Below are 72,089 nucleotides of genomic sequence, written 5' to 3'. Positions count from 1 at the left end.
TAGGAAAATCAAAAGTAGTCCAAGAGTGCACGAGGAGGTGACAAGCCTGGGGGGCGCGTCCTACCCCCCTGGGCGCGCTCATGTGGCTTGTGGCCACCTCGTGTGCCCTTCGGACTCCATTTTCTTGTGGAACACTTCTTTTGGTCGGTAAAAATTCATTATATAATATCCCATAGGTTTTGACCACCGTACCACGGCAAAATCCTTTGTTCTTGTTTCATGTTGTTTTGCCTGGCAGATTTGAAACTATGTCGTCCCAAGATTCGGAGGGAGAGAGCTATATAGCTGATTATATCACAAACCCAAAGGCCTACGGGGATGTGGAGCATTATGGTTGGACCACGGAGGAAGAAGAAGACTATGATCTAAAGGGAAAGGAGGAGACAAGCTCAGATGAGGATGAAGTCCCACTACCCAACCTGGGGACATGCACGTGGAGTTCAAAAAGTCAAGTTTCCTAACAAAGCAAAGAAACCAAAGATCGAGTTTATCCCTTTTCGTCTTTTGCAGGAGAACAAGCAAGAATTGTGCAAAAAGATATTAATACTGGAGCAGGAGATTGATGACTTGAGGGAGGAAAATTCCATCCTCAAGCGTAAGCTGAGGAAAAAGGATACTATTCTTTCATCATCAACAACTCCATCATCACCACCTCCAAAGAAAGACACAGGGGCGGGCCCACTTAAATTCATGGGTATTCAGATGAATACCCATTAATTTTGTGAAAATAATTCATATATATAGTGCATATTACGTATATGTATGGAAAAAATAGGCAAACTGAGACAATTACGAGCCTGCCAAGCATTGAGCCCACGTCCAAGTGTCCTGGAACACTCTCCCTCCCCATACGACTAGCCCAATAGCCCAATAAGGTAATACCTCGTCCTCCCAGGCTCCCGACCCAAATAAAAAATTGATGTAGCCTACCTCTCGCACGAGACTAATCGATCAAACCAATCGGCACGCCGCCTCCACAAGTCCCCAATTATGAATTTGATGGCACATCGTCCTCGGTGCATCCATCCAGGGCACGGGCGCAAGACCACACGGGCGACGGGCTGGTGGGTGGCGCCACGACCCAGACCTTGCATCATGCATCCCTCCCAAAGTGCCTACCTCGGTGCTCCGGATCAGGGTTGCGGCAACAATCAGTTCTGGATTTCTGTCGACATCGATCGCATTCCAGACGCTAGTCGGCCTCCACATCCCATACATGTATAAAGCAAGTAAGTTAATTTGGCAAGTTGGCTTCTTATTTATACATATTGAAATTTTGTATTTGTTTGCACTTTTCCTTGAATTCATGAATTATTTAGACAAGAGAAACTAAGAATTATTTAAAGTTATTAAGTAGTCTAATACACATTACTATTGTTTGCAATTGGCTATTTTAATTTGCAGAGAATATTTGTGAATTATGAATTTGAGCATTATGTATAAAATTTGGTTCTCTCAATTTGAACCTGTAAACCAAATGTTAGCCTTAAAAAATTTGAATACACACTTCTCAAATCCTGGGCCCGCCCCTGGAAAGAGACCTAAATACATGGGTATGGGCACTCCCCTTGGCTTATGCCAAGCTTGGGGGAGGTGTCCCGGTATCGTATCACCATCACATCTATACCTTTATCGTTTTTCTTAGTTCGATCCTTTTGGTTATATCCCGGTTTGGTAGAATGAAGTTTTTAGTATGATCTAGCGTCGATTTTTTGCTTTATGTTCCCTCTATGTAATCGAGTTCGTGAGTTATATAACAAAGATTAGTTTTGAGTTGAGGGCTTTGCTTTCTTGCTATGATCATGAGAAAAAGAAAAAGAATAAAGAAATAAAAAGATTATATAATGATCTTATGGAGAGTGATGACTTCACATATAAGAAGTATGATGAATAAAATTTGTTGAGAGTTGACAAACATAGTTCTGGTCATTGTTGCAATTAATAGGAAGTAATAAAGAAAGAGAGGTCTCACATATAAATATACTATCTTGGAAATCTTTTGTTATTGTGAACACTCATTAAAGGTTGATGTTGGACAAGGAAGACAACATAATGGGTTATGTTTTCTTATATCCGAATAGAAGTTATATTGTCATGGATCCTCCAACATGTTGAGCTTGCTTTTCCCTCTTATGCTAGCCAAATCCTTTGCACCAAGTAGAGATACTACTTGTGCATCCAAACATCCCTTAAACCAGTTTTGCCATGAGAGTCCACCATACCTACCTATGGATTGAGTAAGATCCTTCAAGTAAGTTGTCATCGGTGCAAGCAATAAAAATTGCTCTCTAAATATGTATGATCTATTAGTGTGAGGAAATAAGCTTTATACGAACTTGTGATATGGAAGAAATAAAAGCGACGGACTGCATAATAAAGTTCTTTATCACAAGCGGCAATATAAAGTGACGTCCTTTTGCATTAAGATTTTGTGCATCCAACCATGAGAGCGCATGACAACCTCTGCTTCCCTCTGCGAAGCGCCTACCTTTTACTTTTACCTTCTACTTTTATACAAGAGTCATGCTGATATTCACCTTTCCTTTTTAAACTTTTTCTTTTTGGCAAGCACTATATGTTGGGAAAGATCCAGATATATATATCCACTTGGATGTAGGTCACCATAAAGTATTATTGTTGACATTACCCTTGAGGTAAAAGGTTGGGAGGCAAAACTATAAGCCCCTAGCTTTCTCTGTGTCTGACTGAGGCTTTGGACTCATAAGTATCGCGTGAGTGTTAGCAATTGTGAAAGACTAAAAGATGGTTGAGTATGTGGATTTGCTATACAAAAGCTCTTAGATTGAATCTTTTCGATATTATGATAAATTTCAATTGCTTTAATGACTGAGATCATAGTTTGTTAGTTTTCAATAAAGTTTTTGATTCATACTTTACCTTATGAACGAATTGTTACTTTAGCATAAGAAGTTATATGACAATATATGTTGTTGTTCTAAAGATGATCGTGATGCCCTCATGTTTGTATTTTATTTTATCGACACCTCTATCTCTAAACATGTGGACATGATTATCGATTTCGGCTTTCGCTTGGGGACAAGCGAGGTCTAAGCTTGGGGGAGTTGATACGTCCATTTTGCATCATGCTTTTATATTAATATTTATTGCATTATGGGCTGTTATTACCTATTTTGGCACAATACTTATGTCTTTTATCTCTTATTTTACAAGGTTTACATGAAGAGGGAGAATGCCGGCAGCTAGAATTCTGGACTGGAAAAGAAGCAAATCTGAGAAGCCTATTCTGCACAACTCCAAAAGTCCTGAAAATTTATGGAGAATTATTTTGGAATATATAAAAAATATTGGGCGAAGGAAATACCAGAGGGGACCCTCTAGGAGGCCACGCCCTACCCCCTGGGTGCGCCCCTGTGGCTTGTGGGCCACCTGGCAGGCCTCCGGTGCTCATCTTCTGCTATATGGAGGGTTTTGACCTGGAAAAAAATCAAGAGAGAGCTTTCGAGACGAAGCACCGCCATCTCGAGGCGGAACCTAGGCAGAAGCAATCTAGGGCTTCGGTGGAGCTGTTCTGCCGGGGAAACTTCCCTCCCGGAGGGGGAAATCAAAGCCATCGTCATCACCAACGATCCTCTTATCAAGAGGGGGTCAATCTCCATCAAGATCTTCACCAACACCATCTCCTGTCAAACCCTAGTTCATCTCTTGTATCTGATCTTTGTCTTAATACCTCAGATTGGTACCTGTGGGTTGCTAGTAGTGTTGATTACCCCTTGTAGTTGATGCTAGTTGGTTTATTCGGTGGAAGATCATATGTTCAGATCCTTAATGATATTTATTAGTCCTCTGATTATGAACATGAATATGCTTTGTGAGTAGTTACGTTTGTGCCTGAGGACATGGGAGAAGTCTTGTTATAAGTAATCATGTGAATTTGGTATTCGTTGATATTTTGATGAGATGTATGTTGTCTTTCCTCTAGTGGTGTTATGTGAACGTCGACTACATGACACTTCACCATTGTTTGGGCCTAGGGGAAGGCATTGGGAAGTAGTAAGTAGATGATGGGTTGCTAGAGTGATAGAAGCTTAAATCCTAGTTTATGTGTTGCTTCATAAGGGGCTGATTTGGATCCACATGTTTCATGCTATGGTTAGATTTATCCTAATTCTTCTTTCATAGTTGCGGATGCTTGCGAGAGGGGTTAATCATAAGTGGGAGGCTTGTCCAATTAAGGGCAGCACCCAAGCACCGGTCCACCCACATATCAAATTATCAAAGTAACAAACGCGAATCATATGAGCATGATGAAAAACTAGCTTGACAATAATTCCCATGTGTCCTCGGTAGCGCTTTGCTTTCTATAAGAGTTCATCCAGACTTGTCCTTTGCTACAAAAGGTATTGGGCCACCTTGCTGCACCTTTGTTACACTTGTTACTTGTTACCTGTTAGAAATTATCTTATCACAAAACTATCTGTTACAGATAATTTCAGTCACTACTGCAGGATGGTCCAAACGTGACACTACAATCAGAGACCCTTCGACGAAACTGTGTGTGATGCCATAATCGCAAACAGTGGTGTAAAAAACCCGTCAAAAAAGGTGCAAAACCTTTGCGATGGAGGATGCATCAAACACGGTTCAGATTATAGTTGCGTGTGCGATGCTGGGCATACGGTTTAGTTCAATTAACTGTTTGGGATGAGGAGGAACAAAAGAAACGGGCAGCCAGATGAAGGCATGTGCGATATACAGCATACGGTTCACTGGGATGAACTGTGTGTGATTAGGCAACACAATGGAAATGGTTCAACTGAACAAGATGTGTGTGATACATGGCAAACAGGTCCGTAATCAGAAATGTGTGCGAAAACCAATAATAACAGAGACGATTGCTGCTAAGAAGTCGTGTGATTTGCTCTGTCTACAGTAGAGTAACTGAAATAAACATCCAATTACATAAGTGACTATACAGATCATTCACACACACCTCAATAAACAATTGCATGCATTCTAAAGTAGGAGAAACGATCGTCTAGTCATCTACTTCTTGTGATGCTCCCACCACCGCTCTATGGCTCGATCCCTCTTTTGGGGCAGGAAGAAGACACTTCCTCATGTCAACGATCCGCCTGTACATCTCGTAGCTTGTGTACGCGTCCATGGCCCCGTACTTGACATGTTGTTCATCCAGTCTCTCATGCCACACACTGTCCATGGCCGCGTACTTGACATGTTGTTCATCCAGTCCATGCGCTACATCGAGTTCCTGCGGGAGGAGGAGGAGCGCCTCATCGAGCATGCAAAGAGCCTTACTGCTGCCGTGGCCGCGGCACACGCCGCCTCAGAGGCGAGGAATCGGGAGATCTACGAGGAGAACCACCGCCTCGAGAGGGGTCGTCTTGAGCAGCAGAGGGCGTTCGAGGTGAGCGTCGTTGAAGCTGCAACAGCGGCAGGCACCGTATTGCGGTTGCCCAGCTTGTCGGTAGGCTCCTCCTCCTCCGCCTCTTACTGAGCGTGCTCGGCAGAGGAGAGGCAGGCGGAAGTAGTACAAAGCCCCTCCGCATGCAGTAGTAGTAGTATTTAGGGGCTATTTTGTTCAGTTCATCTGACTATAGATGTGGTGGAACTGTACAACGTACTTAAAATTAGCTAGTATATATAGTTGAACTAGCTATTTTAGTACGTGGTTGACAGCAATTGGGGAAAAGTCTGGTCGGTTCAGCTGTCGAGTTGAACTGTTTGTATAATTAAGAACGATTGCTTAATCTATGAATGAAATCTATGCTTAATTACTGAATTTTAGTTGCAAAAATTAGATACTGCTAGTGATTTTTAGCTTCATATTTTGACAAATCGCAGTGCTACAAGGTTGACAAATGGCAATGTTACTAGATCAACAAATGTCAATCTTTCCAGTTTGATAAATGGCAACATACCCAATATGACAGATGCAAATCTTACCAAATTGTTTGTAAGTGGTTGCACACGGGTCATCCAAAAGAACCGTTTGCGTTGAAGAGATGCACAAATCCTGCTCTCACTTTGCATCATGTCGTCCCGGGATCGACGGGCGAGGCGCGGGAGGACAGCAGCTGGCAGCGCTGAGAGGTAGCGTTGGACGGCGGTGTCCCATGCTGCTGAGGGGGGGCGCGCATGGAGAGGAAGGCAAAGGGCTCGCTTCCCAGTAAGCCTGCGCAGCGTACAGCTCGCACGCTTCCCGGTGAGCCTGCGCATTGGAGGACAGCTTGCACACCTCTCGGTCAGCCTGCGCACTGGACTGCGCTCGCACGCATTCCGTTCAGTCAAGGTCAAGCAGCTGTCCGCACGACACCTCCTACAGCCATTAAAACCAAGACACATGGAATCACGTGAATGGTTAACAGAACGCACACGGTTTGAATTATACAAACTTTTGAGATATTAAATTGGCAGCTATTTTTTCAAAATGCCTTTGTTGGCTGTCATTATTCGAGTGCGCCTTCTCTCAAAATGGACACGAAAAATACCACAACATGTCGGGTGCCATTCCATAATAGCATGCCAAGTTTCATGAATTTCAGACGAGTTTTGGATTTACTAGAATTTAAAAATAAAGTATCTCAACGTTTTGCCAGCAATCAACGGTGCTCTGGTGTTTGAAATTCATTCCCATTTCTCGCATGGGACCTAAGCATGCACCCAAGGACACAGATTTGATTTTTCAACCAATTTATATGCACTGGAGCATGTGCATGTAGTTCAAATTTGAATTGTGCACATAAATGCATTGAAAACTCAGTTAATGCATAAAAATGTCCAAATGAACCCCGAAAAATCACAAAAATTGACACAACACTCCTGTTGTTCTATGTTGACACGAGAAAATTTTTGAAAGCAATAAGAGGTAATGGATATCATTTCGCCCCCAAAGGTGTGACGTTCCCTACCGAAACCATCATGCTTGTTGTGAGAAGCTCTGGTTTGTGAGAAGCATATACCCAAACCTGCCCCAAATGGGACAAAAATTTTACCACAACATGTTGATGTCGCTCCATGATAGCATGCCAAGTTCCATGAATTTCAAACGAGTTTTGGATTTACTAGAATTTAAAAACCAGGTATCTCAACGTTTTGCCGGTTTTCAACCAATTTATATGCACTAGAGCATGTGCATGTAGTTCAAATTTGAATTATGCACATAAATGCATTGAAAACTCAGTTAATGCATAAAAATGTCCAAACGAACCCCGAAAAATCACAAAATTGACACAACAGTCCTGTTGTTCTATGTTGACACGAGAAAATTTTTGAAAGCAATAAGAGGCAATGGATATCGTTTCGTCCCCAAAGGTGGGACGTTCCCTACCGAAACCATCATGCTTCCTGTGAGAAGCTCTGGTTTGTGAGAAGCATATACCCAAACCTGCCCCAAACGGGACAAAAAATTTTACCACGGCATGTTGATGCCGCTCCATGATAGCATGCCAAGTTTCATGAATTTCAGACGAGTTTTGGATTTACTAGAATTTAAAAACCAGGTATCTCAACGTTTTGCTGGCAATCAACGGTGCCTTGGTGTTTGAAATTCATTACCATTTCTTGCATGGGACCTAAGCATGCACCCAAGGACACATATTTGATTTTTCAACCAATTTATATGCACTGGAGCATGTGCATGTAGTTCAAATTTGAATTATGCACATAAATGCATTGAAAACTCAGTTAATGCATAAAAATGTCCAAACGAACCCCGAAAAATCATAAAAATTGACACAACACTCCTGTTGTTCTATGTTGACACGAGAAAATTTTTGAAAGCAATAAGAGGCAATGGATATCGTTTCGTCCCCAAAGGTGGGACGTTCCCTACCGAAACCATCATGCTTGTTGTGACAAGCTCTGGTTTGTGAGAAGCATATACCCAAACCTGCCCCAAATGGGACAAAAATTTTACCACGGCATGTTGATGACGCTCCATGATAGCATGCCAAGTTTCATGAATTTCAGACGAGTTTTGGATTTACTAGAATTTAAAAACCAGGTATCTCAATGTTTTGCCGGCAATCAACGGTGCCCTGGTGTTTGAAATTCATTACCATTTCTTGCATGGGACTTAAGCATGCACCCAAGGACACATATTTGATTTTTCAACCAATTTATATGCACTGGAGCATGTGCAGGTAGTTCAAATTTGAATTATGCACATAAATGCATTGAAAACTCAGTTTAATGCATAAAATGTCCAAACGAACCCCGAAAAATCACAAAATTTGACACAACACTCCTGTTTGTTCTATGTTGACACGAGTAATTTTTTGAAAGCAATAAGAGGCAATGGATATCATTTCGTCCCCAAATGTGGGACGTTCCCTACCGAAGCCATCATGCTTGTTGCGAGAAGCTCTGGTTTGAAAGAAGCATATACCCAAACCTGCCCCAAATGGGACAAAAAATTTATCACGGTATGTTGATGCCGCTCCATGATAGCATGCCAAGTTTCATGAATTTCAGACGAGTTTTGGATTTACTAGAATTTAAAAACCAGGTATCTCAACGTTTTGCTGGCAATCAACGGTGCCTTGGTGTTTGAAATTCATTACCATTTCTTGCATGGGACCTAAGCATGCACCCAAGGACACATATTTGATTTTTCAACCAATTTATATGCACTGGAGCATGTGCATGTAGTTCAAATTTGAATTATGCACATAAATGCATTGAAAACTCCGTTAATGCATAAAAATGTCCAAACGAACCCCGAAAAATCACAAAAATTGACACAACACTCCTGTTGTTCTAAGGTGAAACGTTCCCTACCGAAACCATCACACTTGTTGTGAGAAGCTCTGGTTTGTGAGATTCTTATACCCAAACCTGTCCCAAATGGGACAAAAAATTTACCACGGCATGTTGATGCCGCTCCATGATGGCATGCCAAGTTTCATGAATTTCGGACAAATTTTGGATTTACTAGAATTACAAAAGCAAGTACGTCGACGTTTGCCGGAGAGACACGGTGCCGTGGTGTTCGAATTTCATCCCCACTTCTTGCATGGAACATAAGCATAAACCCATGGACACATATATGATTTTAGAGCCCATGTTGGTGCACCGGAGCATGTGCATGTAGTTTAATTTTGAATTGTGCACCTGAAATGGCTAGAAAACCAATTTAATGTATAAAATGTTCAAATAAACCCTGAATAATTCCAATTCTTTTACGACACACATATAGTTGCATGTTCACTGCACATAAAAGGTCTAGCAATTCAAATACCGTCCATTGCCACCTGACCCCATTATGTAATTCAAATCAATATGAAAAATCAAGTAGATCGCACACAGTTTATTATCACCAACCATGTGAGATGCAGCACAAAATATCCTGGAGCACCGTCGGTGTATATACAGTACGCCTCTAGCTTACGCGAGAAGGTGCGTCGGCTACAGTCCATAGCCGGCGTCTCAAGCACACTAGCTCGCTCCCCAAATATCATTTCACTGTTCAATCGTCGCGGGTGAAAGATGGGCACGTGGACCCACATCGTGAGGGCAACTTCGGTGGCCCACTCCGGCGAGAGCGCGGCCGCAGCCGCCATGCGCGTGCTAACAAGGTGCATGAGTGTGGCCGCAATCTGCGACCGGGCAGCCAAGGCAGCCCAAACGGCCGTTGTTGCTTCTTAGGTGGCAGCAGCAACATCTGCCTCGGGGATAGCAACTGGCAAGAGCGGCACAGCAGCTGTCCGTTCCGCTGCGGCGGCCTTAGCCCTGATGGAGGCCGCCCACGCCCAGCTCGTGGAGGTCACCGCACAAATCGAACGAAGCTTCTTCGACAACGGCCGGCAACCCACGGCCGAAGAGTTGGCAATCGTCGAGAGCGTTCGAGCAGCCGTCCGTTCCTCTGCCGCATAACTTGCGACGACGGAGCCCCTCCAAGCCTAGATCGCGGCCGCCCACGCCCAGCTCGTGGCGGCCTTTTCCAAAGAGATGGCAGATGCGGATGGCGAGATTCTTGCCGAGTATGGTGCGATGGATGCCATGGAGCCCCTTCCCCAGGAGACCGTCGGGCGCGAGCTGGACATGGAGGCGGCAGTGGAGATCGACGAGAACCAGCCGTAGTACTAGTACTCTTTGTTTTGTTTAATTAAGAGCGTCGGTCTTTAATTTGTTAGAGTAATGTTTAGGTCAGCTAGCTCTGTTTAATGCTGAAGTTGCTCGATTAAGAAGTGTGGGTGTGCTGTAGTCTCCTTTGTGTACTCAACTTATGCAATGACGTGGATGACCACTATAACCATGGAAATTCGAACCAAAATTGTTTACGTTCAAACTCATCACACACGGGTTAAGCTATCTGAATCGTTTGTGATGTTCACATATCGTACACAGTTCTGAATAAAGGACCGTGTCTGATGACACTTTGCGCGCCAGTTTTTTTGATGAAGCGATTCCAAATTTTTGGCTTCCACAGAAATATCTACCTCCCCGCCCCCTCCCCCTTACCAAAAGCCACATTTCCCCTGTTTCCGCCTTCCTTTCCAAGTTGAAACCTTCACTCCTTGCTTGCAGCGCCACCTCCTCGTCGGCGACCCTCCTTCACGCTGCTTGGCCTCGTCTATCCAGGCAGATAATCCACACCGACCCCCATCCTCCTCCTCCTTCCACATCCCACATGCCCCGACCGCCGGCGCGAGCGCGATACCTTCCACCCAAATCACTGACCCCTCCACCAAATAAGCGCCGCCCTAAGCCATGGTGCACGCAGTTTAGCTAGGATCTCAAGGAGCATTTGGCAGCGGAGAAGCAAATCGCGGCCGCACGCGCGGATGAGGTCGCGATGGTTGCCATTCGTGCCGAACCCCAGATCTTGGAGTAGCACCTTGCCATTTGCGAGCTACGCCGGTTAAGCATGCTCGGTCTACCCGTTGCGTGTGCTGCTCCTGCCTTTCCTTCACAAATTCTAGTGAATTGTGCGATCTAATTTTACCATGCAATCTGTTGCTCTAGTGTATATGTTCTATATGTCGTGCAGTGTGGTGCTCACTTATTAACTGTTTTGTTAATTAGTTGTCGTCTTCAGTTAACTGTTTGGTTCAATTCTGCAAATGTGATGTTCAATTCTTCAGGCTGCAATTTTGTATTGTGTTCCATGTGAGAAATAAATCGAATTTATTTTCACAAAATACATGAGAAACGAATACAATTGCTATATTTCCAAGTTGTCAAGCATGCTTGGTTTGGTTATACATTGTGCAATGTGGTGCTCAGTTAACGTTTGGTTCATTTGTGTTGTGGTGTTTAGTTAACTGTTTGGTTCAATTCTGCAATGCGATGTTCAATAGTTGTGGGTGCATTCTGTTATTGTATACCATGTGAGGAATAAATTGAATTTGGCTGTAGTAAATACATGAGAAAAATAAAATTGCTATATTTCCAAGTTGTTAAGCATGCTTGGTTTGGTTAACTGTCTGATCTTCTATTAGGAGTATGTTATATTGTGCAATGTGGTGCTCAATTAATGTTTGGTTCATTTGTTGGGGTGTTTCGTTAACTACTTGGTTCATTCTGTAATGCGATGTCCAATTGTCGTGGGTAGAATTTTGTATTGTTGTGCATGTGAGGAATAAATCGAATTTAGCTGCACTTAATACATGAGAAACATATACAAGTGCTATATTTCCTAGTTCTTAATCATGTTTGGTTTGGATAAATGGGTTTTTCATGTGGCTTCAATTAATCTGATGAATCTGCAATGTGCTTATTTTTCATCAACATATTTTACTAATAGCATGCGAACCGTTACTTATCCTGATGACTAACTACCTTATATGTGTTGCAGGGAAACAATGGGAAGCACTGAGGTTTACAATCGAGGTTAGCAGGTGCATGGTCCGTTGTCTAATAGCACATTATTGTGCAATTGCAGGAACCATTCTAATATTTAGGTTTTTAACAATTTGGTCTTGCACATGTAGGTCCCGCTGTCAGAGGTTTTGACCCACTGTTCGACCCTTTTTGCATATGGGGAAATGAGTTGTCCATGAATATCAATCAAATCAAGAAACTCAGAAAGATTGTTAGGATAAAGAAATTAGCGACAAAAAACAACAAGATCTTTGTCTGCACAATGAAGAAGACATCAGTTCACTACAAGATGGTACTAACTATTATACCTTGCCTTTTTTTATTCCTTTGCCTCATTTCCAATATAGAGAAGATATTTACGCACATCCTTGTTTTCAGGCCTTTCCAAAGCAGTTCACTGATGATTACCTCTCAAACCACCTCTATGGTCAGGAGGCGAGGAAGGTTTTCATAAAATACCTACGATTCAATATTGAAGTGTTTCTGAAGAGGATGAAGGACAGACGGTCAATCATCCACAGGCACTGGCCTAAAGTTGCAAAGACCTTCAACATGAATGAAGGATCAATATTCGCCTTCCGCTTCAGCAGTTTTCCAGATGAGATGCATCTGTCTATATACCGTCTATGATGCTAATTTCGAAAGGTTCTACATATTGCATGTGAAACTTGGTGCTGGTGCAGTTGTGTAATGGGGTAGCTGAGTGCTGAAGCTATATTATGTTGTACTCTGATGTATTTCAATTATGAAATTCTGCTTCCTTAATGTGAAAATGAAATATATTATGTGCTTAATATGAATGTTAATTAGATTAATAAATGGATTATTAATAATAGGGAAATTAGCCTGCTAATGGCGAATTAGCCTGCTAACTGGGTTTTGCTATTGCAAACGGTTATTGAAAAAACACCGTGGCGATGACCTCAGGCAACGCACACGGTTTCTAGGAATAAACCGTGTTGGACCAATGAATAGTCACACACGACTTTCTCTTCAAAACTGTTTGCGTTAGGCCACCTTGCGCAAACGTTTACCACATAAAAACTATGTGTGATGGACAGCCTTTGCCACACAGTTTCTTCTACGGACCGTGTGTGATGCTTTCAGTAAAGCAAATGATTTGACGGGAAAAATTGTGTGTGATGTATCTGTGAACGGAAACGTTTTCCTTGGAGCGACTGTGTGGGATGTACATACGAACGGAAACGTTTAGCGGGGACTGACTGTGTGGGATGTACTTGCCACCGGAAACAATTTCGCATGTATAACTGTATTTTTTAGCTCTACTGTATGTATTTTTGTATTTGAGCACTCGCCAGTCGCACACGACCTCATTTTCTCGAGCGCGTGTGCCAAGAGGGCATATCCCCGATGATTTCTGGGTCGTGTGGGAAGGACCCCCCTATCGCCCACACTCACTAGGCGACGGTTCCAAATGCCGTCGCGGAAAGGGGTTAAAAACCGTTTGTATAGCACCAACGCGTACCAGTGAGTGCTTGCAGAGAATACCTTGCTAAAAACCGCTTGTCATTTCCTTCTGCTCCTCGTTGGGTTCGACACTCTTACTTATCGAAAGGACTACGATGGACCCCTATACTTGTGGGTCATCTATGTAGAAGCCCTCCGTGATCGATCCCCCCTCCCGCAGAGTACCGAAGAGGCCTCCAGATGGGATCTCCGAAGAACAGAAACTTGCGGTGGCGAAAAAAGTATTTTGGGTGGCTCTCTGTTGGTTTCCCGATTTTAGAGAATTTATAGAGGTAGAATTAGGTCAGACGAAGCCACGAGGGGCCCACAAGGTACTTGGGTGTGCCCAAGTGCCTTGCCATCTCCTCATTGCATGTCTGATATCCTCCCGAAACTTCTAGGGTCTCTCTTGTCCGGAAAGAAAATCATCAAAAAGTTTCGTGACATTTGGATTTCGTTTTGTACTGATTTCCTGGAAAACCAAAAATAGGCAAAAAGTAGCAACTGGCACTTGGCACTAAGTTAACAGGTTAGTTCCAAAAAATGATATAAAATTACATATAGTTGCATATAAAACATCCATGATTGATACTACAATAGCATGGAACAATCAAAAATTATAGATACCTTGGAGACGTATCAGCTACCAATGCCAATTGCGCCGACAAGGAGAGAGACACTAAAACGGGCAAGTTGCCAACCTTTTCCTCTTTTGTGTCTTTAATATGGGTCCCATTTTTTCAAAAAGGAGAGTACCCCTGCCTCTGCATCATATGGTGGACACATTCATTATATATTAAACGTGAACCAAGTATAAGTCATCGAATACCAAACAAAAATAAAAGTAAAAAAGAAACATGACCACAACCTGCCAGAACTAAGACTACATAGCTCACCCACATAATCTATGAGTGGCTCGCCAGTCAAACTAGTTGTATAAACATGTGCAACCTTTTCTAGTCGGCTGCACCCAGAGACCATAAGCGCCCGCACGTTCACACGCTATAATGATGACCACATACAGATTGGTGTCGTAGCCCTGTAGATAACCAACAAGAAATTGAGAATAGATGATATATTAAAAATGCACACGTTCCAACAATTTCATATTGCCCATAAAATGACACAAACTCCACATGGATTTGGCCCTTAGGCTTATGATGAACACCACCCAACCAATTTCCAAACATATTTGGAATACTCGTTGACGGCGGTAAATTGTAGGCAACATGAATCATGCAGACAAATCAAGATAGTAAACGGACAAGATAGAAATAAATGATGAATCGTCTCCTCCTGATTAAAAAATAACAATTTTTTTTTCTACCATACCAATTACACTTAGCAAGATTATCTTTTGTAAGAACTACCTCCCTTTGCAAAAACCACATGAAAACTTTGATCTTGCAAGAACATTTTATATTTTAGATATTTTTTCTCTGGAAAATAGGTTCAAAATTCATAAGATCCCCATACATAAACTTCACGATGAAGACACCATTAGTAGTTAGCCTCCACTGAAACTTATCTAGCATTTTAATTACACTGTAGAACGCCCGTGCGTTGCCACGGGCCTTATAATTTTTTTCCTAATTGTTGTATAAAACTCGATGAATTTTCGGCCTCTTTCAGTGACATTGTCTTGAGACCCTCATCTCTCCCATTCATTTCCTCCTTGGTGATCATTGTGTCTACTTAACCACCCTTTCATTGCAAGAATACAAAGTGGTATCCATATATTTATCCTCTCCCCACATCTGCCTTCATTCTTGCCACCATGCCCGATCACTATTTTCAAAATCATGTACTTCCACATATTATAATTTTTTTAATGATTTGAAATATATTTTTTGATCTCGTTTTTGGTGATTAGTCAGCTGAGCATTATCTCGTTTTTGTACTCAAGCTCGCTTTCATATGATTATGATTTGTAACTATCAACTATTTTTTTCAAGAGAGATCCATAGACAAAGTATGAATCTAGAAAATCAAATACAACTTATATTATGGATTTGGGCGGGGTGGGGGCTACATTATAGCCGAGCAAATCAAACTAAGTGCCCCTTCATTGTACATGCGTTGCGCATTTCATAAGCACAAAAAATTAGCTCTCTGGCACACCTTCATCATAATTTAGAAATACTGATTAGAAATTACAGGCCAAAGCATGATCCATAGTTATTAACTTCATAATAAAATGAGTGAATTATACCAAAATGTTTAAAGTAAAAAAATCTTATTAACAATTAAATCTTATTCAAATAAATGCCAGCTCTATAAAAACAATGAAATTAAAAATCAAAATAAACGTCAACTCTGTTATCTATCTTGCTACTGATGCTCATCTCACTCAAAAAGAGTATTTACAAATGATAATACTTTTTGGCCATATCTCTTCTAAGCAGCATGATGAACAATGTAGTCAATGACATATCCTTGGTGCTCGAACAGTGAAGCTTCTCCTGTACTTCACGCCTTGTTTGCTTTAAGATTAAGAATCGGCACATTCTTATATTGGACTCCTAAACTCTTTGCCATAAATCACATCAAACGACAAGACATTCTACGAAATTGTCCCTCCCCCACTAAACCTGAAGGTAATGGCCTTCGAGTGCATATTTGCACTAATTCTACTACCAACCTATAGTGGCAACATATTCGGTCCCATTGTCTAGCTTGCATCACCCTCTGTACCCTGTCACGCACCACCACTTTAGCTCTTTGGTTGTGGGGCTACTGAAAATATCCCGATGAACCCCCGCACCTTGCTCCTTCAGTTCAATGGCAATACTATTTTTCCTGAAAATAGCTGCATTAAGATTGAGTTAATGCTAATCTTTCTTTCATTATGTGCTATTTTTTTGTAGAAACTTCGTCCACAACACAAGAATGGGCTATAATTCTTAACTGTACTGGTTATTTCTAATGAATAAAGCTTCGGGCTTATTATACAAAAGGTTGTAGTTCCTAGGTGCTACACTTCTGTAAGTGAAAAGAGTTGTATAAAAATGACTGGTCCTAAGCTACTCCTTCTGCTATCATTCATCATGTCAAAACAAGACAAAATTGGTCCAGCTAGTTTTATGATAGTTACACATAAATAAGAAGGTGTAAATGTAATAAAATGGTATGAGCACATATGGTATAGTAGAGGTTCTCATTTTTCTCAAGCACGTGTAGTATCAGTTCGACTCTCTTCTCATTCTTGCATATCATTTATTTTGCAGAAAACAGATTGGAGGGGAAAAATGATTCAAGGACGCGCATGTAAAACTTACTCCTGAACTTTGAGACTACATATTAATGTTGTATCACTTTGCCGTCACCAAAAACTTTTTTTTTTGATAATCATATAGGATTTTTTCTTCCAATTTATTTTCTATAGTTGTATCATTTTGTTCTTGCCACTGCACTTTTTTTTCAGAAGATACTTGTCTATAATGTATGTACATTTGATAAAAGACACATGAATACATACATTAGAAGATACTTGGTGTCAAGTAGATAATTATGAATCCAAATTAACTCCAGTCTAATAAGCACTATAGAAGTTTGCTAAGCGTTATGAAGAAAAGATAAACAATAATATAATTAATTTGGATTTGTACATGTTAAATAAATTTATGCATATATTATAAAAATGTAAAGCAATTGTGATGGAGTATTCCACTATATGAAGCAAATCGATTTTAATAAAATATGATGTATTATATAAAGCAAATGACCACAAGCTTAAATATCTGACTTGAGCAGTTCCGGCAGAGCAGCACAAGAATACTAGATTCATCTTATCTAGCATTCAGGGTAACCCAAAATCAACAGCTTCTCAATTTGATCAGTCAATTTAAACCTATTCCTGGTACCTACCATCTACACCAAATGGGCTAGCTGTACGCCAAAATATCTACTCCCTCCATTTCTAAATATTTGTCTTTCTAGAGATTTCAACAAGTGACTACATACAGAGCAAAATGAGTGAATCTACACTTTAAAACATGTCTATATACATCCGAATATGGTAGTCCATTTGAAATCTCTAAAATGACAAATATTTAAAAACGGAGGGAGTAATAAATAGCTGGCTGCCCTGATGCGCAAGACGTAGGCTTGGGTGATGCACTGGGTTCAAAGTGACGATAGGGACTACCAAAAATGATTTTGGACCATGATACGTGTGCATCGGGGTAGGTCCATTGAGCTCCACCCCTGATGACACCAAAAGAAGAGGCCGCCTTAGAGTAGGCGCATGCGGTCGCTGTTCTATTTGAGCCCCCTCCTGACACTATAACATCTGCAGTTTTCACCAACATTCGTAATTATTTTCAAGAGCAGTACTTTGCAAATCATTGTGACAGTCCTCTTAACGAACAACTAACTACTCTCTCCGTTTCTAAATATTTGTCTTTTTAAAGATTTTAAATGGACTACCACAAACGAATGCATGTAGACATATTTTAGAGCGTAGATTCACTCATTTTGCTCCGTATGTAGTTACTTGTTAAAATCTCTAGAAAGACAAATATTTAAGAACGGAGGTAGTATAACATTGTGGCAGTCGGATGTGGCATCCCCAAGACCCTTCTAATGCCACATCCACACGCACAGACACCAAGCAACTTAAACAAATCGCCCACAAAAAAATGTAAAAAAATATATTTGTGATTGGGATATCGCTAATGGATGCACAACATTTGATAGTGATGTTGAGATGGTTTGCTCAACTAATGAAGGTTAAAATGAATGTACCTGGTGGGGCAAGAGATGTGCCGCTGCCAATGGGAGTAAATGATTACCGCAGTTCTACCGGGAAGTCTACATCTCATTCTAGAGTCGCCAAGTTCCAGGGATAACGAATGAGTGATAGAAAAAAAGAGCAGAGGAGATGGTGGATTGATGGATAGGAGAGAAGAGGGATACTTTTGGAGAATATTCACCTTGAGGAGTTGGTGGATCGATGGAGAAGAGAGGCGCTAGGATGCACAACCATCCTTTGTTTTTTTTTTAAGATCCAGCAAAATGCAAAATGCTGGCTTGATTCGATTTAGCAGGAAGCAGCGGAAGAACAACATGATGAAAATCCGAAGATCAAAGAAAAAGAAAACCACAGCCCTATTAGCTGCCGAGCTACCATCACAGCCAACACGACTACAAAGCAAAAAGGGCCTGTCCTTGGCTAAGCGTCACCGCCGCGTCACTTGACCAACGCCGGTATCCTCCGAAGATAGCAGCAGCTCCAACTAAGACTTTCTTTGTCAACGCACCATCCACCCTTGAAGCAGAGTGCAGGCAGATGGCGGAACTCGGTCGGTCCCAGACAAAGCTTCGTCTTGGACTTATCAGCGATGGCATACATTGCGCCTGGAGCTTCACCAAAAACAGCGGCGAGCACCGGAGGAGCGCCACATAGAACCTCCAAGCAGTGTCTCAGAAACGTGATGCTCCCAACAGAGGAATGACGTCGGAGACGTCGTCATCACGCCGATCCAACCGGACCTAGGCTTTCGCCCGGAGACACTACCAACCAAGCCCGAGGAAGATGCCGACACACCTCGGTGGCGCCTCCAAGGAGGAAAATGACACCCTCAGGCGCCACCGGCACTGGCTCTTGTTGTGCGGGACTTTCGTCCGTATCGTCGCACACCTCCGCTCAAGCCCTACGGAGCTCGTCCATGTCTTCTCACACCGCCGTCGCAGCAGCACCTTGTTGTTGAAGCCGTGAAGGCATGGTCCACCTCCCCACGGCGAGCATGCAGAGGCCAGATCGGGCCCCGCATCCCGCATCTACCACGGCTGGAGCCTCCCTGCTCCAGCAAGCGCAGCCCTCCCAGATCCAGCGCGGCCCATCAGTGCCCTCGACGCCCTCCACTCGCCGCCCGGTGCAGTGCCGACGCCGCCCTCCACGGTGCCCACCTCCGCGCCAGGCCAGGAGCAGCACGGGGCGGAACTCGGGCCCTCGTGGCGGCAGCGCGCCAGATCCGCGCCACTGCCACCGCCGGACCGCTGCCCAGCCCTACGCCGGCCAGATCCGCACCGACCCTCATCCCCGCGCCCTCCTCCTCCTTTACCGCGACCCCTCTCGGCGCCCTCTTCCTCCACCTCCCCATCTCCCGGGCGCCGCACCAGATCCACTCGCATGGACGCGCCGCTCGACGCCGCAAGCCGCGGAACAGCCGCCCATCGCCCGACGAAGCCTCCCCCTGCAGCCAACCGTAGAGCGCCTCCGACCCGAGGAGATCCGCCGTCGGGCCGCGCCCCGCCGCGAAGCTGGCCGTCCCGCGCCGTCCTGGCGCCTCGCGGGGAGGGGAAGGGCCCCGCCGCCGCCGCCGACGGTGACAACCATCCTTTGTCTTCGTGGCATCGCCTGGAGGTCAGGCGGACAGGCCCAAGGGCCTCGGTAGAGGGAGGGTAGAGGGTTAGGGGACTGGGAAGGGAAGTACCATGGGAGCGATGCCGCCCTGTTGGTCTCTGGTTGTCACCGGTTGCCGGTGCCGCCGCTAGGGGGAGGGACGCGGCTGATGGGAACGAGATCTGGTGGGGAGATGAAGGGGGAAGGAGAGATGCGTGATGTGTCCCTCGTAGGCTATCGATCGGTGGAGGCCAGGGGTACGACTTTGTTAGAAGTAGATTTGCGAGATGTGTCATCCAACATTAATGTGATTAGGCGACATATGGTAATGTTAACTGTAATTTTGGTGACATACAAAAAGATTAATTTATGTGATCGAGGGATTTATGGTGAGGTTAATTAATTTTGATTTGACTTTTAGAGTTTGACCTTGATTGATTCTTTCACATAAAGACATTACTAAATAACTTGCCCCCACGTGGGAAGTTCTGATTCGTTCAGATTTTTCCGTTGTGTGGGAAATGAGGCAAAAATAAACCAGCAAGAGGGGGTGGTGGGAGGAGGGACGAAAAAAACCCAGTCCAAATAAAACCGGACGAAAGTGATGGGACAAAAAAAAACCTAGACCAATCCTACCAACTGCTCCATTAGGAGCAGAGATTGATTAACATCAACCTGCAAATCAAATATATCCACTTAGTCCATTTGTCGTCAACGAAACCCTGCAAAATTATATGTTCATAGCCTGACATGGCTAGCCCAAGAACAATGATGGGCCACATCATGTGTATTTCTCTGTATATCGTTGTTGTATAAAAAGGAACTCAACAGCTGCTATGGAGCCCATCTGACCTGGGCCAATGATAACACAACTCGTGCGCCGGTGTAAATGTTGGTCGGTTCAGCCTTGAGCTGGCCATTTGGTCCGTGCCAGCCAGGCTGACCCGCTAGCACGGGACGACATGGGCTTGACACGGCACACTAGGGGCTGTGCCTGGGCCATGAGGCTAGGTATGCGGGGCGACACGACACAACCTGTTTTTTATATAAGTGGCCTAAAAACTGCTCATTATGCCACAACCAAACAACACATGGGCCTACATGCCGGGTGTCCCAACGGGTCAGCCCGATTAGCAAATGAGCCATGCTCGGGCTTGAGAGCGCAACACGCGTGCCGGCACGACACGACACGTTTGTTAATCGGGCCTCGATGGGTCATGCCGTGCCAGGCACGATTAGCACAGGCCGGGCCGGTCCATTTGGCCATCTCTGGTTCAGCCAGGCATTTTCATGGTTTCATGACAGCTATCCCCTTTTGCATTTTGGAATGACAGGCTGACACGGCCATACGAGGCGGAGGAAGTGAGGAAAGCTCTTGAGGCCATTGGTGACCTTAAAGCTCCGGGACCGGACGGAATGTCGGCTGTGTTCTTAAAAGGTTCTGGGAGTTGGTGGGACAGAAGGTACAAGATGAAGTGCTTGTTGTCCTAAATGGGGGCGCTATGCCTGAGACATGGAATGATACCATCATTGTGTTGATTCCAAAGAATAAAAACCCTGAAAAAGTGACAGAGTTCAGACCCATAAGCCTCTGCAACGTGCTGTACAAGTTGATTTCGAAGGCAGTGGCAAACAGATTGAAGGAAATACTTCCAGAGATCATATCACCAACACAATCAGCGTTTGTCCCAGGGAGGATGATCACGGATAACGTGTTGTTGGCCTATGAGATAAATCATTTAATGCACAAGAAGAAGGGTGGTCGTGATGGATTGGTTGCTATCAAACTGGATATGAGTAAGGCCTACGATCGAGTTGAGTGGAAATTCCTCGAATGCATTATGCGCAAGATGGGTTTCGCTGAACAATGGATTGGAACCATAATGAAATGCGTCTCAAGTGTAAGGTATAGGGTGAAAGTAAACAGAAACCTCACTGAAACTATTGTGCCCGAAAGAGGACTGCGCCAGGGGGATCCCCTCTCGCCGTACCTATTCCTATTGTGTGCAGAGGGATTCTCGGCGCTCTTGCACCGAGCTGAGATTGAGGGATCGATTCAAGGAGTACAGATTTGCCAAGGTGCCCCTAAGATCAACCATCTGTTCTTCGCAGACGACTCGCTGATTGTGATGAAGGCAAATGCTCAAGGGGCTCACAGGTTGCAGGATATTCTTGCACTTTATGAGGCCCAGTCTGGCCAAATGATTAATAAGAACAAGTCAGTCGTCACTTTCAGTAAGGGTACCAGCAATGCTAGAAGAGCAGAAGTGTTGCAGATTCTTGGAATCGCGCATGAGTCTGTAGGAAAGCGGTATCTCGGTCTGCCAGTGCACGTCGGAGCAGCAAGAAGCAAGGAGTTTGAATACATTAAACAAAGCATTTGGCAAAGGATGCGGGGATGGGTGGAAAAACTGTTGGCTTTTCCGGGCAAGGAGACGTTGGTGAAAGCAGTGGCACAAGCAATCCCGGCATATGCCATGTCCTGCTTCGATCTAACTAAGAAATTGTGTGAAGAGATTGGCACTCTGATTAATCGGTATTGGTGGAGCCAACAGGACAAGTGGGATCGATGCCATTGGATAGGGTGGGAGAAACTCACTAAGTCAAAGAAAGATGGGGGGTTGGGCTTTTGGGACCTGCACATTTTCAATCTGGCCATGCTTGCTAGACAGGGGTGGCGAATACTGCAGGAACCGGATACTTTGTGTGCGAGGGTATTAAAAGCAGATTATTTTCCAAACTGCTCGGTCCTAGAAGCAGAAGCGATTGGTGATATGTCGTACACCTGGAGGAGTATCTTGAAAGGGGTGGAGCTGCTGAAAGAAGGAATTGTTTGGAGGATTGGGACAGGAGAACATGTGCGTATCTGGGAAGACCCGTGGATACCAAATGGAACGACGAGACGGCCGCGCACTGCTAGAGGCAGCGTGCTCATCGACAAAGTCAGTGACCTGTTTGATCCGTATACGGAGAACTGGTGAAAAATCTGTTCTGCAAAGAGGATGTGAAGGAGATACTAGCGATACCACTCAGGAGTGGCATGGATGATCAGCCGGCTTGGCATCTGGATCCAAGGGGAGTGTTGAAAAGGATCGATATAGTTGACTAGAGGGGGGGGTGAATAGGCAACTAACAATTTTTATCTTTTCTTTACCAAATTAAACTTTGCATCAAAATAGGTTGTCTAGATATGCAACTAAGTGAGCAACCTATATGATGCAACGACAACAAGCACGCAAGTAAGTAAGAGAAACAACACAAGTAAACTAGCGAAAGTAAAGGAACAAGATAACCAAGAGTGGAGCCGGTGGAGACGAGGATGTGTTACCGAAGTTCCTTCCTTTTGAAGGGAAGTACGTCTCCGTTGGAGCGGTGTGGAGGCACAATGCTCCCCAAGAAGCCACTAGGGCCACCGTATTCTCCTCACGCCCTCACACAATGCGAGATGCCGTGATTCCACTATTGGTGCCCTTGAAGGCGGCGACCGAACCTTTACAAACAAGGTTGGGGCAATCTCCACAACTTAATTGGAGGCTCCCAACGACACCACAAAGCTTCACCACAATGGACTATGGCTTCGCGGTGACCTCAACCGTCTAGGGTGCTCAAACACCCAAGAGTAACAAGATCCGCTAGGGATAAGTGGGGGAATCAAATTTCTCTTGGTGGAAGTGTAGATCGTGGCCTTCTCAACCAATCCCGAGCAAATCAACAAGTTTGATTGGCTAGGGAGAGAGATCGGGCGAAAATGGAGCTTGGAGCAACAATGGAGCTTTTGGGGGAAGAGGTAAGTCAACTTTGGGGAAGAAGACCCCTTTATATAGTGGGGGGAACAAACCAACCGTTACCCCCCCTCTGCCCCGAAGAGAGCGGTAGTACCGCTGTGCCAGCGGTACTACCGCTTGCAACACTAAGCGGTACTACCGCCCAAAAGCGCGGTACTACCGCTTGGTCCACAGCGGTACTACCGCACAGGAGCGGTACTACGGCCCCCCACAGCCGCGGCCAGTACCGTAAAACCCGACACGAAAAATGAGCCCTCGAATCGAGGCGGTACTAGCACGAGACCAGAGCGGTACTACGGCTTGGGGCCACCAGCGGTACTCATGCTCTGGAGCGGTACTACCGCGCCCAGAGCGGTACTACCGCTTGTGGCACCCAAGCGGTACTACCGCTCCGTCCCGCGGTACCACCGCTGGGACCAGAGATAGCACACACACGGAGCTACTAGCGGTACTACTGCTCTGGGCGGTACTACCGCTCCGGAGCGGTACTACCGCTTGTACCACCCAAGCGGTACTACCGCTCTGGCCCGCGGTACTACCGCTGGGACCAGAGAGGGCACAAAGTAAGGAGAATCCAAGCCCATCAATGAAACGGAAAGGCTCGGAGGGAGGGGCAAAGGAAGTGTACGTGATGATTCCGCCCTAGCCTTTCCAAAGCGGACCCCCTCTTGATAGTACGGTGATCCCTATGAAACTAGTCCACCAAACTAATCCGAAAGGACTACACCGTCTTCGCTTTAAGTTCCGAGGGGAGGATATCGTCTCGTGCCCAAAAGAATGAATCTCTGAAAAACACTCAACGCACACGATTAGTCCGCAAAAGCATTGTCATCAATCACCAAAACACCTTAGGGATAAATATGCCCTTACAATCTCCCCCTTTTTGGTGGATTGATGACAATACGGGATTTGCACAACTGGGAAAAATCAAATGGCATAAGCAAACCCCAAGTCTCTAAAATATAGACGGGCTCCCCCTAGATGTGTGCCATCAAGATAGGTGCTTTGAGCTGCACGACACACATACTAGGATCAACACTCCCCCTGTATTTTAGAGACCAACAACCTAAGCGAGAAACAAGATAGCAGGATATATAACATAATTAAGCATATCACTCGCAGACGCAAAACCAAGCAAAACGCAAGCTCCAAGCAAAACACAAGGTATCACATAACGAAAGCACAAAGGCAAAGACACACTCGCAGACGCAAATCCCTAAACTCTCTCCCCCTTTGGCATCGAGACACCAAAAGGGGCAAAGAGCTAACCTACGGCTCCAGGTGAGAGCATCAGGACTCTGCATGATCATCTGCACTGCCGTCCGCGCCCGGAAACTGCTCGGCATCGGAGTCGGTCCACGGACAGTGCTGCTGGATCCACTCCTCCTCCTCAGTAATCTGACCCTCTGAGCCGCTAGTGACTGTCGCACCCATCTGACGCATCAGTTCCTTGTGTCGTCCTCTTGCCTTCTTCTCAGCCACATGAGTCAGCTTCTTCATCTTGTGTTTCAGCTTCTTTGCCCAAGAGGGCTCTGCTACAGAAGGCTCTGTCCCAGGTGGCACATACTCCTCATCATCATCCCCGGTACCAGCCTCGTCCTCGGTCTCCATGGCAGCAGCAGAAGATGGAGCTCCAGATCTACCCCAGTTATCCTTCTTCCTCAGACGCTTGATCTCATGAGAGACCAACTCTCCAGTCTCCAGCTGCTCATCAGGATAGGTACGCCTCCAGGCCCTCTCAATAAGCAACATGATGAACGGACCATAGATTGGGCACTTGCGCTCAGAGACAGCCGCCAAAAGCTCAGACCACATGACATGAGAGATGTCCAGAGACTCGCCGGTGTTTACGTCCTTCTCACGCTGGCAGAAAAGAAGCATGTCCACAAGGTAAGAGTGCACCATGTCCAGATTCCCAATGCGAGGGAAGAGAGTCTCGCGGAAGATGCGGTGAAGGATGTCCAAATAGGTAGACAACTCATAGGTTTCCTTCCTGGTCTCAGGGTGGACCTTCCGAGTACAGTAGGGCCAGAGGGCTTGCTTGTGAGTGGAGGTGGTATTCTGGTGAGGACGAAAACCAACTGGAGTCTCAAGCCCTTGATCTTCCACCTCAAGCAGCCCCATGAAGGCCTGCCACTTGACAGCTAGCACCTTTCCATCTGTCATCCAAGTCAGAGTCCTGTCTGCGTCAGTCCCTAGGTGAACAGTGGCAAAGAACTGTGCCAGCAAATCTGCATCAAAGTCTTTGTTGAACTGCATGATCCTGAGAATGTTCAACTGAGAGCACATCTGTAGAGCATCACCAAAGTACTCAGGGTCCTTCTCCATGGCATCCGTGTTGATGGAATGAACATTGACATAGAGATTCTTCTTGGCTTTGATCACATCAAAGTATGTGGAATACTGAAACCGGTTCCAGAACGGGCGGTTGACAAGATTGGGTTCTTGTTCTTCCTCATAGGGGTTGCGCCTTCGCTTGTCCCAAAATTCCCTGCTAGACATCTCAGTCACTTTCCTGCCACTTGGCTTTGGTCGGCTGGCAATCTTCTTTGTGCGAGGAGGATTAGCACTTGAGGAAGCACCCCCTGCCGGCTGTGGAGCACTGGAAGAACCACCTGCAGGCTCAGATGAGCGGTACCGCTTCGACGTTGAACGCCCAGGGTTGACACGACGGACTTGCTGCTCAGGATGTTCATCACCTGGAACCAAACACACGGACACAAGAAACAACCAGTAGAAACGATCAAAACCAAATAAACACAACAAAGATGGATCAACATGTGGTAGGAAACAATGGAACTGGGCATCCAGCGGTAGTACCGTGCCTGCTCAGCGGTAGTACCGCTTATCCTCATAAGCGGTAGTACCGCTCCTTGGAGCGGTAGTACCGCTCCAGCGGTAGTACCGCGCCATATGGGCGGTAGTACCGCTCGAGACGGGGCACGGCGGATCCCTACTGCCGTGGTCAGATCCGGCACTACCGGGGATGCCAAATTCAAAAATAAACCTACCAAACATCAATCCAAAGAGTCTAGTTGCCTTCTCCAACCTACTCAAGCCTAGATTTGGCCAAAAATCTAGAGATGCAACTACTATTGCCCCTAAAACGCAAGATCTGAAAACTAGACACGAAGAGAAGAGGAACGGGGGCAATACCGGCATCCATGGCAAGAGAACGAGGTGGGGATCGACTCCACCGAAGGAAATGGAGAGGAATGGTCCGGAGACGGAGGGCCGCCGGAGCCTTCCCGCGGCGAGGTGGCGCTGGAGAGAGGAAGAGGAACCAGGGGACGAAGCAAATGGGTATGGGGTGGAGGAAACCACCCCTGCCCACGACTTAACCCCCTGGCCCCGCCCCTCAGCGGTAGTACCGTGGTGAGGGGCGGTAGTACCGCTTAGCCGAATAGGCGGTAGTACCGCCCTGTTGAGCGGTAGTACCGCTCCAGCGGTAGTACCGCTCCTTCACAACGGTAGTACCGCCCAGCGCAACACAAACTAGACTCTACACACATGGTGCAAAACGAAAGACGGGAAACAATGGCAAGAAGACCAACAAGAGCACTAGCAAGAGAACAAGAATCACACACCTCTATACGAGAGGGCGGTGGCCGAGGCCACCTATGTTTGAGTCACTTGGTATGGCACCGCGAAGAATTATCCTTGGGCCCATGACCAAAGCTCGTCTATGAAGCACTAGTACCATCAAAAATGGCTAATGTGGAAGAGTGAGATTAGTTTATGCATTGTGGGGGGAGGGAAAGTTCATTGAGAGAACAACACTCCCCCTACGTCCATGCCTACACCTAGACAAGAAAGCACAATGAATGTGAGGGGTGTGCAAAGGTTCAAACCACATTGCTCGAATCAATGATATTTAGCTCATGCCTTAACTCGCGAAATCTTGCTTCATCCAATGGCTTCGTGAAAATATCTGCAAGATTATCATGAGTGTTGACATAGTTGAGCTCGATCTCCCCTCGCCTAATATGATCCCGGATGAAGTGATACCGAATCTCAATATGCTTTGTCTTGAAGTGTTGCACCGGGTTGAGAGAAATCTTGATAGCACTTTCATTGTCACACCAAAGAGGCACTTTGTCACAAATGACACCGTAATCCTTTAAAGTTTGCCTCATCCATAAGAGTTGTGCACAACAACTTCCGGCCGCCACATACTCCGCTTCAGTGGACGAGAGAGACACACAACTTTGCTTTTTGGAAGACCAACTTACCAAAGAGCAACCAAGAAATTGGCACCCTCCGGAAGTGGACTTCCTATCCACTTTGTCTCCCGCCCAATCGGAGTCCGAAAAACCTACAAGCTTGAAGTTTGCTCCTCTTGGGTACCATAGGCCAAAGTTTGGGGTATGAGCCAAATATCGAAAGATTCGCTTGACCGCCACAAAGTGGCTTTCCTTAGGTGCGGCTTGAAACCGTGCACATATTCCCACACTCAACATGATATCCGGTCTAGATGCACAAAGGTAAAGCAAGGATCCAATCATAGAGCGATATACCTTTTGATCCACCGCTTTACCATTGGGATCAATGTCAAGTTGGCACTTGGTGGGCATTGGAGTGGAAGCCAGCTTGACATCACTTAGCTTGAATCTCTTTAGCATGTCTTGAGTGTATTTGGATTGGTTGATGAAGGTTCCTTCTCTTCTTTGTTTGATTTCGAATCCGAGAAAGAACTTCAACTCTCCCATCATAGACATCTTGAACTTTGAGGTCATGAGAGCGGCAAATTCTTCATTGAATGCTTTGTTAGGGGAACCAAAAATAATATCATCAACATATAGTTGGCACACAAACAACTCCCCTTTGACCTTCTTAGTAAAAAGAGTGGGGTCGATTTTCCCGATTTCGAATCCACGATCTTGTAACAACTCCGTAAGATGCTCATACCACGCACGTGGGGCTTGTTTAAGGCCATAGAGCGCCTTGTGGAGTTGATACACATGATCGGGGAAATAGGGATCTTCGAACCCGGGGGGTTGTTTGACATATACCAACTCATTTATGGGACCATTAAGAAAGGCACTCTTCACATCCATTTGTTGCAAAGTGAAATTATGATGAGAAGCATAAGCAATCAACAAACGAATAGATTCAAGACGAGCAACGGGGGCAAAGGTTTCACCGTAGTCGATACCCTCGACTTGGGAGTAGCCTTGTGCCACTAGACGAGCCTTGTTGCGAACAATGATTCCATGAGCGTCTTGCTTGTTCTTGAATATCCACTTGGTTCCAATGACATTATGATTCCCGGTTGGCCTTGGCACTAACTTCCACACTTGGTTATGTTCGAAGTTGTTGAGTTCTTCATGCATGGCGTTGAGCCAATCCGGGTCCTCAAGCGCTTCATAAACCTTTTGGGGTTCGACACAAGAAACAAACGCATGATGTTCACAATAGTTTGCTAATTGTCTACGAGTGCTTACCCCCTTTCTTAGGCTTCCAACCACATTCTCCATGAGATGACCTTTGGTGGTGAGCTTGGAAGCGATCTTAGCGGCACGACGCTCCAATTCCTCCTCGGAAGTGAAGTGAGGAGGGGTAACTTGATCATCTCGAGCATCGTCTTGAGCTAGTTCTTGATCTTGAACTAGCTCGAAGGGAAGAACTTGACCTTGGGCATCATTTGGTGGATCACCACCATCTTGAGGTTGATCTTGTTCATGAGGTTGAGGGCCTTCACTTTGTTCTTCGGAAGCGTGTGGGTCTTGGGTTGGTGATGGCTCCACTTGATTGGAGCATTGTCCTTCTCCTTCGGCCACAAGGGGTTCCTCAACGGGTAGGATATAACCAATACCCATTCTTCTTATGGCTTGGGGAGGAATTTCATCACCTACATCACAAGTACCACTTTGCTCCACTTGGGAGCCGTTATTTTCATCAAACTCCACGTTACACGTCTCCTCAATAAGTCCCGTGGACTTATTGAGAACACGGTAAGCATGGGAGTTTGTAGCATAACCAACAAATATGCCCTCATGAGCTCTAGTCTCAAATTTAGACAAACGAACACCTTTCTTGAGAATGAAACACTTACACCCGAACACCCGAAAGTACTTGAGGTTGGGCTTGTTCCCGGTGAGGATCTCATATGGAGTCTTGTTCAAGCCTTTGCGAAGATAGAGCCGATTTGAAGCATGACACGCGGTGTTGATGGCTTCGGCCCAAAAGTTGTATGGAGACTTGAACTCCGCCATCATGGTCCTTGCCGCATCCATCAACGTCCGATTCTTCCTCTCCGCAACACCATTTTGTTGAGGGGTGTAAGGTGCGGAATATTGATGCTTGATCCCCTCATCACTGAGAAACTCATCCAAGGTGTAGTTCTTGAACTCGGTGCCGTTGTCACTTCTTATTGTCAAGATCTTTGTATTGTGTTGACGTTGGGCTTCATTTGCAAAGTCAATGACTGTTTGTTGGGTCTCACTCTTCCTCTTGAAGAAATACACCCACGTGTATCTAGAGTAGTCATCCACAATTACCAAGCAGTACTTTCTACCCCCAAGACTATCAAAGGATGGAGGCCCAAAGAGATCCAAATGAAGGAGCTCCAACGGCCTCTTCGAGTAAATAAGAGTCGTGGGAGGGTGAACCTTCTCATGAAGCTTTCCTTCGATACAAGCACTGCAAGCACGATCTTTGGCAAAACTAACGTTCGTTAGTCCACGGACATGGTCCCCCTTGAGAAGACTTTGCAAAGATCTCATATTGACATGGGCTAAACGGCGATGCCACAGCCACCCCACGTCAACTTTAGCCATTAGGCATGTCGCGGTCTTAGTGGGTTGCTCCGAAAAGTTAATCACATAGAGACCGTTCTCGACATGCCCAACAAAGGCTACTTTAAGAGTCTTGCTCCACAAGAGGGCCACGGTATCAATATCAAAGAAGGTGGCAAAGCCCATGATAGCAAGTTGACGAACGGAAAGTAAATTGTATGCAAGGGACTCAACTAGCATGACCTTCTCGATCGTGAGATCATGAGAAATGGCAACTTTGCCGAGTCCCAGTACCTTAGAAGACGAGGCATCACCCCACTCGACATTGGTGGGCATAGATGGATTCTTGTGCACGTCCACCACCAAGTCCTTGCTTCCGGTCATATGATTTGTAGCTCCACTATCGAGCAACCATGATCCCCCACCAGAAGCAAATACCTACAAGAGATCAATGCTTGGTTTTAGGTACCCATTTTGTAATGGGTCCTTTGATGTTAGCAACAAGGGTCTTAGGAACCCAAATAGACCATTCAATGTACTCATGAGGAGAACCAACGAATTTGGCATAAACATGCCCATCACTAGCACGGCATAACACATAAGAAGGATTAAAGTCGCCGGCTTTGTTGGAAGGAGTGGCATTGCTCTTCTTGACACCTCCACCCTTCACATTGTTCTTCTTCTCCTTGGAAGTACCCTCTCCCTCCTTCACAAAAGTTTGCTTGAGAGGAGGAGGTCGCTTGGTCTTGTCATTCTTCTTCTTGTTCTTGGGATTGGGTGCGAACCCAATCCCCTCCTTGGCCACAACTTCCTTTTGATTGCTCAAGAGGTCGTTGAGGTTCTTCTCACCTTGTATGCATGACATGAGGCCTTTCTCAAGTTGCTCCTTTAGCTTAGCATTCTCCTCAACAAGATGCACATGCTCACAACACGGGTTAGTAGCATTTGCATTATCAATTAACACCATATGAGGAAAGGTGGCTTTCTCCTTTGTTAGCTTCACTTGGAGTTGATCATGAGACTCCTTGAGGCTAGCATGAATGCCCTTCAAGACTTTGTGAGCCTTGTCGAGGATGCCAAACTCCTCTTTGAGTCTAGCAAGATCAACCCCAAGTATAGCCTTCTCGGAGTTTAGGACACGAGACACAACAAGAGCATGATCAAGATCCTTCTTTAACTTAGCATGATCATCGTTGTATGACTCCTCAAGAGCCAAACGAAGACCACGCTCTTCGTCAAGAGCATTGGAAAGATCCGAAATCTCATCGGCATAGTCACGACTATGCCCCTCCATCTTAGAGATGGTATCTTCGTGAGCCTCGATCATGTCATTGGCTTCACCAAGTTGTTCCAAGAGAGCAACGAAGTGCTTCTTGGATTTTCCCTTGAGTTTACTCATAAAGATCTCAAACTCATTTTCCTCCACATTTGTTCCCTCATGTTCATCAATACTATCCGTCGAAGAAGGATGATTAATGATGGTAGTTTTGATGTTGGAGGTTACCTTATTGGTGGCTTTAGCCATGAGGCACTTGGCGGTGATGTTCTCATTGGGTGAGTCGAAGAGAGACACCCGTGGAGTCTTGGCAACGGCAACGGAGGCCATGGCAACCGACTCACTATCTTCATCATTGTCATCATCCTCATTGTACTCTTCTTGAACCACCAACGCCTTGAAGGGAGTCTTCTTGGTGAAGTTGCTCTTGTTGGGGAACGACTTGGCCTTGTCTTTTCTAATGAGCTTGCCACCATTGTCTTCCCTCTTCTCGTAAGGGCATTCCGCAACAAAGTGGCTCACATTGCCACAATTGAAGCAAGTCCTCATCCGTTGCTTGCCCTTTGCGCCACTTGAGTTGCTTTTGTTGAAGTTTGGCCTCGTGTTCTTCTTGCTCCAAAATTGCCTTGACGCAAGAGCCATGTGTTCATGATAGGCATACTTCGTATCTTCGAGGTTGCCCTCCTCTTCTTCCTCTTCATCCTCTTCCTCCATACTAGCCTTGGCCTTTAGAGCAAGGTTGGGCTTCTTTACTCTTTGAGAGCGAAGGACCGCATTGTCGGCGGTCTTGTCCAAGATGCTCATAGCAACAAACTCATCCAACACTTCACTTGATGACAAAGTGTGGAAGTCCGGCCTTTGACGAATTACAGAGGACATGGCTTTGTGGTAGGGCATCATTGCCTTGAGGAATTTGCGCTTGATCCAATTGTCATCCGTGTCCTTACTTCCATGATCTCGGAGAGAGACCGCAAGTTTGGTCACTCTCCGAAAAAGCTCACGAGGTTCTTCATCTTCTTTCATTGCAAACTCGTCGGCTTCATCTTGCACCACTTCATAGTTGGAGCGTTGAATGCTTGCGCTTCCCCGATAGAGGGAAACAACTTGGAGCCAAGCATCTTTGGCCACGGTGTAAGGCCGGAGATGAGGAAGATCTTCGGGCGGGATTGCTTCTTGGATGATGAAGAGAGCATTCTCATTGAATTGATGATCCACCACTTCTCTAGGAGTGAAGTTGCTTCGGTCATGCGGATAAAAGCCTTCTTCAATGATTCTCCAAAGGTTAGTGTTCACATGATTTAAATGACGCTTAAAACGATAGACCCAAGAATCAAAATCTACATTCTTCTCAATCTTAGGGGCCGGGCCGGCATGATTCAAATGAGTGGAAGGAAGCGGTCCACCATAGACGGGTGGAGGTTCCACATGGGCAAAGATGCCGGTGCCATTTTTATCACTAGAACAAGGAGCCTTCTCGCTCGAAGCTTCCCCCTTGTCGGAGGTAGCATCCGTCACCTTGTTAGCGGGATCACCCACTTTCAACGGTGCGGTTGTAAGTTTAAGCCCTTCTAAGAATTTATTCAACATGCTTTCGACCTTGGTCGTCATGGAAGTTTTCAATGTGTCCAACGCCACATTGAATTCCTCACGAGAGACCGCGGTTCCCCCATCTCCCGTAGACGAGACAGGATTTTCACCGGAGTGCTCCTCCGCACCGTCTACGACGTCAACCATACTCTTTGGACGGTAAAGTCCTTAATAAAGAGACGAGGCTCTGATACCAATTGAAAGGATCGATATAGTTGACTAGAGGGGGGGGTGAATAGGCAACTAACAATTTTTATCTTTTCTTTACCAAATTAAACTTTGCATCAAAATAGGTTGTCTAGATATGCAACTAAGTGAGCAACCTATATGATGCAACGACAACAAGCACGCAAGTAAGTAAGAGAAACAACACAAGTAAACTAGCGAAAGTAAAGGAACAAGATAACCAAGAGTGGAGCCGGTGGAGACGAGGATGTGTTACCGAAGTTCCTTCCTTTTGAAGGGAAGTACGTCTCCGTTGGAGCGGTGTGGAGGCACAATGCTCCCCAAGAAGCCACTAGGGCCACCGTATTCTCCTCACGCCCTCACACAATGCGAGATGCCGTGATTCCACTATTGGTGCCCTTGAAGGCGGCGACCGAACCTTTACAAACAAGGTTGGGGCAATCTCCACAACTTAATTGGAGGCTCCCAACGACACCACAAAGCTTCACCACAATGGACTATGGCTTCGCGGTGACCTCAACCGTCTAGGGTGCTCAAACACCCAAGAGTAACAAGATCCGCTAGGGATAAGTGGGGGAATCAAATTTCTCTTGGTGGAAGTGTAGATCGTGGCCTTCTCAACCAATCCCGAGCAAATCAACAAGTTTGATTGGCTAGGGAGAGAGATCGGGCGAAAATGGAGCTTGGAGCAACAATGGAGCTTTTGGGGGAAGAGGTAAGTCAACTTTGGGGAAGAAGACCCCTTTATATAGTGGGGGGAACAAACCAACCGTTACCCCCCCTCTGCCCCGAAGAGAGCGGTAGTACCGCTGTGCCAGCGGTACTACCGCTTGCAACACTAAGCGGTACTACCGCCCAAAAGCGCGGTACTACCGCTTGGTCCACAGCGGTACTACCGCACAGGAGCGGTACTACGGCCCCCCACAGCCGCGGCCAGTACCGTAAAACCCGACACGAAAAATGAGCCCTCGAATCGAGGCGGTACTAGCACGAGACCAGAGCGGTACTACGGCTTGGGGCCACCAGCGGTACTCATGCTCTGGAGCGGTACTACCGCGCCCAGAGCGGTACTACCGCTTGTGGCACCCAAGCGGTACTACCGCTCCGTCCCGCGGTACCACCGCTGGGACCAGAGATAGCACACACACGGAGCTACTAGCGGTACTACTGCTCTGGGCGGTACTACCGCTCCGGAGCGGTACTACCGCTTGTACCACCCAAGCGGTACTACCGCTCTGGCCCGCGGTACTACCGCTGGGACCAGAGAGGGCACAAAGTAAGGAGAATCCAAGCCCATCAATGAAACGGAAAGGCTCGGAGGGAGGGGCAAAGGAAGTGTACGTGATGATTCCGCCCTAGCCTTTCCAAAGCGGACCCCCTCTTGATAGTACGGTGATCCCTATGAAACTAGTCCACCAAACTAATCCGAAAGGACTACACCGTCTTCGCTTTAAGTTCCGAGGGGAGGATATCGTCTCGTGCCCAAAAGAATGAATCTCTGAAAAACACTCAACGCACACGATTAGTCCGCATAAGCATTGTCATCAATCACCAAAACACCTTAGGGATAAATATGCCCTTACAAGTGTTCTCAGTGAAATCCGCCTACCATTTGGGAACCAGCATTAGGGACGCGAGCAAGAATAGAGATGCTAGCTCGTCGACGGCCACGCCAAGCTACTCGAAGAAATGGAATATGTTCTGGACTCTTGATTTGCCCCCCCCCCCCAAAGTGAGAATGTTTCTGTGGCGTCTGGCACATAACTCTTTGCCGCTACGGATGAATGTCAAGCGAAAGCAGGTGGAGCTAGATACTAGATGCCCGATATGTATGAGGCTGCTGGCCATTTATTTCTCAAGTGCAAGCTAGTGAAGCATCTCTGGAGAGAATTGCAGCTGGAGGATGTTAGACTAGAGTTGCTGAAGTGTGCTGATCCAGTAGCCATGTTTGATTTCCTGTGGTCGCTAATGCGGGTTCGCCGTGATCTGGTCCTGATTCTTCTATGGGAGTGGTGGAATATACGCAATAAAGCAAACCATGGCGGCAAGATGAAGCCCACCGAAGGAGTGGCCTATAACATCCGCAGAATACTTGATGATTTTCAGAATGGATCTTTGCAGACTGAAAAGCATGACACAATGCATAAAATAGCAGGGTGGAGTAAACCAAAGGAAGGTTTTGTCAAAATTAACTTTGACGCAGCCTTCCATGTGGAGCAAGGAGGGGGAGCCTGGGGCTGTGTTATGAGATCAGATCAAGAGGACGTCATTGCTGCATGTGCAGGGAGGATGGATCATCTCAGTCGGCTTTATAAGCTGAAGCTACTGCTTGTAACAGGGCCATCGAAGCGGCGAGCGAAATGGGAATCAATCAGGCTATTTTTGAATCAGACTCGGTGAGTCTGGTGAATGCCATAAACTCTGGCGAGAGGGATCTGTCTTCAATTGGCGTCCTAATCCGTGAAGCTCGTAGCCTTTGTTACGCATCTTTTGATGCTTTTGAATTTACCTTCTGTAAGCGTTCTTGTAATTCTGTAGCCCATAGCCTTGCTGCTTTTGGCTATCGGGCAGGTGTGGTGTGCTCCTGGTGGAAGGACCAAGCACCAGAATTAGTATGCGACTTGGTTGCCGGCGATTCTGCTGTGCACGGTTAAGTTAATGGAATGTGTATTCCAGTTCAAAAAAAAAAAACTCATGTCCGTAGCAATTTGTTGTTGGGTAGCTGCTCTTCCCCAATAAGAATGCCATCTCAACCTGCTCCGTCGATGCACATCTGCTACTCGTAGAATACAATACACACACACAACAAGCAGCCAGCCCAAGGAGAGCCACGACCGAGTCGGCAGCAATGGCGGACCTCGCGGTCGGCTTGGCCAAATCGGTGGTGGAGGGGGCGTTGACCAAGGCCCAGTCGGCCATCGAGGAGGACTCCAAGCTGCGGCAGAGCGCGCAGCGCGACCTGGTGTTCATCACTGGCGAGTTCCAGATGATGCAGTCCTTCCTGAAGCTCGCGGACGACGAGCGCACCAGGAACATCGTGGTGAGGACCTGGGTGCGGCAGATCCGGGAGCTGGCCTACGACGTGGAGGACTGCATCGAGTTCGTCCTCCACCTCGACAAGAAGTCCCAGTGGTGGCGCCGCCTGCTCCCGCCCTTCGTGTCGGCCGCCAGGCAGCCGCTCGACGAGGCCATCGCCGAGATACGGCAGCTCAAGATCCGGGTCGAGGACGTGAGCTCCAGGAACGCGCGCTACAGCCTCATCAGCGACTCCGGCTCCAAGCCCGTCGTCGTGCACCAGCAGCCGGCGGCGGCGGCCCGCGCCGCGATGGGCGCCACGGCGTTCCACATGCTCGTCGAGGCGACGGACATCGCGAAGCGGCAATATGGGGATCTCACCCAGCTCATCACCAAGAAAGACAACGGTTTTCAGGTGATCTCGGTGTGGGGGACTGGCGGCGATCTTGGGACGCTATCCATCATCAGGAAGGCGTTCGATGATCCAGAAATTTGCCAAAACTTCACCTGCCGTGCCTGGATCAAACTCGTCCACCCTTTCAACCCCCACGAGTTCATCCGGAGCTTGAGGGTTCAGTTCTATGCAAACTCTTGCAAAGAACCAGAGTCAATCATCGGTGCAGGGGTCCTTAGGATGATGGAGGCTACTCAAGACGATCTGGAGAGATTCATGAAGGAACTCAACAGCAAGAAGTACATCATCGTCTTAGAAGATGTGTCCACCATTGTAGACTGGGATGCTGTCAGAATGTTTATTCCCAGCAGTAAGAATGGCAGCTGTATCATTGTGTCGACTCAGCAATCCGAAATAGCAAGCGTCTGTGTGGGGCATTCATACCAAGTATTGGAGCTGAAGCAGTTCTCCACCGAGCACTCGGTTTATGCCTTCACAGAGGTAAAGCCTACAACATCGTTAATTACATTCAGCAAAATATTTTCCTTAAATTCTTCTTTACTTACCATCTTTGATATTAATTATCAGTCACAAATGCACACATTCTATCACTATCTTACCATGGGAGAAGAATATCTAAAATCTATTGATATTTCTTTTTTGAGATACGAATCTGCAGTTATCATCTTTAGGTGACAAAAATAATTGTGAGCATAATTGGTCCTTTCCAAGTTTGACTGCTGCAGCTCTAGGATAACAAGTACAGTACTAAAAGACAATGAATCAGTAGTTGATTACTTAAATAGCATGTGTAACGTGCTTTAGAGTTTGTCATGTAAACATGTACGATCATATGTCATTTAAACTGACCACTAATTTCTCCGCGACGCAAAACGAACTGATACATGTGGATTCTGTTCGATATTAGGTTTGAACTTGCTCATATTTTCAGGGATCTCAAGGTGATGGAATTAAAGCCGAGGAGATATCCACAGAGCATGAAGCGAGACCTGACACAATTCTCACCTCTAAAAATGATGCAGCCCTTGATTGGATGGAGAAGTACCCCATCACTGGACGTGAGTCAGACATGAATGAGCTTCGTCAATACACAACTAAAGCACGTTTTAACTCTTTCCATGTTATATCCGTATGGGGGATAGCTGGCGTTGGGAAATCAACTCTCATCAGAAACTTGTTCTGTGACAAAATTCTTCACACAACCCTGTTTGAAAAGTATGGTTGGGTGGATGTATCACATCCGTTCAATTTAAGGGACTTCTGTCGGAGCTTATTATTGGATTTTCATTCTGAATCACTTGAAGCTACGGAGGTTGCTTCCAACAACATGATAAGAATCAAAAACCCCATTCAGGAGTGTGGTGATCTTCTGGATCAACATCGTTGCCTCGTCGTTATTGATGATCTGCAGTCCAAGGAAGAATGGGACATGATAAAAGCTGCATTATTGTCTAGATCATCTAAAAGTGTTATCATTGCCATTACAACCGAAGCAAACATTGCCACATGTTGCGCGGATAAGGAAGACCTTGTATTTAATGTCAAAGGTCTTCAAGCCAATGCAGCCTTTGATCTCTTCCATCAGGAGGTGTGTTTTCTCTCTGTTTTAGTATCTTGTATTTAGTTTCTAGCATGCATGATCTTACAAGCATAACTCGTCATCACTTAGGAATCGAGAGATAACATAAGACTGACCACTATCTTAGATTTACTGAATAGGGAAAAAATTGAAGTTGGTTGTGGAGTATTTTGAAGACATTGTCATTATCCAAACGTTGTCCCTTTCGTAAAGCTACAATGCCTGTTGTAGCAAAACTAATGTGCATTTCCTACTGCACATTTCCATTTCCCTAACATTTTGTCATTTATATATAAAGTGGCCCTTATTTGTTACTTTAAAATTGTTTCAATCTACTACACAGATAAATATTTTCGAAATAATGATAGAAAAATCAAAATAACGGATGAGATATCAATTTCTGAAAATAATCACAACATAGTAGTAAATGGAACCACCAAAAATATGGATAGTGTGACAGCGGCTGCCGTCAACCTTGAGATGACATCAGGAAGGCCTAGTTGATCCGATCTCTGCTATTAATAGGTGAACTGGAAAAACACCAAAAAGTATATAAAACTTTGCGAGACAGCCCCCGCCGCTGCCGGTGCAGGTAGGGTACCTTGAGGCTGCGCAAGAAAGACCTAAGCGAGGTGGACGCATGAACCCGTGTGCCGTTGTTTGCCTGTGCCACCACCACCGCCGCGAAGTTAGGCACTTCAAGAATGGAGAGATGAGGCAGAGGAGGAGGCCCAGAAATCGATGTTAGGATAGTGAAGTTTGGGCTGGACATGTCTTGGCTGTCCATCCTTGACCACTTCATCATAACAGTATAAAATAATTTGGATATTATAGATTTTTTGGGTTAATGAGATCTAATGGTTATGATCTAACAGTGACAATAAGGGTCCAGGCAAACACCGGTGCGATGTTTTGATTTTTTGTGAGATTTCTAGCACATGTATCTTTTTCATAATTAGCCTGTCATGTACTTTTAATATATGATATAATAGATAGATAGATTTCGGCACTTGTAATGTATTGTTCCATTTGCTTTCACATTATTCTCTTGAATTGATGCATGTATATAATATATATATATATATATATATATATATCATAATCAAATGCAATTGGTCTTTACCATACTAACGATGGTTATTTCTTGAATTGATTGAACAATAGGTGGTTAGGAAAAACCCATTGTCCGCTTTGAAGAATCTCAAAGAAGAACCGAAGCTAAAAGAACTTATTCTCAAGTGTGGTGGGCTTCCACAAGTAATAGTTGCAATAGCTGGTGTATTGGCCAAGAAGACAGTCACACTAATGGATACCGTAGATTCTACCAATGACAGATTCATGCACACACTGGAAACCAACCCAGAGTATGACAGTCTACGGGGCCTGTTTGGTTGGATGTATTCCTACTTCCGTAGCTGCCCAGATTCCCTCAAGCCATGCATCTTCTACATGTCACTTTTCCCCCGAGATCACAGCACTCGAAGGAGACGTGTGGTGAGGCGGTGGGTTGCGGAGGGCTACTCTCGGGACAGTGAAGACAAATCAGCAGAGCAAAATGGGGAGGTGTTCTTCTCCAAGCTCCTCGATCTGAGCATAATCCAGCAAGCGCCACAGCTAGTCACCACTGCATTGGGTGACACAAGGATGATCTCATGCCATGTTAATGGTTTCATCCGTGAATACATCGTCTCACGGCGGATGGAGGAGAACCTTGTCTTTGAGCTGGAGGGCTGCTGCGACATGACCACGCAACGCACGGGGCGTCACCTCATCATAAGGGAGAGCTGGGACAGGGACAAGATCGTGTTCCAGAGTATGGATTTCTCGAGGCTACGGTCACTAACTGTGTTTGGGAAGTGGAAACAATTCTTCGTCTCCGAAAGCATGAAGCTGCTCCGGGTTCTTGATCTAGAGGATGCATTGGGTGTAGAGGATGCTGATCTTGAGAAAATGCTGAAGCAGCTCCGTCGTCTCAAGTTCCTCTCGCTGCGAGGATGCAGTGGGATCCACAATTTGCCAAGCTCATTAGGTGATTTGAGGCAGCTCCAGACTCTTGATATCAGATGCACCTCCATACTGAACCTGCCAGCAAACATCACCAAACTACAGAAGCTGCAGTACATTCGTTCTGGCACCTCTGTTCAGGCAGAAGAATCATCAACACCATGTCTTTCAGTACCCCAACTCTGCGGACGTCACCTCCTAGTTGGTGTTACGGTGCCTGGAGGAATTGACAAACTGACAGCGTTGCATACACTCGGTATTGTCAACATTGGCGCATCAGGGGGGAAGGCCATCCTCAAAGAGCTGAAGGACCTCACCCAATTGTACAAGCTCGGAGTGTCCGGCATCAACAAGAGAAACTGCAAGAAGTTCTCCTCTGCAATCTCAGGTCACGTCCATTTGGAATCCTTGTCGGTCCAACTGGACAAGGACAGTCCAGGTTGTTTGGCTGGCATCTCCCTGCCTTTGAAGAGCCTGCAGAGCCTTAAACTGCATGGGCCCGTCGAGAAGTTGCCAGTTTTGAAGATCGACGAGCTTAGCAAGCTGACAAAGTTGGATTTGGAGATGACCATGTTGACAGAGGGTGACATAAAGCTCATCGGGAGTCTACCAAAACTATGTACTCTTCGTGTCAAGCTACTCCAAGATAGTAACCTCCATTTTTGTGCAATGGAGAATGGACTTGAGTTGGCCACTTATCAAAAGATCAAGACCCTCGAAATTGCTTGCAGCTTCAGTTTACGCGTTGCCTTTGGTTCAGAAACAATGAAAAATCTTGAGCTGCTGAAGGCTTGTTGCAGTGGTTTGTCAGTGCAGTTCATTGGCCTAGAGAATCTCACTGGACTCAAGGAAGCCTTGCTGTAAGGGCATCTCCGTGTGTGTATCCTAACTGGACCTCCAAACAGGTCATAACGTGTGCTAAATGCATAAAGGTTAAATCTGTCCATAAGATGGGCCCCACCTGGTAATTGTGGCCATAGGGTTGTAACTAGAATTTATTTTTAAGGCTTAATATATTATTGTTGTAATGAACAATACTTTTTATATCTTATGACCATGGACTACCCACAAGCTTGGTCTGCCCTCAAATATTTTGGCCTATGGTCACCATGGATGCCATCTCTAGCCCTTCCCCTGTAATTCTTTAAGGGCACTAATCTGCGCCGGCGCACCGGCCCAACCGTTCGGCCGGTCGCGTCAGGGCCGTTGGATTTGAGCCGCGCGGGCCATTGGATCTGGCGGAAAAAAGGGTTTGCCCCGCAGCTTCTTCTTCCTCTCGCTGGAATCACATCCCCCACTCGGTGCGCGCATCCTCTCCCCTCCGGTGACTGACCTCGTCGCCGGTCCCCACCCCCGCCGCCCGTCCTCTTCGCCGGTCCCCATCCTCGCCGGCCGTCCTCGTCGCCGGTCCCCACTTGCGCCGTCCGTCCTCGTCGCCGCCTTGACCCATGAAACAGCTGCACCTGTGGTTGTAGCTCTCAGTAGCGACGGGTGAAGCTCAGGTTGCAGCTCCGCTGCCGCCCCTCGCCGCAGCCATGTCGCCATGGCCACGCCCAACCATTCTTTTCTTCATCATCATCCACGTGCAGATATATGTTGCTTCAACCATTGTTCATTTTTGCTACGACCGGTGACAGGAATCGCTACAACCATTCATGTCAACAGTCACAGCGGCGACCATGATTTGCTTCAACCTTCGTCGGGTTTTGCCGGGAGTAGCAAGACATGACACCGGTTGTAGCTTTTCCCACTGCCGGTTGTAGCAAAACGGTCGCCACCACAAACTTCGTCGTGGCCGTTGCAGCAAATCACATATCCGATTGTAGCTTTTTTGTTGCCGGTTGTAGCAAAAATGATCGCCGGTGGTAGCTTTTCATGCTTCTGGTTGCAGCAAAAATCGCAACACCTCGGTCGGCACCACAAAACTTCGGTGTTGCCATTGCAGCAAATCACGTCGTCAGAGGTAGCTTTTTTTGTTGTTGGTTGTAGCAAACGGCGACGACGGTTGCAACAAAAAATGGTCGCCGCATTGATTGTAGCTCGTTGTGTGTGCCGATCGCAGCATTTTCATTGCTGGTTGTAGCAAAAAAATTGACCTTAGCGGTAGTAGCAAAAAGTAGACGGTGGTAGACCGCGGTTGCAGCAAAAATTCGCCCTCGCCGGTAGTAGCAAAAAGTAGAAGGTGGCAGCAAAAATTCATCCTCGCCGGTAGTAGCAAATTGTCTCGCCGGTAGTAGCAAAAGTAAACGGCGGTTGCAACAAAAACGGTCGTCTCCCCGTCGCGAGGCACGGTATGACCATTGGTTGTAGCAAAAAAAAATTAGCGGTCGTAGCAAAATTAGATTATGGTTGTAGCAAAAAACATTGTCGTCACTGTCACGAGAGGCAAAGTGGTCGATTGGTTGTAGCAAATTTTTTGGCCGGTTGTAGCAAAAACCGAGAATGGTTGCAGCACCGGCTGCTCGGTTGTTTGCCATTGCCGGCGATGGCCATCTCGGCCATCTCATCATAAAACTTCGGCGGTCGGTGGTTCGCAGCACCTAGGCTCGCCGCCGTTTCGTGTCTAACTCCAGGGAGTTAGGGGTTGTCGGGAGCAGGAAGGATGTGAGGACAACACATGGAATCTGTGAGAGGTGGGAGGAAGAGTTCACTGGGAAGGAAGAAGAAAAGAGGGATATAGGAGAGGTCACTCCGGTAGTGGAGCTCGCCGGGAAGCCGTGGCGGACTGGCAGAGCGAGAAACGGCTCAGGGGATCATGGGGGAGCAGATAAGGTTGCGAAGTGTTTGTGGAAGAAGACGACCAGGAAAAAAAACTGCGATGTGTAGGCCTGTGTCAACGCAGGGGGTGCGGTGCCAGACGCACGATCGAAACGAAACGCACGGCCCGCGCGCGACCGGCCGAAGTTTCAGCCGGTCCGCCAGGTGGAAATCGTTTCCCTTAATAGTATAGCCAAAAGACGGCTATATGAAGTTGCCATGTCACTTATAGCCAACCTAATAAACCACCCATATATAACTTAATGACTTAAAAATTAGTTTTCTTTCCCCCCAAAACATAAAAAAGAGATACTTAATGACTAAAAAAAATTAGTTTTCCTTCCCCAAAACATAAAAAGGAGATGTCCTCTCTACCCCGCATTCATGGCGCAGCGGCCAGTGGCCGGCCCCCGGCAATAAAATCCTGCTGGTTTGCCGCCACCCATTTCTCCCCAATCGGGCCTGAATCGCCGCCTCGATCTGGAGGCTATAAAGCTCGATCCTCGGCCGGCTATAAAGCATGAAGCTGCTCCGGCTGCTCGATCTGGAGGATTCAGTGCTGCAATGGGTCCTCAGTGCAGTTCACCCGCCTGAATAATCTGACTGAACTCGAGGTACTCCCGCTGAAGGGTTGATGTGACGACACACTGAAGCAAGAGCTGGAGAGCCAACTTGCCCAGCATCCGAACAAACCAGTTTTGAAGCTGGACTGCTGGAGGAATAGCCACGCTCGTCCTGATGGATACTGACTGAATGGTCATTGTTCGTGTTGCTTCAGTGGGAAGTTCAATGTACAGATGTGTAACTGTCCTGAGTTGTAACAATCATGTCAATGAACTCTGAAACATATCGCTTGGTAATCTGCTAGCAAAGTACTAGCAGTTGAGAGTATGTTTGTTTTGCTGCTTTTGCTATATTTATCATGGGACTGAATGTTTTTTCATATAGTCGATTTTGTGACCGTTGATTTCAGGCACTTTGTGATTCCTGCCAGGTGAAGTTGGGCTGTATTTAGCTGAAGTTGGGCTGTATTTAACTGATGCTTTTTTTTAGTCCATGTTATAATAGGAAGAGTTTTCCTTTTGTTGAGTGTTGTGTGGTGCTCCGATAATACTTAGGCATGCACACGAGTGAAGTGTCAAGTAATATACCATCCTCGAAGGGGTCAAGCGAGCATGTGTAAAGGCGATGATTCACCATTATGTATGTGAAGTGGATGTCACACGTGTCATTTGCCAAACGGACCCTTGACATGGTGATGCCCGTAGGATACTCCGCATCAGCTGGTCCTATGGGGCCTTAGCACGGCGACTTCTCGACTATCTACTACAACAAGCTTTGTCTGGCTCCTACAAGGGAGGGGTGATGACAGCAACACACCTTTGGCTCGCTTTAGTGCTTAAAATCGTCGCTAGGTGGTCTACAAATCTGGATATAATCTTTATTATTTCTGATGTTCATTGTATTGTCATGATTAAAGATGAATAAATCAGAAGTTTCTTACAAAAAATACAGGATTGGTGTGCTCAATTATAAACTTCCAAATATTTTTTGGTCTCATAACCAATGGCGGGGCTAGCAATCCAAGCCAATGATGCCCACAACAAATGTATGTAAATAAATATAAATATAAATATATATATATATATATATATATATAGAGAGAGAGAGAGAGAGAGAGTTAGGATTAGCCTGCTAAGGACATCTCTATCTGATGCCCTAAATTTTATAGGAGTAAACGATTGAGTAAACTTTAGAGGAGCACATTTTCTCCTCTAAAGAAATATTATTTCTAGCCCAATCCCAAAACTTAACAGAGTGAAAAAACTGAAAGGCACATGAACACAAATTCGGTACTAATTAGGTTCAAACTAGTACATAAAACATAATTAAACGACATTCGGTGCAAATTCTGAATATTTACATCGAACTTAAAACGAAATTCAAAATTTTAGCTAGAAATTTAAACCTAGTCCGATTCTTCCATGAGCGCCTTTCACTTCTTTCTTCTCAAACCACCAATCGTTGGGTCGGGGCCATCGCTGGAGCCAGCACCGTCGCCATCTTCATTGCTGGATAGGTCTATGACGTCGGTCCTCCCCACCGCGCACTCCGCATACAGGCGACGGTCCGCCTCCATGCGCTCCGGGTAGCGGCGGTGGAACTCCTCCATGTACAGCTTGACGGCTTGCTCCGCCGCGAGTCGCTCGCGGGCCTCTCGGTCCTTCCGCCTGTTGTGCGGGGTGGCGACGCAGTGGTCCACCGGCTCCAATGGCAGCACGTAGCCATCTGGGTAGTTACGGCGACCGACAACGTCGTACAAGTGCACTGACATGATGTCGTATGCATCCGCCGAGTGGAAGAAGCCCAACTAGTGGGTCTTGCCGGTGTCGCGCTCGTAGATCTCGGCGATCCAAGTCCCCCACTTGCGCTGCCGCACACTGTGGTACCTCGGCTCCGGCGGTGGCCACGGCGGGAGGTCGGGGAAGGCAGATGCGCATGAGGAGGAGGCGCCGCCATGGCGTGGATCCACTAGCCAAGCATTGCGGATGGGTGGGGCGGGCTTGGGGAAGGTGGCAGAGGATCCAACCATTGTCACCGACGTGCAGGCGGTGGAGCGGGCATGGTGTGGCGCGTGGGTGGATTGGGTGGTGGGGGCAGTGGGTTTGCTCGACGCGTGGAAGGGGAAAAGATTTACTCGATGGTTGAGAGGTGGCGTATTTTTAGTGCTCGACGGCCGCTCGGAGTAAATTATTTAGTCACTTAACGATTTTAAGGGGATCGGCTAGGTCTGGTTTAAAGGAATAAAGCAGATTTTTTTACTTTTCTAACCGGTTTTAGGGGAACGACTAGCGATGCCCTAAACATATTTTTGTGATGTTGTTTGACGTCACAGAAGACATGTATCTTCGCCACTGTCGTAATTGCCGACAAAAATATATTGCCTCCATCCTAAATAAGTTTGCTTAGATTTGTCTAGATACATAATAGACAAATCTTCGAAATAGAGGGTGTACTATTAGCATGACACATTGTGCTTGGTCAACACGTTTCGAGTAGGGAATCACGTGTGCATCCTCTTGGCCACCGCACCGCGCACGCGGCCGCCGTCGATCGAAACAGACAGCGGACCATCGACATAGTATTGAATACGGAGTTACGTCTCAGACGATCTCTGCGAGCAGAGCCGTCCCTATCGGCGTCCAACACGCTTCCGCATCCGGAGGAGGTCGCAGCGAGGACTTGGCGCTCAAAGATAGGGACATGAGTGAGGACTGTAGTATTATACGATGGGAGGAGGAAGCTTCCTCTTTAATCCAGTGCTTTGACTGATTCCTTCACCACACTTGCGTGTAAAGCAAAGCGTCCATTCCCGTTCCTCGTCTTGCTTGCCATGCAAATAGAGCCATATAGAGTACATCATCGCAGCTTGGATCCATCCTCCACTCTCATACATCGTCGATCCCATAACCGTCTTCTCTTTGAGGCTGCTGTGCTGATAAAGGCAGAGCCATCGTTTCCGGATAACGCTCCGCATCCTCTGCCTTTCTTTCCTCTGGGTTAGAACAACACTAGGTACTTTCTTCTCTTCTCCTTCCCGGGTGTGCATGGCTTGAAATGAGCTTTAATTATTTGAGCCAAGCTTCTTATTCTGCTCCTGTTTGAAGGTGGTTTTGAGACATGGGCGACGAGGATAGCGCATACTATCTCCTGGAGAGCAGGTTACGCGATCCAAGCGCTGACCCGACTGATCTACCCTTGTCACTCTTCAAATCAATCACCAATAATTTTTCCGATAAAGAAGTAATCGGTAGCGGAGGATTTGGAGTGGTTTACAAGGTACGCATTTATGCTAAAATAATCATGATTATCATACATTTCACTCTGGTGTCAATCATATCCACCAGTTGGGGTTTTATCGAGTTACACGAAGGAAGAAAAACGTAGGATTGTCCTACAAAATTGGAGTGTCCATATTCACATATATGCTACTCCTTAAAATATACTACTAACAAAACATATGCTAATCAGGGAGTGCTTCCCAGTGGAATATTTGTTGCTGTGAAGAAACTTTCCGACGCTTTAGTTGAAGACAAGTTGTTTCAGGACGAGGTTGCTTGTCTCATAAGGGCCAAGCACAGAAATATAGTTCGGTTACTTGGCTATTGTGCAGACACACAAGGAAAAATTACAGAATACAAAGGGGAGCTCATAATGGCGAAAGTACGAGCAAGGCTGCTATGCTTTGAGTATGTATCTGGAGGTAGCCTGGACATGCACCTTGAAGGTATGACAATGATGCACCGTGTAATTTCCTTGCTCTAGCTAAAATAAAAGACTTCAGTACAATTTCCTACCGTTCCAATTATTCTTTGTCGCTAATTCTCGAATGGTCTTAACATTTGCATCTTAGTTGTCCTCATTCTCACTTACACATGCAGATGAATTTTGCGGGCTTGAATGGCATCAACGCTACATAATAATTAAGGGAATTTGTCATGGCTTGCGCCATCTTCACGAGGAACAGAAAATTATCCATATGGATCTCAAGCCTCAGAATATATTGATGGATCCTAATATGGTACCAAAAATTACAGACTTTGGATTGTCAAGACTTATTGGCATACAACAAAGTCGTATTATCACCATGAACAATTTTGGAACACTGTAAGCTAACTCTCAAGAGCTATTTGCATCGTTGCACTTTTATTGGTTTTCTTAATGCGCAAAATTGCATGCCATGTTGTTATGCAGGGGTTACATGGCACCAGAGTACTCCCACCATGGAACCATCAAGTTCAAGTCAGACATATACAGTCTGGGCGTAATACTTCTAGAACTTATAACAGGAACAAGGATGCCACCCAATATTGAAAATGTAAGAACCCACCCATCTGACTAGTTGCTAGATCAATTATATAGGTACACTGTGTTATATTTTACCACCCGCTCATTATCATGCCTTTTGTGGCATTATTTTTTCTGAAAAGTAATATTATAAATGAGGGAAAATATATAAAAGTTGCATATTTCTCAACGCGACAAGGAGTAAGTTTGGGATGGCATTTTAACTCTGGGGAGCATATGCTCCCGGATGAACAGGAAATCCAAAACAAATAGTGAATAAAAATTTTAAATTCAGATTTTTTTCTGAAGATGTTCATGTTACTATAACGAGCGTATTGTGATGTTGTAATAACCTGCTATGAGATAAATTAACTGTTAAACTAGCACCATGGATACTGTGTCAATCTTACACTGCACGAACTAATCCTAGATAATTCAATTTGATAGGTGCACAAAAACTGGAAGAACAGGCTGCAGGAAACATTAAGCTATTCATCAGTTGAAGCATCCTACAAACAGGTAAAGAGATGTGTCCAAGTAGCACTCAACTGTATGGAAACTGACAGTGAAAAACGACCCAGTATAGGGGAAATTGTCAAGATACTAAATGAAATTGAAACTGGTTACGAAGAAGATGAAACACCAACATCCACTCAGCTGCTTTGCATCCACCCCCTGGAGCTCCGGTTCCCTTTTAAGCCAAATCACTCGATCACCTGCCCATTGCACCTAACCAATAATACAGATCACCGAGTTGCCTTCCGGCTCCAGCCGGAGAGACTGGAGAGGTACTTCACCGAGTGGCTATGTGGTGTCGCTCCCCCGAGGTCTACTTACACCCTCATCGTGACGATGAGAGACCGGCAGCAGTCACTGCCAGCCACGGATGAGTTTCTGATCGAGCAGAGCAGGCTAAGGGGGGAGACCGAGCTTAAGGATATCAGCCAAGGAAAAGCCGAAACCGAGTATGACAATTTCTTTACAGAAGTTAAAGAGAAGGGCGTTGATCCAGTTCTTGAGCAAACGTTGACAGCTGTATGTGACCCAGAAGGAAATATAACCGCTGAGGTGAGTCAGGTCAATTACTGAATTACAGAAGGAAAGCAATAATTTGTGTATGTTTGATTGAATCAGATCATATCCGCGGTGGAATAATTAGTGTATGTTTGATTGAATCAGATCATATCGACAGTGGATTTTGATAAAATGGTTTCCATGGATGTACATCCCACGAAGCCATGGTAAGTGGATAGTATGAATTGTCTAGAAAGCACTGGGCAGCGTTGAAATGCATATTCCGTTATTCATTTCAGTGAGAGGCATGAGCAAAAAAATCTTATATATATCTCCATATGTGCAATGCAGGATTATAACAAGCCATTTCAATGGTCACATATGCATTTGGAACTACCAGACAAAGGTTAGTGACTACTCTAATTTATCAGTGTAGTTCATTTGTATGTATAGCTTGTCCAGTTATGTATATAGTTTTAATAGAAATTGGCTGTAGGGCCCTCACCTATCGTTTCCTGTTTAAAAAAATGTAGTTTGATAAGTAGTACATTAATATTGTACTAGCAAAACAAGCTCGTGCGTTGCAACGAGAGAAAAAATAACACACTTCGCTAACCCAATAATCACGACTTAAGATCTCAATAGGTCCACGTTTTTTAATTCAACATGACATTAGTGCCAAGACAATCACAACGCGTTTGAATGTGTCAATCCTAATGCATCTCTCTCTCGGCATAAGATCAAAAATTTGCTTTCTTTGCCCCGTTTGAGGTTTTGCCGTCACGTGCATGTATGGTTATAGATGATTTTTTTGTCTCCAATCTGATTTTGGTGTGTTGTTCATTTTCTATCTGGACGATATGAACTAAAGACCGATCGTGCACTGTTTATCAAAGTTGCACTGAAAAAATATTTAACAAGTAAAATAACATAATATTCAGATTCCAAACATTTTTTTAATCAAATTTCATATATAACATGTTAACAGTTTAAAAGATATGACTATTTTTTTGAAACATATGATATGGACTGCGGGTTGAATTTTAAAAACTGTATGGAGCTTTTTGCATAACCCGAAACGTTTTGTCTATGTCACTTAAAACAGTACCGCGGGTTTATTGTCGAAAACTATATGGGGGTTTTTGCGAAACCAAACATTTTTGTCTGTTTATGCCTTAAAACTGTACGGCGGCTTAATTACCAGTAACTATAGGGGTTTTCTGCAAAACAGCGTGACGGACGATCATCTTTATTAGTAGGTAGAGATAAAGACTAGCTAGAAGCCTGTGTGCTGTTAAAGAACCGTAAGAACAATCAACCTCTATCTTAAATGGGTAATGTTTGTGGCCGGGGCGCCGGCCGAACCGTTGCGCCGGTCTCATACGCGTCGTCTGATGCGCTAGATCGAACGCCCACGTTTCCTCCTCAACCGCACCCACGTTCACGTGCTGCTGGGTCCACGCACCGCTTTGGGCGCAGCTTATCCTTTCGCTTGTGTCGCCTCCTTCTCCACCACTCGTTCTTCTTCTTTTCCCCATCCACATTCAATCCTTGCTGTCGCACGGCGGCGACCAACGCGGAGAGGAGATGCAGTTTTTGGTGGCATATGATAGCTTTCTGTTAGGAATATGATAGCTTTCTGTTAGGAATATGATAGCTTTGCTGTCGGTACTTCTCACTCAGTCTTCATGTACGGGAGAGTTGGAGTGGAAGACGGATTATGTCTACTAACTCCAACTTGAATAGGAAGACTGACTGTGGAGTCAGTTTGAGCTAAATAATGGCAGCATTTTACTAATTTTTCGATAAAGGGCTTTTCATTGAATTGAAATATCGAGTTGATACAGACGCATCAAAGATCACCCGGCCTCTACATAGCTAGATGCACACAGCCAAAAGTTTGAAGAAGTCTAGATAAAAAAATATGGCTAAACAGCCACAAGTAAAAAATAAAACAAGCCTATAGCGGGGCCAATCCAATTCGAAGATCACACCGCCATTCATGGGGGTAGAAAATCTCCCTGGCCGAACACTCCAGCCGTGTAGACGCCATCATAAAAAGGTCTCTATCCTCCGACTGTTGCAGGATAGACCACATACGGAGCCATCGCGAGCATATATGAATAACCTGCATAGGAGAAGAAACACATTTACGGTTAAAAACAATATCATTCCTAGTGAGCCAGAGTGCCCAACATAAGGCAGCCGCCCCCACAAGAATGTGTTTAGAAAATTGTTTATCTATTCCCCTCAATCAGTTGCCGAACATATTACGTGCACTACGTGGAGGGTATAGATTCGAAGCTATTTGGACAATGGCCCATACCGATCGAGCAAACTTGCATTCAAAAAATAAGTGCTTAATCGACTCATCATGGTGGCAGAAAACACATTTTTTGCAACCTAGCCAGTTTCGTCGTGCCAAATTGTCCCTAGTTAAGATAACTCCTTTAGTGAAAAACCATAGGAAAATTTTCACTTTTAGGGGAATCTTAAGCTTCCACAATTTCCTATTATCTATTGGCACCTCGTTATGAACCAGTGCATCATACATGGATTTAACCGAAAACTTACCACTCTGATGCAATTTCCATTTAAAGATATCCAGTTCCACTGGCAACTGGATGGCTCCCAGTCGGGTTAGCAGATCATCCCATGCTGCCAATCGAGGACCAATGAGGGTTCGACGAAAAGAAATATCAGGGTTTTCATGTCCCAGCACTTGTTTAATCGTGACAAACTTATGTCTAACTATCCGATATAAACTTGGGTATTGCACATTTAAGGGGTTGTTCCCCAACCAGGTGTCTTCCCAGAAACGTGTTTGGGAGCCGTCCCTAACCGAAAACGTTCCAAACTGGAAAAAGAATTCTTTAGCTTTCATCACCCCACTCCAAAAATGTGAATCTCCGGGTCTCTAGTAGACTTGGGATATTGATTTGGAACCCACGTATTTATTACGAATGATTTCCTGCCAAACATCGTTCTCAGTGAGTAATTTATATACCCATTTGCTGAGCAGTGATATATTTTTTATCTCAAGATCCTGGATTCCAAGCCCCCCTTGGCTTTTAGGGCGGCATAATACGTTCCACCTTGCCAAACGATACTTCTTGGTTTCATTATCGTTCTGCCAAAAAAATCTTGATCTATAATAGTCAAGACGCTGGAGCACTCCTTTTGGGAGATGAAAAAAAGATAACATATAAAGAACCATATTGATAAGGACCGAATTGATCCAGATTAGTCGACCTCCATAGGACAAGAGTTTGGCCTTCCAACTGGCCAGACGTTTCTCCAGTCTCTCTTCAACATGCTTCCATTCAGCTATTGTCAGTCGCCTATAGTGAATAGGGATACCCAGATAGCGAATTGAAAATTGTCCGAGTTGACAACCAAAGATTTCAGCATAATCTTGTGAAACTTCTGCGGCCTCGCCGAAACAGAAGAGTTCACTCTTATGAAAATTAATCTTTAGTCCAGAAAGATCCTCAAAGGCACATAACAACAATTTAAGGTTTCTGGCCTTTTCTAAGTCATGGTCCAGAAACAAAATGGTGTCATCCGCATATTGTAAAATTGATAGGCCTCCTTCTACTAAATGAGGAATGACCCCGGTGACTTGACCTGCTAACTTGGCCCTCTCAATAAGAGTAGCTAACATATCAGCCACAATATTAAACAGAATGGGTGATGCGGGGTCCCCTTGACGGAGCCCCTTCCTTGTCTGGAAATAGTTGCCTAAATAGCTACGCTACCTCCGGACACAAAGCTCTCAACCCATCGACACCAAGTATCAGAAAACCCTTTCATACGTAATGTTTGTAACAAAAAGGGCCACTTTACTTTATCATAAGCTTTCTCGAAGTCGATTTTAAAAATGACTCCATTCAATTTTTTATGATGAAGCTCATGGACCGTTTCATGAAGGACAACAACACCATCCAAAATGTTTCGCCCTTGCATGAATGCTGTTTGGGTTGGTTTGACTACATGATCAGCCACCCCATTCAGACGGTTAGTCGCCACCTTGGTGAAGATTTTGAAACTTACATTGAGTAAGCAAATCGGTCTATATTGTTGAATCCGACTAGCATCTTTCGTCTTGGGTAGAAGAATAATTTTCCCAAAATTTAGGCGGGAAATGTCAAGTTTATGAGCATGTAGTTCATTGAACAACTGAACCAAGTCTGATTTTAACATGTCCCAGAAATTTTGGTAGAACTCCGCCGGAAAACCATCCGGACCCGGAGATTTGTTATGTTCCATCTGAAAAACCGCCGTTCGAATTTCCTCCTCAGAGAATGGAGAGGTTAGGAATTCATTTTCCGCAGCGGATACTTGCTGAATGTCGTGACAAATGGACTCATCCATCTCGATAGTAGTGTTCACAGATGGCCCGAATAAATCTTTATAATACTTAGTAATGAAGTTCTTTAATGAGGCCTCCCCCTCAATTCGACCCTCCTCCTGATCTAGAGCGAAGATTCGTTTCTTCCTATGTTTGCCATTGGCTAACATTTGGAAGTATTTCGTATTATCATCCCCAAGAACCAGTGAGTCAGTCTTACACCTTTGGTACCATTTTATTTCCTCCTCGCGTAAAAGGCGGGCTAGCTGCTCATTGAGATGACTTTTTTGCTCAATCTCCAAGGCAGAAAGGAGCCTGACCTCCGCGATCTTATCTAAGGAGTCAATTAAGGTAGAGATTCGCAACTTCTCCTTCTTATAAATCCCTGCGGTGTGTTTGGCCCAACCACGAAGGAATTGGCGCAGCGCACGGATACGATTGTTCCATCGTTGAATTGGTGTGTCACCACGAGGTTGGCGTTGCCACACTTTTTTACCAACTCATGAAAACCCTCTCTAGTGAGCCATCCCAATTCGAATTTGAACTGATGGCGGCTATTACTAGGAACAGGTTGACCGAAATCAGTTAGCAACGGAGCATGATCAGATAAAGCCTCAATTCTCTCCAGTGCTCTCACCGAAGCTAGGGGGTACTTAAATTCCCAGTCGGTGGTAACGAGCACCCGGTCTAATTTTTCGAAAGTTGGGATAGATCTGTTATTGGCCCATGTATATTGGCGCCCAGATAAGGTAAGTTCCCGCAAATCGAGACTATCAATAACAGCATTAAAAAGGAATGGCCATCTAGTGTCAGACCTATCGTTGTTTTTCTCCTGCTGATATCGGGGAATATTGAAATCCCCCCCTAGTATCATTGGGTGTGGGTTTTCTCGGCAGGTATTGACAAGTTCCTTGAGGAAGGCCGATTTAAACTCATCTTGAGCGGCGCCATAAACAGCAACCAAACTCCAAATGAAGTTATCAGATTTATTTCGAAGGTTGAATTTAATATGATACTCCCCCTTCGAAGTCGAAAGAAGTTCCAAGTAAGTGGAGTGTATGCCTAACAGAATACCCCCAGACCTCCCAGAAGGCGGTAACATATGCCACTTGTAATCTTTACCACATGAAAAATGGTCGAGATCACGAGTTGGAAAGTCACGCTTGCCACACTCAGAGATTGCCACAAAATCGAGAGCATAATCCCTAACACAACCGGAAATATGTTTATGTTTAGCCAAGTCACCAAGACCTCTGCTATTCCAAAACATTCCTTTCATGATGAACCTTTCTTGTGTTTGTAAACTTTTGCCTTCTTTTTTGGCCGACCCTTTTTACTACCTGAATTAGACTTGTTCTTGCGTACCGACGCAACGAGCTCACAAAGCACAGTGCCGCGCGTGGTGTCATTCAAGTCTACCTCAGTTGCATCTTTGACCAAATGAGAGAGGAGTCTGCCTTCATGATTGGCATCCGACTCCTCATCGTCCTCATCTGATACTAAGGGATCCAAAATACGCGATTTAGGATCAACCGTAAGCCGGTCGAACTCCATATGCTTAAGAGCCTTAACGGAAAAGTCTACTGCTGTTTTATTCCTTCCTAATAAGATACCAAGACTAGTAATATTTGAAGAAACTTTGGCATTATCAAAAGAGAGAAAATATTTACTAGTAGACGTACCATCAAAGTCGAGGTTCTGCGATGCCGTTCTACGCATGGCCTTCCGCATGGAATCCTCGTCAGAAGCTGAAGCCCCGTCAGCGTTAACTAAATGGCGGCCACTGCGTCTGAGAGATGTAGTCGTAGACACAGTGGCAGCTAGCGTCTCGGAGGCCCTGCAAGGTGGTGTAGATGGCTCCGGCGTAGCCGAAGCAGACTGAGTAGGCGGCAGCGTACCCTCCTCCTCCTCGGTCGCCGAAGAGGCCTCCACGCTGCCCGGCGAAGGATGCGCGGACGACAGCGCTCGAAGCTCCGCCATCGCAAGGTCGTGATCCGCCCTCACCGCCGGGGAAAAAATCACTGCCCGACGGCTAGACAGCCGCGACGAAGCCGAGGTCGGAGTCACCACCTCATCCGTAGCATCCACCCTCGGAGTCCCTGTCTCCAGAGACGCCGACGACTCGTCGCCCCGAAGTCGAACACCGGGAGCAGCTGGTGATGATGCCGACAGAGAAGGCAGCGCAGGTATGCGAGATGGCGAGGAAGCACACCCTGGCGCCAAGTGGTCCACATCCGACCGATCACCTGGCGGTGTCGTACTCCGCATAGGCTGCAGTACAAGATTAGGTGACGATCTCCGGAGAGGATTTGGTGGCGTGACGGCAATTAATTTTCCCGCCGCCACCGGCCGTGAGGGTGCACCAGAAGGAACGATCGTGGCTGAAGTTATCTGCATCGGAACAGCACCTCCCATGGTTGTAGTGGCCGCCGTGTGAGTGGTAGAAGAGGATCCTTTCAGCCTCTTGCTCATGTCATTAGGCCTTGACGTATCCTCTCTGTCATGTCCCTTGTCACCCTCAGAATCGTCGTCTTGCTCCCAAACTCGTGGCACAAAATCAGCATCCACTCGGAAGTCATGATCCTCCAAAGTATACCGGAACTCATATCCCTTTCTCTGAACAACCACGTCCGACAAGAGGGAGTTGAGAGTACTCATCTTAAAAGCGTCCAGATTAAGCACACCCACCTGTATCCGAACAATTCCCCGGCGGCGCAAACAAAGGAGATCGACATCCAAGGTGGCGCCAATAACAGAACCAACAACCCAAAGGCCTAAGAAATGCCGAAGTGCGTGAGGTACTCCATGAACATGCACCCAAATCGGAATCAGCTCAAAACGATATGGGATATCCTCGGACTGCCATGCCTTGAACTCCAGTGTTACGTTATGTGATTTGATGAAGACCGTAAACCCGGTTACTCTCAGAAGCACCTCTTCACTAGGAAACGACATGAGAAAAGCATTCTGGCCGTGAGGAATAGCCTCCCACGTCCATTGTTGCTGATACTGCGCAATCTTGGCTACCTCTGACTCCACAATGCTGGAAGTGATAGAACCTCCCGAGATCGTGACAAGAGCTGTTGTAGAACTCTGTGGCGCTAAATCTGCTCTGCACACATTATCTGGCATCTGAAAGAAGGCCATATTCTCAGTACCATATCCACAAAGCATTGCCGCCGGCTTCGGCAACTTCAGAGCCGGGCACCGCCGCAGTGTCATCGGGTGGTTCCATTTGTTACAAATGAAACAGTATTGCTGGGTCTCACAATCCTCAGCCAGGTGTCCCGCCGACTGACACTTGGTGCACCACATCTTTTTGGTTGCAGTACCCACGCCTGAAACTGTAGCGGGTTGCATCTGAACATGCTGCTGAACCGGTGCCATATGAGATTGAACTGTAGTCGCAACAGCCACCGGGACGAGAGATGGCACTCCCTGCGCACCATGAGCAGCCGTAGCAGTTGAGGCGACGTTGGTGGGAGCGACCCCCGGTTGGTACTTGGGACGACCACCCTTGGCATTTTACTAATGCTAGCTAGTTTACGTTTTTCTGGAGAAGTAGATATGGGCAGCTGTGGAGTCAGAGGTCAGTGCAATCATCTAAAATACATTGATGGTGGTTACGAAGTAACAGCACTAAAAATTCTGCAGAAATTCTAGGAGCAAAGATTATGTTGTAACAGACTAACAGTGAAAGACCAACAAAGTACTTCCTCCGTCCTATAATATAAGATGTTTTTTGATACTCGTGTAGCGTCAAAAAATGTCTTACATCATGGGATGGAGGGAGTAGTATGCAGTGATATTGTACTAAACTGATATGTTATTATTGTTCTGGTTATGTGACTGTCACTTCCTTGCCTATACTCATACAATTCTCTCATACTCCCTCCGTCCCAAAATAAGTGTCTCAACCTTAGTATAATTTTGTACTAAAGTTAATACAAAGTTGACACTTGTTTTGAGACGGAGAGAGTATTTTGCTCCATAGTCCCACATTAATACTTCAAAGTATTTGCTTAAATTGTTTTTCCATAATATCCCCTATGGACGATTCTGTTTTAGATAGAAAAGCTTATTAGACGGTAATAACGTGAGATTTATTCAGGAAAGTAGAGAGTAGGTGTTGGAACTTCCGGTTGTAGTAATACATACTAAAAACCTGTCTTTGGAATAAATGCTATTGTATGTTGGACTAATTATGTTATGCTACATTTATCTACAGGAAATGGTTAACTCATTTGAAGTCACGAAGGAACAAGAAGGCATGTTAACTTAGTTCACCAAAACACTTTTCGTTCACGATTAACCTTACTAGTTTCTTTAACGAACATTTTTTTTCATTCCCAACACCTTGTAATTTCCATTCTCCCCCAACTGCAGTTTTGACGGCTAAATTTATTGCCCAGAAGGAATGGATTGTGGCTGGTGGTGGCGATGGTCGCATTTATGTTTACAGTTATAATACAATGAAGAAAGTCAAGGTTTTCAAAGCTCTCAGCGAGCAGATCACTTCTTTGGCTATTCATCCAACCAAGCCTTATGTACTTTCAGCATCCTATGACTTCGTAATTAAGCTGTGGGACTGGGAAAATGGCTGGAAGTGCACTAGGATATTTAATGAAGAGCACTCCAGTTCTGTGATGCAATTAGTATTTAACCCCATGGACCCTAATGCTTTTGCTAGTGTTTCCATGGACAAGACAATTAAGGTTTGATTTTAACTCTCCCATTTTCATAGCTAACTGTTTGACATGATCCATTAAGATAGGTTTGTCACTGGAATTTTGTTGAATGACTGTAAAATCCTCCTGCTCCTATACTTGAAATTTTCAGATTTGGAGTGTTGATTCTCCCCATTCTAACCTCACATTGGATGGCCACTCATCCAATGTAAGATGTTTGGATTATTTTACCCATGGTGGTAAGCAATACTTGTTTACAGGATCCGATGATGGGACTGCCAAGGTGTGACATCTTCACTAAAGAACACTCTTGAGAACATATTTGTAGCCATTTGTTGTAACATTTCTTCCTCTTGAAACAGATTTGGGACGTGCAGAAAAAGATATGTGTTAAAACACTCGTAGGGCATGCAAATAGAGTCAGTACCGTCTATGCCCATCCCCAGCTTCCAATACTGATGACAGGTTCACGTGACGGGACTGTTCGTCTTTGGAACACAAGTACTTTCAGGTGAGCATTGGTGTGTGACCTAGCAAAACACACACTAGGCACATTATTTCAGAAACAATTATTATGGTTGAGGCGTTTCCAGTCCAGATTACTGGATGTTGATCCATCCGTCAGATATGGAATGAGGCCTCACTTGGGTCCTTCTGGCTAAATATTTTCTTACATCCCTCTTATTACATAACGCACATACAACAATTTTAGTAGGCCATAACAATGTGCATATCTTACTCTTTCAGGCTTGAGCGCATACTTAACTTTGGCCTCAGAAAAGTTCATGCACTCGGATGTATGAAAGGCTCAAGAAGGTGACTACATTGAACATTTGTTTTTCTTTGGTTTTGGTTGTCACTTACCAAGAACTTTATTAACTCGCTAGCAAGTAATAGGTGATTGAATAAGAAGAAAATAAACAACACAATAACTCTCTCCGTGTTTATGTTTGAGTCGTTTAATTGAATATTTCACTTTTCAACATTGTGCTTGAGTACCCTTGCTTGTTGCACTTCTTAATATGAAAGAAATAATTTTCTCTTCACCAACATGTTTGTGACACTATGTATTGTTCTCATCTGGTAGAAATTTGTGGTCAATGCAATCTTCATGAACAATCGTGGTATTTTTTTTCCTTTTTGTGCGAGGCTATAGGGTTGTGATCGGGCACAGCTATGGATTAGCTACTATGGAGATTTGACCATGAAGAATGACATGTCATCACCATGGGCAGGAGATGAGGCCCAGTTCTTTTCGCGCAGGATTCTGTAGAATCATGATTTTGGAAAAATTCTCGTGGAATCTGCTTCCCCCAGAATCTGATGTTGAGTTCTTTTCTGAGATTGTAGTTTGAAATTCTGGAAAGAGTTGTGTGCTGACATGTCTGTACTACCCTTCGAGATAAATTGTTTGATGAATTGTTAACACTTTGTTGTTTCGAACTGTGTCTTGTCGAACATGAGCACAGAAGTGATTTACGAATATCGTAAAGTGCTAAATATTACATTTAGAATGGTTTTAAAGTTTTGTTCGTTACAAAAGTGGGTGAACTAAATTTGCTTTGGGTTCCTTGACTTTCTTCATCTACCGTTACCATTTACGGTTCTCATATTAGCATTTAATAACAACATTCATCAATCTAACAACATCATTCGTACAGTAGCAAATATTTACCGAAAAGGCTTTTGCCCCACTTTATATATAAAGCAAAAACCATCAACAAGCCGATACAAACACATGCCACCCCAACACACCCACACACTCAAGGCTAGATGCATAGGCGCTGAGCGCAGCTACACCACCCCTATCGCTACAAGAGCTACCAGGGTCCTCAACCGTGAACATCACCACGAAGAGACGAAGCCGCATACGACGAACCGTGAGCTCCAAGGCGGCGCCTTCAGGAAGGGCACGGCACCAGAGCGCCGCCACCGCCCGATCCGCGGATCAGGGTTTCCCCTAGAGCAAGACGATGGGCAATGAGGACCGCGGTGACGCCTTCAAGAAGGGAACGAAATCGCCGCCGCCAGCCTGCCCGAAGACAGAACAGGCTTTCACGCCGGCTAACACTCACCACCCCTGGCAGGGTACGACGCCGTACCACCGCCACCGATCGACGCACCCCGGCCACCACGCCGCCCACACGGCCATGGCCACCGGGCAGCACCTGAGCAACGGGCTCCGCCTACGAGCACAATGCTCCCACCTCCAGAGCTGCCGCTTAGGGATCCAAGACCACCCCAACCCCTTCAACCTGAGCGACCAACACCACAGTTGAAAAAGCACACCCTTTTGGCAAGTACGGCGCCCAGCCATTCAAAGCAGGGCAGGGGGAAGCCATCGGCGGTTGCCGGCCGCGCCGCAGCCAACACGCCATTTCATAAACCGGGGCCAGGTCTCCGTCGCCACCCCCGGCAATAGCAAGACCCGGAGGCACCCCTGCCAACTCCCCGGAGCGCCCCTGCCACCATGGCCAGCCACAAACGAGAGAAGTCGAGCCGCCGTGCTCCACCAACCGAGCGCACCTTGATATGTCTCCAACGTATCTATAATTTTTGATTGTTCCATGCTATTATATTATCATTCTTGGATGTTTTATAATCATTTTATATCATTTTTTGTACTAACCTATTGACATAGTGCCAAATGCCAGTTGCTATTTTTTGCATGTTTTCTACATCGCAGGAAATCAATATCAAATGGAGTCCAAACACCGCGAAACTTTTTGTGGATTTTTTATGGACCAGAAGACATCCAGTGGGCCAGAGAAGCACCTGGGGGTGCCCCGAGGGGGCACAACCCACCAGGGCGCGGCTGGGGGCCCAGGCGCACCCAGGTAGACTGTGCCCACCTCGATGGCCTCCCGCACCCCCTCTTCGCCCTATAAATTCTCAAATATTTCAAAAACCCTCGGGAAGAACCTAGATCAGAAGTTCTGCCGCCGCAAGGCTCTGTACCCACGAGAAACCAATCTAGACCCTGTTCCGGCACTCTGCCGGAGGGGGGAATCATCACCGGTGGCCATCTTCATCATCTCGGCGGCCACCACGATGAGGAGGGAGTAGTCCACCCTCTGGGTTGAGGGTTTGTACCAGTAGCTATGTGTTTGATCTCTCTCTCTCTCTCGTGTTCTTGAGATGTCACGATCTTGATGCATCGTGGGCTTTGTTAATATAGTCGGATCATATGGTGTTTTCCCCTCTCTATCTTGTTGTGATGAATTGAGTTTTCCCATTTGAGATTTCGTTTTATCGGATTGAATACTTTTATGGATTTGAGAGCACTTGATATATGTCTTGCAAATGAATACTCTTGGTGACAATGGGGTATTATTTTGGCACTCAACTCACGGATTCCCGAGGTGACATTGGGGTAATCTACTTATATGGGTTGATGCACGTTCTTGTCTTTGTTTCTCCGGTAGAAATCTTGGGGCACTCTTTGAAGTTCTTTGTGTTTCGATTGAGTATTATGAATCTGAAATTATTTTGTGTTATTTTAGTACGAACTCTTGGATAGATCGATCGGAAAGAATAGCTTCGAGGTGGTTTAGTACCCTACAAATGATTTCTTCTTATGTTCTCCGCTAGATAGGAACTTTGGAGTGATTCTTCATTGCACGTTGAGGGATGGTTATATGATCCAATTATATTAGCATTGTTGAGAGATTGCACTAGCGAAAGTACGAACCCTAGGCCTCATTTTCAAGCATTGCAATACCATTTGTGCTCACTTTTATCAATTGCTACCTTGCTGTTTTTTATTGTTCTTATTACAAAAATCAATATCTACTATCCATATTGCACTTGTATCACCATCTCTTCGCCGAACTAGTGCACCTATACAAACTACCATTGTATTTGGTGTGTTGGGGACACAAGAGACTTTTTATTATTTGGTTGCGGGGTTCTTTGAGAGAGACCATCTTCATCCTACGCCTCCTACGGATTGATAAACCTTAGGTCATCCACTTGAGGGAAAATTGCTACTGTCCTACAAAACTCTGCGCCTGGAGGCCCAACACGTGTCTTCAAGAATAAAGTTGTGTAGTAGACATCAAGCTCTTTTCTGGCACCGATGCCGGGGAGGTTAGGCAAGCGGCACTCACACCCAGTCAACGAAGCTCTTTTCTGGCGCCGTTGCTAGGGAGGTGAGTGCTTGAAGGTATATCTTTAGATCTTGCAATTGAATCTTGTAGTTTCTTGTTTTATCACTAGTTTGGTTTATAAAAGAAAACTAAAAAAATGGAATTGAGGTTGAATCATATTGTTCATCTTTATAATGTCTTTCGTGAAAATGATGGAAAAGAAAATTGTGCTCAATTGGTAGAAGAAGAATTCTATAAAATGTTTGACAAAAAATCTTTGAATGATGAGAATGATTGCAATGTTGTTGGTATGAACTCTTTGAATATCCATGATGCTAACGATATGCAAAGCCATAAGCTTGGGGATGCTATATTTGATGAAGATGATTTTTTAGTCCCCCAAGATTTGATGTGCAAATTTGTTATAATGATTGCGTGCCTCCTATTTATGATGATTATAATGATGAAAGTGGATTCGGAGAGGTCATGACTTTATTTAATGATGAATCCACCATTTTGGATGAGGCTTCAATTGACTATGAGAATAAAGTTGCTATCTATGATGATTATGGTGATGACATGTGTGCTATAGAGAATAATGATAACCATGAAACTTGTCATCATGATTTTAATTTTCACTCTCATGATAGATTTTGTTGAGTTTGCTCCCACTACTATTGATGAGAAGAAATTTGCTTATGTGGGGAGTAAAAAATTTGTATGCTTTTGTGTCATGAAAATAATGCCTTATGTGATGGTTATATTGTTGAATTCTTCATGATGCTACTGAAAATTATTATGAGGGAGGAACTTATGCTTGTAGGAATTGCAATAATATCAAGTTTCCTCTCTATGTGTTGAAAATTTTGAAGTTATGCTTGTTTTGCCTGCCTATGCTAGTTGATTCTTGTTCCCATAAGTTGTTTGCTCACAAAATCCCTATGCATAGGGAGTGGGTTAGACTTAAATGTTCTAGTAATATGCTTCATGATGCTCTCTTTGTGTTTCAGTTCTTATCTTTTATGTGAGCATCATTGGAATCATCTTGCCTAGCTAAAAAGGCATTAAAGAAAAGCACTTGTTGGGAGACAACCCAACACTTTTACCTACTGTTTTGTGTGTTCACATGATTATGCTACTGTAGTAATCATGTGTTATTGCTTTTGTTTCAATAAAGCCTTTGGGATAGTGTGGATGATAGTTGACTTGATTCTGTCCAAAAACAGAAACTTTTGCACTCAGTCCAGGAATTTTGAAAATTCACTGGAGCGTGCTTTTGATCTGAATTTTTTACAGGTGGTAGATATACAAATTTCCTACATTATCCTAATTTTCAGAATTTTTTGAGTAGCAGAAGTATGGTTGGAGTACATATTACTACAGACTGTTCTGTTTTTGATAGATTCTGTTTTCAATCCATAGTTTGCTTGTTTTCTAGTTTCTATGGCTTATAATGCTCAGTATAAATTATGGAAATGATATGCTACAGTAGGCATTGTGTGAGAACAATTATGAATCTTGTCTTTTACAGCACCAAAAGTGAATGGTTTGCTCTTTATCATACTAACCTATCTCACAAAGTTTTGTTAAGTTTTGTGTGATTGAAGTTTTTCAAGTTTTGGGTGAGATATCGATATGAGGAGAATAAGGAGTGAAGAGACCTTAAGCTTGGGGATGCCCAAGGCACCCCAAGGTAATATTCAAGAAATATCCAAGCTTCTAAGCTTGGGGATGCCCCGGAAGGCATCCCCTCTTTCGTCTCCAACATTATCGATAACCTCACTTGGAGCTATATTTTCATTCGTCACATCATATGTGTTTTGCTTGGAGCATCATTTTATTTTGTTAGAATTTGATTTCTGTTATTTATAATAATGTTTTGCATCTTTTATTTCAATAAAAATGTCAAGTATAGCCCTTGCCATGCTTATTTTGCAAGTCTACATGTTGTTGTTTCAAAACAGAAAGTTTATCGCTGTTGCAAAAATTCCCCAGAAAAGTCAGAATGTGATAAAATGTTGAAACTTTTTGCTCATTAAGCTCTGATAATTTTTTTACGGTGTACTGAATTTTCATAATTTTTTGAGTTAAATAAGTATTGATACTCTTGCATTCTTTACATACTGTATTGTTTTGGCAGATTGCTGTTATGTTTGCATTGTTTGCATATGTTTGCTTGTTTAATGATTCTATTTGAGGATAGGAGTATTAAATATGCAGAGGCATTTAGTATGCAATGTTGAATAGCAATTTTGGTGATTTGCTACAGTAGAGAATGATGAGGTTTTTGCATTGGTTTATACTAACTTATCTCATGAGTTCTTGTTGAGTTTTGTGTGGAAGAAGTTTTTAATATTTAGGGAAACCGTGATATAAAAGGAATTAACGAGACACGAAAGATCAAACTTGGGGATGCCCAAGGCATCCCAAGATAATATTTCAAGAAGTCTCAAGCATCTAAGCTTGGGGATGTCCCGGTAGGCATCCCACCTTTCTTCATCAACAATTATCGGTTAGTATCCGTTGATCCTAAGTTTTTGCTTCTTCACATGATGTGTGCTATTGTTGGAATGTCATTTTATTTTGTTTTGCTTGCTGTTTTAATAAAATACTTAGATCTAAAAGTTTTAAATAAGAGAGAGTCCACAATTAGCTACCTATTTACATAACTACTCGCTTGAGCTTCACTTAATTTTTTATGAGCTATGGAATTGCTCTAGTGCTTCACTTATATCTTTTTGAGCACGGTGTGCTTTAGTATTTTTGAAGAAATTCTCTCTTGCTTCACTTAAATTAATTTGAGAGAAAGAAATATTATGCTCATGATCTTCACTTATATTTGTTTGGGCTTATCAAAAGCAACATATGAAAATTAGTTCCAAAGTGATAGATATCCAAGAAGGATATAATAAAAACCTTCATGAAGATCATTAGACAAAATAAACTTGATTCGTTATAATAGTTTTGAGATATGATGATGTGATATGTGAGTCATGTTGATGAGTAATTATGCTTTGGTAAGAATATTGGTGTTAAGGTTTGTGATTCCCTATGCAAGCACGAAAGTCAATAGTTGTGCAATGAAATTACATCCTGCTTGTGGTGCATTATTCGGTGTTAATTATGCTCAATGCTCGCTTATGAGATTATTCGTTTCTTGGTTGGTCGCTTCTCAGCCTTCATTTTGCACTAAGTATGATCACTACTTGTGCATCCAAAATCCTTTAAACCAATTTTGCCACATGAGTCCACCATACCTACCTATATCCAGTATTCTTTTGCCGTTCTAAGCAAATTTGTATGTGCTATCTCTAAGTTTCAAAATAAATTTCTCTTTCGTGTGCTCGTACCGCTCATGAGGCGGTGAGGGGTGGTCGATATTTTCCATGCTAGATGTGTTATTCTCATGATGAGTGTTTATTCACTTGTCATTGCACGAGAGTAAGGCAAAGGTATTAGGGATGGCTAGTTCCGAAATGAAAACTGAATTTACTTTATGTTGTCAAATAATAAATTCCTTGGAAAGTGTTGGTATGGAAGGCACCCGTGGATACGGTTAGCCATGGAAAGTGAAAGTATGGTGGAAAAAGGAATAAACTTTATTTTCTGTTTGGGGACCGCCTATGATATATCTAGCATGGAAAGTGTTGGGAGAACTAAATCGTTTTCGTGGGTAGGAAAAGTGTGCCTCTCAAAATGTTTTTATCTCTCAATTTTTGCTTTGATCTCTGGCACCTCTACAAATCCCTACTTTCCTCCACGAAGGGTTTTCTTTTACTTTATGCAATTTTTATTTTTAATTTGAGTCTCCATCTTCTCTTATAAAAGCACCAACTAGGGGGCACTATGATTGTACTTGAGCATTGGTGTAGCTAATATGCGAGTGTGTTTCATGAATGGATCAATGATTGAGCGTGATGGGCTAGGAATAACTTATTTTAGCGTTGATATTTTGGAAGACATGGTTGCTTGTTGATATGCTTGAGTATTTAAGTCCTCATGTCAAAACTAGACTATTGCTTTGAACCATATAAAAGTCCAAATATCCATGCTACAAAGAAAAGAATATGAGATAACATGTTAGGCAGCATTCCACATAAAAAAATTTGTTTTTATCATTTACGTACTCGAGGACGAGCAGGAATTAAACTTGGGGATGCCGATACGTCTCCAACGCATCTATAATTTTTGATTGTTCCATGCTATTATATTATCATTTTTGGATGTTTTATAATCATTTTATATCATTTTTTGGTACTAACCTATTGACATAGTGCCAAGTGCCAGTTGCTGTTTTTTGCATGTTTTTTACATCGCAGGAAATCAATATCAAATGGAGTCCAAACACCGGAAAACTTTTTGTGGATTTTTTATGGACCAGAAGACATCCAGTGGGCAGAGAAGCACCTGGGGTGCCCCGAGGGGGGCACAACCCACCAGGGCGCGCCTGGGCCCAGGCGCGCCCAGGTGGGTTGTGCCCACCTCAGTGGCCTCCCGCACCCCCTCTTCGCCCTATAAATTCCCAAATATTCAAAAAAAAAACCTCGGGGAGACCCTAGATCAGAAGTTCCACCGCTGCAAGGCTCTGTACCCATGAGAAACCAATCTAGACCCCATTCTGGCACTCCGCCGGAGGGGGGAATCATCACCAGTGGCCATCTTCATCATCCCGGCGGCCACCACGAGGAGGAGGGAGTAGTCCACTGATACGTCTCCAACGTATCTATAATTTTTTTATTGTTCCATGCTATTATATTATCTGTTTTGGATGTTTATGGGCTTTATTAAACACTTTTATATTACTTTTGGGACTAACCTATTGACCCAGAGCCCAGTGCCAGTTTATGTTTTTTTCCCTTGTTTCAGTGTTTCGAAGAAAAGGAATATCAAACGGAGTCGAAACGGAATGAAACCTTCTGGAGAAGTTATTTTTGGAAGGAAAGCAACCCGATAGACTTGGAGTGCACGTCAGGAAAGAAACGAGGAGGCACGAGGCAGGGGGCGCGCCCACCCCCCCTGGGCGCGCCCTCCACCCTCGTGGGCCCCTCGTGGCTCCCCTGACGTACTTCTTTCACCTATATATACCAATATACCCTAAAAACTTCGGGGAACAGAATAGATCTGGAGTTCCATCGCCGCAAGCCTCTGTAGCCACCAAAACCCAATCGGGACCCTGTTCCGGCACCCTGCCGGAGGGGGGAACCCTCACCGGTGGCCATCTTCATCATCCCGGCGCTCTCCATGACGAGGAGGGAGTAGTTCACCCTCGGGGCTGAGGGTATGTACCAGTAGCTATGTGTTTGATCTCTCTCTCTCGTGTTCTTGATTTGGCACGATCTTGATGTATCGCGAGCTTTCCTATTATAGTTGGATCTTATGTTTCTTCTTCCCCTCTACTCTCTTGTAATGGATTGAGTTTTCCCTTTGAAGTAATCTTATCGGATTGAGTCTTTAATGATTTGAGAACACTTGATGTATGTCTTGCCGTGCGTATCTGTGGTGACAATGGGATATCACGTGATTCACTTGATGTATGTTTTGGTGATCAACTTGCGGGTTCTGCCCATGAACCTATGCATAGGGGTTGGCACACGTTTTCGTCTTGATTCTCCGGTAGAAACTTTGGGGCACTCTTTGAGGTTCTATGTGTTGGTTGAATAGATGAATCAGAGATTGTGTGATGCATATCGTATAATCATACCCACGGATACTTGAGGTGACATTGGAGTATCTAGGTGACATTAGGGTTTTGGTTGATTTGTGTCTTAAGGTGTTATTCTAGTACGAACTCTAGGGCTATTTGTGACACTTATAGGAATAGCCCAACGGATTGATTGGAAAGAATAACTTTGAGGTGGTTTCGTACCCTACCATAATCTCTTCGTTTGTTCTCCACTATTAGTGACTTTGGAGTGACTCTTTGTTGCATGTTGAGGGATAGTTATATGATCCAATTATGTTATTATTGTTGAGAGAACTTGCACTAGTGAAAGTATGAACCCTAGGCCTTGTTTCCTAGCATTGCAATACCGTTTACGCTCACTTTTATCATTAGTTACCTTGCTGTTTTTACCATTGTATTGGGTGTGTTGGGGACACAAGAGACTCTTTGTTATTTGGTTGCAGGGTTGTTTGAGAGAGACCATCTTCATCCTACGCCTCCCACAGATTGATAAACCTTAGGTCATCCACTTGAGAGAAATTTGCTACTGTCCTACAAACCTCTGCACTTGGAGGCCCAACAACGTCTACAAGGAGAAGGTTGCGTAGTAGACAACAAGCTCTTTTCTAGCGCCGTTGCCGGGGAGGTGAGTGCTTGAAGGTATATCTTTAGATCTTGCAATCCAATCTTTTTGTTTCTTGTTTTAGCAGTAGTTTAGTTTATAAAAGAAAACTACCAAAAAAATGGAATTGAGTTTGTCTCATACTTCACCTTTTTAATATCTTTCGTGAGTATGATGGAAAGGAAAATTGTGCCGAAGTGTTAGAAGAAGAATGCATTAAAATGTTTGGCACTAAATCTTTGAATGATGAGCATGATTGCAATATTGTTAGTATGAACTCCTTGAATATCCATGGTACTAATGATGATTGCACTAGTTATGATGAAAATGTCTCCTATAAACATGTCAATTTTTGTGGAGTGCATTGGGTTTGCAAGTACACACCAAATAGGGAAGATAGATATTGCAAGAGCATAAGCACTTATAAACTAAATTGTTGCAAGAAAGGCTAGATGTTTGTGCTGAAAATTTAAATTTTCTTGGCCGTACTTGTGGACTTTGCAATGAAAGTGGTCATTTAGCTATCCGATGCAAATTGTTTCATGATCTAATAGTGTCCAAAAATTGTGATGAGTTGATTTCCCTTGCAAATTATAATGAACTTAGTTTGCTTATGGGTTATGAAGAAATGAAACGTTTAACTAATCATCTTCCAGAATTTGCCCGTTACAAACTTCTTGGCTTTGATCTAGAGGAAATTTACATGTATTGTGCGGTGAATTGCATTGAAAATCCTTATATTGCCAATTACATAAAGAAAATAAAACAAATAGAAGATGAAGAGAATACTAATGAAAGGGAAGAGACTTCCCAATATCCTCCTATTATTTCTTATGATGAATCAGGTAACGAGGAGGAGCCTTCTATTCAACCTATCTCATTAATAAGGAGCTCCAAAAAGAGGATTGAACCCACACATGAGGTGGTGAAGAAGAAAAGAAAAAGGAAGAGAGGTAAAAAGTTATCTCTCCCAAATAATGTTGCTCCTATTATTGTTGTGCCTCATGAAAATGAATCAAAAAGAATTGTGGAAGATGATGCACTTGATGATGATCTCGTTATGCCTATTGCTTGTTGTGATGATTATGATTGGGAAGATAATGATACTTCTTATGATCTTTAAAATCTTTTTGGCACTTGCTTGGAATATGACAATTGCTATACTATTGGTGCTATCCATACTATTAATGATGAGAGTGATTATGCTTATGATATGAGAAGGCCCAAGCTTGGGGATGCTATGTTTGGAGAAGATGATGTTTTTGAGAATATATTTGCTGCAATTAATGTTTGTCCCAAGCTTGGGGATGCTATGTCTAATGAAGATGATATTTTTTGCCTCTCAAGTTTCGATATGCAAGTTTATAATGATGATAGCATGCCTCCTACTTATGATGATTATATTGAATAAAGTGGGTTTGGAAGAGTGTCAACTTTAGGAAGTAATGATCCCACTATTTTGGAGGATGTTGAATCTTATAATATTTATGAAAGTGGATTTGGAGAGGTCATGACTTTATTTAGTGATGTATCCACTATTTCAGAAGAGGTTTCAATTGATTATGATGAGAACAAAGTTGCTACTTATGCTGATTATTGTGATGAAACTTATGCTATAAAGAGTAGGGATGATTATATTTATAAAACTTGTCATGATTATGAGTACCCTTTCTCTGAACGTTACTTTTTTAATGTGGAAACAATTTATAGTATTCAAGTCTCTTATGATACTCCCACTATTCCGAATGAGAAGAATTTTGCTTATGTGGAGAGTAGTAAAATTTCTATGCAAGTAGATCATGAAAAGAATGCTTTAGGTGCTGGTTATATGTTTGAATTAATTCATGATGCTACTGAAAATTATTATGAGGGAGGAATATATGCTTGTAAGAATTGCAATAATATCAAGTTTCCTCTCTATGTGCTTAAAGTTTTGAAGTTATGCTTGTTTTCCCTTCCTATGCTAGTTGATTATTGTTCCCATAAGTTGTTTTCTCACAAAATCCCTATGCATAGGAAGTGGGTTAGACTTAAATGTGCTAGTCATATTCTTCATGATGCTCTCTTTATGTTTCAATTCTTATCTTTTATGTGAGCATCATTGAAATCATCATGCCTAGCTAGGGGCGTTAAACGATAGCGCTTGTTGGGAGGCAACTCAATTTTATTTTAGTTTCTTGATTTTTGGTTCTGTTTAGTAATAAATAAATCATCTAGCCTCTGGATAGATGTGTTTTTATGTTTTAGTTAGTGTTTGTGCCAAGTAAGACCTATAGGATCTTCTTGGATGATAGTTATTTGATCTTGCTGAAAATTCCAGAAACTTTCTGTTCACAAAAACAATTGTTAAAAATCACCAGAACGTGATAAAATACTGATTCCAATTGCATAAGATCAATAATAAAATTATCTAGGACTTCCTATTTTGGTAGAATTTTTTAAGTTCCAGAAGTTTGCGTTAGTTACAGATTACTACAGACGGTTCTGTTTTTGACAGATTCTGTTTTTCGTGTGTTGTTTGTTTATTTTGATGAATCTATGGCTAGTAAAGTAGTTTATAAACCATAGAGAAGTTGGAATACAGTAGATTTAACACAAATATAAATAAAGAATGAGTTCAATACAGTACCTTGAAGTGGTGTTTTGTTTTCTTTCACTAACGGAGCTTACGAGCTTTCTGTTAAGTTTTGTGTTGTGAAGTTTTCAAGTTTTGGGTAAAGATTCGATGGACTATGGAATAAGGAGTGGCAAGAGCCTAAGCTTGGGGATGCCCAGGGCACCCCAAGGTAATATTCAAGTACAACCAAAAGCCTAAGCTTGGGGATGCCCCGGATGGCATCCCCTCTTTCGTCTTCGTTCATCGGTAACTTTACTTGGAGCTATATTTTTATTCACCACATGATATGTGTTTTGCTTGGAGCGTCATTTTATTTTCTTTAGCTTTGTTTTCTGTTTGAATAAAATACTCAGATCTGAAATCCTTAAATGTTAGAGAGTCTTCACATAGTTGCATAATTATTCGACTACTCATTGATCTTCAGTCATATCTTTTGGAGTAGTTTGTTGTTTGCTCTAGTGCTTCACTTATATTATTTTGAGAGTCTTAAACATCATGGTAATTTGCTTAATCCTAATATGCTAGGTATTCAAGAGTAGTAAAAACTATCATATAAAGTGCATTTAATACTATGATAAGTTTGATTCTTTATGATTGTTTAGAGATATAAAGATGGTGATATTAGAGTCATGCTAGTTGAGTAGTTGTGAATTTGAGAAATACTTGTTCTAAAGTTTGTGATTCCGGTAGCATGCACATATGGTGAACCGTTATGTGATGAAGTCGGAGCATGATTTATTTATTGATTGTCTTCCTTATGAGTGGCGGTCGGGGACGAGCGATGGTCTTTTCCTACCAATCTATCCCCCTAGGAGCATGCGCGTAATACTTTGCTTTGATAACTTGTAGATTTTTGCAATAAGTATATGAGTTCTTTATGACTAATGTTGAGTCCATGGATTATACGCACTCTTCTTCCTTCCACCATTGCTAGCCTCTCTAATACCGCGCACTTTTCACCGGTATCATACACCCACCATTTACCTTCCTCAAAACAGCCACCATACCTACCTATCATGGCATTTCCATAGCCATTCCGAGATATATTGCCATGCAACTTACCACCGTTCTGGTTACTATGACACGCTCCATCATTGTCATAATGCTTTGCATGATCATGTAGTTGACATCGTATTTGTGGCAAATCCACCGTTCATAATTCTTTCATACATGTCACTCATGAGTCATTGCACATCCCGGTACACCGCCGGAGGCATTC

General features: G+C 44.4%; 3 protein-coding genes across 4 annotated transcripts; 2 read left to right on the top strand and 1 right to left on the bottom strand.

Moving 5' to 3' along the window:
• The first annotated feature begins 35,995 nt into the window (after positions 1-35,995).
• On the top strand, positions 35,996-41,312 carry LOC123096244 (disease resistance protein Pik-2). Of its 2 annotated transcripts, XM_044517918.1 has the most exons (4): positions 35,996-37,120; positions 37,572-37,698; positions 37,783-38,228; positions 39,384-41,312. In XM_044517918.1, exons 1-4 carry the CDS (start codon positions 36,059-36,061, stop codon positions 41,085-41,087), a joined length of 3,339 nt encoding a protein of 1,112 aa, XP_044373853.1. In that variant the 5' UTR covers positions 35,996-36,058; the 3' UTR covers positions 41,088-41,312. The 2 variants fall into 2 exon arrangements, with proteins under 2 accessions (XP_044373853.1, XP_044373852.1); XM_044517917.1 differs by having other exon boundaries at positions 37,572-38,228.
• Positions 41,313-46,288: 4,976 nt separating this feature from the next.
• On the top strand, positions 46,289-59,321 carry LOC123096242 (CBL-interacting serine/threonine-protein kinase 7). The gene is made up of 14 exons (XM_044517915.1): positions 46,289-46,556; positions 46,649-46,820; positions 47,013-47,268; positions 47,423-47,648; positions 47,736-47,859; positions 48,276-48,896; positions 49,008-49,069; positions 49,194-49,248; positions 57,422-57,461; positions 57,580-57,908; positions 58,033-58,164; positions 58,244-58,392; positions 58,629-58,697; positions 59,038-59,321. The coding sequence occupies exons 2-14, from the start codon at positions 46,662-46,664 to the stop codon at positions 59,081-59,083; spliced, it is 2,268 nt and encodes a 755-aa protein (XP_044373850.1). The 5' UTR covers positions 46,289-46,556; positions 46,649-46,661; the 3' UTR covers positions 59,084-59,321.
• On the bottom strand, positions 50,654-55,519 carry LOC123096243 (uncharacterized). The gene is made up of 2 exons (XM_044517916.1): positions 54,876-55,519; positions 50,654-50,970 (listed from the first exon to the last, which is right to left on the bottom strand). The coding sequence occupies exons 1-2, from the start codon at positions 55,459-55,461 to the stop codon at positions 50,909-50,911; spliced, it is 648 nt and encodes a 215-aa protein (XP_044373851.1). The 5' UTR covers positions 55,462-55,519; the 3' UTR covers positions 50,654-50,908.
• Positions 59,322-72,089: the final 12,768 nt, after the last annotated feature.

The sequence above is a fragment of the Triticum aestivum genome, chromosome 4D (assembly GCF_018294505.1).
Source record: "Triticum aestivum cultivar Chinese Spring chromosome 4D, IWGSC CS RefSeq v2.1, whole genome shotgun sequence".
NCBI lineage: Eukaryota > Viridiplantae > Streptophyta > Magnoliopsida > Poales > Poaceae > Triticum > Triticum aestivum.
Note: the sequence above shows the minus strand (reverse complement) of the source record. Positions and strands in the feature narration are given on the sequence as shown.

Coding starts and splice junctions, on each gene's coding strand:
- LOC123096244 (XM_044517917.1), top strand. CDS start 36,059: ATGGCGGACCTCGCGGTCGGCTTGGCCAAATCGGTGGTGGAGGGGGCG. Junction 37,121..37,571: donor CGGTTTATGCCTTCACAGAG/GTAAAGCCTACA, acceptor TCATATTTTCAG/GGATCTCAAGGTGATGGAAT. Junction 38,229..39,383: donor TTGATCTCTTCCATCAGGAG/GTGTGTTTTCTC, acceptor ATTGAACAATAG/GTGGTTAGGAAAAACCCATT.
- LOC123096242 (XM_044517915.1), top strand. CDS start 46,662: ATGGGCGACGAGGATAGCGCATACTATCTCCTGGAGAGCAGGTTACGC. Junction 49,070..49,193: donor GTACATCCCACGAAGCCATG/GTAAGTGGATAG, acceptor TGTGCAATGCAG/GATTATAACAAGCCATTTCA. Junction 57,909..58,032: donor CCATGGACAAGACAATTAAG/GTTTGATTTTAA, acceptor TGAAATTTTCAG/ATTTGGAGTGTTGATTCTCC.
- LOC123096243 (XM_044517916.1), bottom strand. CDS start 55,461: ATGCGGAGTACGACACCGCCAGGTGATCGGTCGGATGTGGACCACTTG. Junction 50,971..54,875: donor GCAGAACCTCGACTTTGATG/GTACGTCTACTA, acceptor TCTCCTATGCAG/GTTATTCATATATGCTCGCG.